The 70,493-nt window shown below is 45.1% G+C and overlaps 1 protein-coding gene, 3 non-coding genes and 1 pseudogene across 4 annotated transcripts; 3 read left to right on the top strand and 2 right to left on the bottom strand.

Annotated features, from left to right (window-relative positions):
• Positions 1–7,522: 7,522 nt before the first annotated feature.
• trnal-caa (transfer RNA leucine (anticodon CAA)) lies at positions 7,523–7,629 on the bottom strand. Its single transcript has 2 exons — positions 7,592–7,629; positions 7,523–7,568 (listed from the first exon to the last, which is right to left on the bottom strand). It is a non-coding gene; the product is annotated as a tRNA-Leu (tRNA).
• A 10,526-nt stretch (positions 7,630–18,155) lies between these two features.
• Positions 18,156–18,228, top strand: trnav-uac (transfer RNA valine (anticodon UAC)). The gene has a single exon. It is a non-coding gene; the product is annotated as a tRNA-Val (tRNA).
• A 9,774-nt stretch (positions 18,229–28,002) lies between these two features.
• On the bottom strand, positions 28,003–28,074 carry trnae-uuc (transfer RNA glutamic acid (anticodon UUC)). Its single transcript has one exon. It is a non-coding gene; the product is annotated as a tRNA-Glu (tRNA).
• Positions 28,075–52,519: 24,445 nt separating this feature from the next.
• Positions 52,520–52,628, top strand: LOC133474097 (5S ribosomal RNA; annotated as a pseudogene).
• A 2,368-nt stretch (positions 52,629–54,996) lies between these two features.
• Positions 54,997–64,099, top strand: LOC133474096 (gastrula zinc finger protein XlCGF57.1-like). Its single transcript, XM_061765428.1, has 3 exons — positions 54,997–55,131; positions 60,864–61,020; positions 61,798–64,099. The coding sequence occupies exons 2-3, from the start codon at positions 60,894–60,896 to the stop codon at positions 63,489–63,491; spliced, it is 1,821 nt and encodes a 606-aa protein (XP_061621412.1). The 5' UTR covers positions 54,997–55,131; positions 60,864–60,893; the 3' UTR covers positions 63,492–64,099.
• Positions 64,100–70,493: the final 6,394 nt, after the last annotated feature.

The following is a 70,493-nucleotide window of genomic DNA, read 5'->3' as shown; positions in this document are numbered from 1 at the left end:
GCAATTTAGAGTCTGTCATGAACATGGTTAGGGCGACGGCGAGGAACGCAAGGCAAGAACATGGTGGACCCAATTGCAGGGAAGCAGGGAGGCAAGGCAGGAGTGCGGGAATCTCAAAATAATAATATTTAATCAATGATAAAACAACAGGCGACTATGACAAAAACAACTGGCGACTATGACATGGCAAGACATGTGACAACGACAATGAACCGACAAGGACTGAAAGAACCCAGGGAACTAAATACAAACAAATTGACGAGACAACGAGGAACACCTGGACAAGACACGAGTGGCTGGAGAGAGCTGATTGGTCGACACAAAATAGACGAGAACAGGTGGACACAACAACCTAATGAGGACACAGGAAAACATGGAACAAAAACTAAACACAACCCAAACCCAAAACACAGACCATGACAGTACCCCCCCTCTAAAGGAACGGATCCCAGACGTTCCCCAAACAACAACCAAAAAGTCATCAACCCAGGGTGGGCGGAAGGGGGCCTGGAGGAGGGTACAGAGTCCACCCCTCAGGTCAGTCTGGTGGCCATCCAGGCCACCCGAGGTGAGGTGCTTGGCTGAGCGGTTCAGGAGGTCGTCCAGGACGCCAAGCACCAGGGTCTTTACAGGGCCATTCAGGCGGACGGCCACGGTGCCGAACCCAATGGTAATGCAGGGGCCAGGCAATAGGGTTGGGTGGCGGCCGCTGGATGAGCGTCGCCGGAGCGTGGTCGGGTGGCAGCCGCTGGACGAGCGCCGCCGGAGCGTGGTCGGGTGGCGGCCGCTGGACGAGCGCCGCCGGAGCAGGGTCTGGTGGCGGCCGCTGGACGAGCGCCGCCGGAGCAAGGATGGGTGGCGGCCGCTGGATGAGTGCCACCGGAGCGTGGTCGGGTGGCGGCCGCTGGACGAGCGCCGCCGGAGCGTGGTCGGGTGGCGGCCGCTGGACGAGCGCCGCCGGAGCAGGGTCAGGTGGCGGCCGCTGGACGAGCGCCGCCGGAGCAGGGTCGGGTGGCGGCCGCTGGACGAGCGCCGCCGGAGCAAGGACGGGTGGCGGCCGCTGGACGAGCGCCGCCGGAGCAAGGACGGGTGGCGGCCGCGGGACGAGCGCCGTTGGAGCAGGGTCAGGTGGCGGCCGCTGGACGAGCGCCGCCGGAGCAAGGACGGGTGGCGGCCGCTGGACGAGCGCCGCCGGAGCAGGGTCGGGTGGCGGCCGCTGGACGAGCGCCGCCGGAGCAGGGTCGGGTGGCGGCCGCTGGACGCGCGCCGCCGGAACATTGTCGGGTGGCGGCCGCTGGACGAGTGCCGCCAGAGCAGGGTCGGGTGGCGGCCGCTGGACGAGCGCCGCCGGAGCAGGGTCGGGTGGCGGCCGCTGGACGAGCGCCGTTGGAGCAAGGACGGGTGGCGGCCGCTGGACGAGCGCCGCCGGAGCAAGGGCGGGTGGCGGCCGCTGGACGAGCGCCGTTGGAGCAGGGTCAGGTGGCGGCCGCTGGACCAGCGCCGCCGGAGCAAGGACGGGTGGCGGCCGCTGGAGGAGCACCGCCGGATCAGGGTCAGGTGGCGGCCGCTGGACGAGCGCCGCCGGAACCAGGACGGGTGCCGGCCGCTGGACGAGCGCCGCCGGAGCAAGGACGGGTGGCGGCTGCTGGACGAGCGCCGCCGGAACATGGTCGGGTGGCGGCCGCTGGACGAGCGCCGCCGGAGCAAGGACGGGTGGCGGCCGCTGGACGAGCGCCGCCGGTGCGGGAGCCTGGCGCAGCTGCCGAGGAGCCGGAACGGGAGCCTGGCGCAGCTGCCGATTAGCCGGAACGGGAGCTGCAGTCGCTTCCTCAGCCTGCCGCCATTGAGGTGTGGGAGTAGAGGGTACAGGAGTGGAAGAGTGCACAAGGTCTCGGGAAGGTGAACTAGGAAAAATGGCTGGTACTGAACATGGCTTGGGGGCAGGTTTGACTAGACGTGACTTAATTGGAGCCGTGGAACAACGTGTGGGAACAGGTGAAAAATCAAGTGATTTGTGAACAGGGGGGAAAAAACGAGGGGGCAAAATTTGACCTTTACTTGGGCGCCTCCGTTGGCCACCACGCGGCGGTCCCGGGTAGATGGCCAAACGGGTGCCCAAGAAAAGGTCAGAGGGAAAGGATTTGGACTCACTGGGGTTGGAAACGGGGAGACGTGACAAAAACGGACGAGGACGGGATAAACTAGGGAAGGAACCATAAAAATCTAAATCTGTGTCAGAGTCAGAATCAGATAGGAGGTTAACTAAATCAGGGCCATCTTCACAATCAGAAAAATCTGAATCTAAAGAAACATGTGGATGTACAATAGTAGGGCATGGTGAATAACTAGGACAAGTGGGAGGACCCGAGGAAAAGGACAGAAAAGACTGAATGATAGGGCTTACTGGAGGAGGGTAGGTATGGATGGCAGGCTGAGGACGGTGGGAGGCAGTTTGGTGGCGTCCAGGGTGACGCCATGTTCTTCCCGCTGGGTCCTGTTCTGGTCGGTTCATTCTGTCATGAACATGGTTAGGGCGACGGCGAGGAACGCAAGGCAAGAACATGGTGGACCCAATTGCAGGGAAGCAGGGAGGCAAGGCAGGAGTGCGGGAATCTCAAAATAATAATATTTAATCAATGATAAAACAACAGGCGACTATGACAAAAACAACTGGCGACTATGACAAAAACAACTGGCGACTATGACAAAAACAACTGGCGACTATGACATGGCAAGACATGTGACAACGACAATGAACCGACAAGGACTGAAAGAACCCAGGGAACTAAATACAAACAAATTGACGAGACAACGAGGAACACCTGGACAAGACACGAGTGGCTGGAGAGAGCTGATTGGTCGACACAAAATAGACGAGAACAGGTGGACACAACAACCTAATGAGGACACGACAAACATGGAACACAGGAAAACATGGAACAAAAACTAAACACAACCCAAACCCAAAACACAGACCATGACAGAGTCTCCAATTCGGGCATGTTTTTGGGATGTGGGAGGAAACCGGAGTGCCCGGATAAAACCCACGCAGGCACGGGGAGAACACGCAAACTCCACACAGGCGGGGCCGGGGATTGAACCCCGATCCTCAGAACTGTGAGGCAGACGCTCTAACCAGTCCCCCACCGTGCCGCCACAAATGATAAATGCGCATTAAAAATCGAGGGTTATCGAGGATATATTTGTCCATTTTGCGGTCGGGTGGCGGCCGCTGGGCGAGCGCCGCCGGAGCAGGGTCGGGTGGCGGCCGCTGGACGAGCGCCGTTGGAGCAAGGACGGGTGGCGGCCGCTGGACGAGCGCCGCCGGAGCAAGGGCGGGTGGCGGCCGCTGGACGAGCGCCGTTGGAGCAGGGTCAGGTGGCGGCCGCTGGACCAGCGCCGCCGGAGCAAGGACGGGTGGCGGCCGCTGGAGGAGCACCGCCGGATCAGGGTCAGGTGGCGGCCGCTGGACGAGCGCCGCCGGAACCAGGACGGGTGCCGGCCGCTGGACGAGCGCCGCCGGAGCAAGGACGGGTGGCGGCTGCTGGACGAGCGCCGCCGGAACATGGTCGGGTGGCGGCCGCTGGACGAGCGCCGCCGGAGCAAGGACGGGTGGCGGCCGCTGGACGAGCGCCGCCGGTGCGGGAGCCTGGCGCAGCTGCCGAGGAGCCGGAACGGGAGCCTGGCGCAGCTGCCGATTAGCCGGAACGGGAGCTGCAGTCGCTTCCTCAGCCTGCCGCCATTGAGGTGTGGGAGTAGAGGGTACAGGAGTGGAAGAGTGCACAAGGTCTCGGGAAGGTGAACTAGGAAAAATGGCTGGTACTGAACATGGCTTGGGGGCAGGTTTGACTAGACGTGACTTAATTGGAGCCGTGGAACAACGTGTGGGAACAGGTGAAAAATCAAGTGATTTGTGAACAGGGGGGAAAAAACGAGGGGGCAAAATTTGACCTTTACTTGGGCGCCTCCGTTGGCCACCACGCGGCGGTCCCGGGTAGATGGCCAAACGGGTGCCCAAGAAAAGGTCAGAGGGAAAGGATTTGGACTCACTGGGGTTGGAAACGGGGAGACGTGACAAAAACGGACGAGGACGGGATAAACTAGGGAAGGAACCATAAAAATCTAAATCTGTGTCAGAGTCAGAATCAGATAGGAGGTTAACTAAATCAGGGCCATCTTCACAATCAGAAAAATCTGAATCTAAAGAAACATGTGGATGTACAATAGTAGGGCATGGTGAATAACTAGGACAAGTGGGAGGACCCGAGGAAAAGGACAGAAAAGACTGAATGATAGGGCTTACTGGAGGAGGGTAGGTATGGATGGCAGGCTGAGGACGGTGGGAGGCAGTTTGGTGGCGTCCAGGGTGACGCCATGTTCTTCCCGCTGGGTCCTGTTCTGGTCGGTTCATTCTGTCATGAACATGGTTAGGGCGACGGCGAGGAACGCAAGGCAAGAACATGGTGGACCCAATTGCAGGGAAGCAGGGAGGCAAGGCAGGAGTGCGGGAATCTCAAAATAATAATATTTAATCAATGATAAAACAACAGGCGACTATGACAAAAACAACTGGCGACTATGACAAAAACAACTGGCGACTATGACAAAAACAACTGGCGACTATGACATGGCAAGACATGTGACAACGACAATGAACCGACAAGGACTGAAAGAACCCAGGGAACTAAATACAAACAAATTGACGAGACAACGAGGAACACCTGGACAAGACACGAGTGGCTGGAGAGAGCTGATTGGTCGACACAAAATAGACGAGAACAGGTGGACACAACAACCTAATGAGGACACGACAAACATGGAACACAGGAAAACATGGAACAAAAACTAAACACAACCCAAACCCAAAACACAGACCATGACAGAGTCTCCAATTCGGGCATGTTTTTGGGATGTGGGAGGAAACCGGAGTGCCCGGATAAAACCCACGCAGGCACGGGGAGAACACGCAAACTCCACACAGGCGGGGCCGGGGATTGAACCCCGATCCTCAGAACTGTGAGGCAGACGCTCTAACCAGTCGCCCACCGTGCCGCCACAAATGATAAATGCGCATTAAAAATCGAGGGTTATCGAGGATATATTTGTGGATCTGAAAAACACGTGCAAATAATTTTGAGCCATATCTCGCCCCATAAGAAAGAAAAGATGCCTCTATATTGAAATGTCCATCCATTTTCTATAGCACTTACTCATGAGGGTTCACAGGTGAGCTGGAGATGATCCCAGCTGACATCAGGCAAGAGGCAGGGTACACACTGGACTGGTTGCCAGTCGATGGCAGGACAACTGAGCAGACAAGTCCTCCACAATGTGGTTGTAATTAAGACAATAATGCAATGATGATCATTTCGACTGGTGAACTGGGAAGTGGACAGACAAGCTTGTTTGCATCTGGAAAGGGGAGAAAGCCGATCGTGGATGGAAGCACTTGATTGAAGGGCACAAAATGGACCTGGTGGCTTTCTAATTGCTGGTCATCAGGATTTGTTAGCTGATCAGGATGTATTTTTACACACATTGATATCATCATTCTTCTTAAAAAAAAAACTCTCTTCATAGGAGTTGACGCGTCAAGATGCCGTTTGTCTGCAGGTGTTCAAGAAGGAAGAATAAAAGAAGAATTGTTTATTATATTGAGTTACTGTATATGTTTGTGTTTGGCATTAAATGAACTTGATATCCAGCTCTTAAATTTGCATTTCCAGTGTAATTAGTGGACTCCCCTTGCCAACTACTAGAGCAAACAGAATTAAAGAAGAAAAAAAAACCTTAGAACACCTTTAAAACTATACAAACTCATTTAAACACATAATATATTGCAAGAGAGTAAGAGTAATAGATACAAATATTATCCAAACAGTAAAAAAATTAGAGCAACAACTGCAATAACACAAAAAAAGTCTGCAAGACAGCGGGACCGCAATAAGTGAACCGCGATATAACGGGGGCTTACTGTACTTGGTTACTTCCACCATTGCAATCACATTTTCGGACTGAAGACTGATTTCACTTGGCATGAACAAATGTTTACTCAACCAGCCTACAAGACACAAAAATTCTCCTTCTCCTCTTTTGCTTCACAAAGTTCCTCCTCGTACGATAACAACATATTATGATGTGTTATGTATTATTATATGTTAATTATAACACAATAAATAATATGATATTGAACTTTTATCGTTAGTTATTAACTTCAGGGGTTTCCATTATGTTAGATGCTGTCATGGAAAGACCTGACCGTGTAGACTATGTTGCGTGAGTTAGCGTAACGCAGATGTTTAAGGTGAACGGAACAAATACTGTTCTGAATTGGGTTTAAGAGCACATGCAAAACTGTGAACAAGCTAGCCAGGAGTTGAACCTAGAATCTTCTGAGCCGTAGTCAGACGCGTTATCCATTGCACCACTAGCGCACGATGGTATTGGGCCATCAGAAAGCCCCTGTGGATGACTTTCACTGTCCCACGCAAACTATTCAAACAGCAGCACTAAAGAAAGTTATTGTACATTGTTTGCATTAAGCGTGACCCGGATCTGAACCAGGGTTGCTGCGGCCACAACGCAGAGTACTAACCTCTATACACTATCACGGCTTGAAAGTTGTCTAAAACTGTTGGCTGCAGCAAGGCTGTGGAAAACCTGCAGGACGCTGAGCCAGGACGACAGTGAATTAATGTGAAGGGCATGATAGGGCTTAAACTGTCGATCAAGCGAATCATCTCAACATTTTACTGTATTGATAAGAATATCAATCAACATTTAATACAGATTACTATTTCAACCGCTTTTATGCTCACATTGTGTCTGGTGATGAAATGCGACACACATGTCACGCTCCCCTTGATCATATTATTTTATTCCATAAAATAAACATTGAAGCCATAATTTTTTAACAATTAGACAGAATCATAATTATGTTTGCAATTTAACATTAAGCAGAATCATTTTCATCCTATTACATAATAGACTGAAATAACTTTCCCGCGTAATGTTCTTGACAAAATTAAAAAAATATAGCAATTCAGACAAATTTGTTCTGGAAGTGCTCCAGCACGCCCGCGACGCAAGTGAGGAGAAGCGGCTCGGAAAATGGATGGATGGATTTCTGTACATTTGCATTCAAATTGTCAAAATGAAAGCATTTAAAATAATGTCAGGAGTGGGATTTGAACCCACACCTCTATTCAGAGACCAGAAATCCCATTTAGATGGTGCTGAATCTTGGAACCTTAGACCGCTCGGCCATCATGACATGTTGAAAACCAACATGTTTTGCAACATAATTATAAATATATGCCAGCTTTTTAAATTTCGTGTATGAAAGTTTCAAATCTTTCTTGTCTAACTGTCTCATTGTTAATGAAACTAGTGACAAAAAAATTTTGCGACACCAGCCATTTTTTGTCGAAAGAATACAGTACTGTAAAGTATTTAAAAAAAAAAAAAAGTTCATTTCTGTAAATTTGCATTCAAATTGTCAAAATGAAAGCATTTAAAAGGATGTCAGGAGTGGGATTTGAACCCATGCCTCCATTCGGAGACCAGAAATCCCATTTAGAAGGTGCTGATCCTTGAGTCTGGCGCCTTAGACCGCTCGGCCATCCTGACACACTGATTGTGTGGGTTTTCTCCGGGTACTCCGGTTTCCTCCCACATCCCAAAACCGCATTCGAGACTAAATTGCCCGTAGGTGTGAATGTGAGTGCGAATGGTTGTTTGTTTGTATGTGCCCTGCGATTGGCTGGGAACCAGTTCAGGGTGTACCCCGCCTCCTGCCCGATGTTAGCTGGGATAGGCTCCAGCACGCCCGCGACCCGAGTGAGGAGAAGCGGCTCAGAAAATGGATGGATGAATGGAAGTTCATTTTATGTATTTTTTGCTCAAGAAAATTCAAATGGCAGTCATTTCTCATAATGTCCAAATGGAGCAATTGGTACACAACTAATTCCGTTTGGAACGCCACTTTTTCCTCGCATGTATACTATGAAGTGGCAGTAATTAGTCATATTTTATGTCGTAGCTGTCAGGTGGAATCCCCTCACCTTCAAAATGACAACTTTTCAAGAAAAAAAAAAAGAAAATACAGCTTGCTTGTGTTTCCAAGCACCACTTTGTTCAAATTGGTATTACTATATATCTTATATTGCTGTCATATACTGTATCATTGCATCACTTGAAGAACAGTTAGTACTCCAAAATTCTTCCATCACTAATTTAATGTGCTGAAAATTGCTGATTTATTAAGATGTCATCATTAAAGTGATACAAACAGAGCGGGAGAGAGCCGCATCCTTGCAAGCCTCATGCATGAACCCAATAGAAGCGGCATTATATCCAAAAACTGCATGCGGACATCTTTACTCTGAAAATATGACAACAATCAGTCCATTTTTTTAGATTTTATGGATGAGATTGAGGTGGGTTTTTTCGCCTGTGGGTCCGAGTCGGAGGTCACCTGCGGCTTTCCGTTGGGCATGGGATGAATGAAGACACTTGGCGTTTGGGCTAATTCGATTTATTGAACAAGCCTTAGTGTCCTACATTGACAGAACAACGAAAAAGGCCCCGAAAACCCCTGAATCTCAGTTTATCAAGGTTTAATTCTCTGGGCATGGAATTAGCTCCTCCCTGGGTGCACCCGGCAAATGGCCATTCCTCATGACCATATTTGGAATCACAACCGCCTGCTGGGGCCTCACCTTCTAGCTACGCTCACACCCGGTTCCCTTATCTAATAAGATGCAAAACAATCCTCTTTGCAGACTGGGACGCCTGTTGTGAACCCAAGAAATGTTACTGTCTGGGCGGAGAATGAAAACCCTAATAAACGTACAAATGGTTGAAGGCGGTCCTTTGATGTAGAACTTCAAAGAAAAGATGGTTGGCTTGAATACAGATCTCCAAACATTTTGCCCTTGCAAAGGAACTCTGATTGTAGTACTATTGAAATATACTACAAGATCAAATCAGATCAGCTGCAGTTTTGGGATATTAACCGACGTAACGTGTTCGGTCGGGAGACCCTCGTCATGCGTCAGCCGATGTTATGACAAACTCCACGTCTGTCACAAAATGCCACCTACAGAAACGCCTTTGTGATCTATATGTACATATATACACACACATATACGATACATCTGTGGTGCAATCAATTCGAAATTGAGCTGATGTACTGTATAAGGAAATGAATCTGCAACAATGACTTCATGTGGGATGACGTGTGTGGCGGATATGCTTCCCGCAAACTGAGGTTACACAGTGACTCCCCACGGCTCGATAAACGGCATTCTTCGAAGCCGCCCTGCTGTGAGACTGCCCCATGGAGACGCCTCGTGGACCCTAAACTAATTGACGTCTACCCTCAAAGTCTGAACTCCCAAGCATCAAAGGCCCCCACCGGACCACCTGTCTCTGAATAGGAACACATGCTGGAACAGGGCGACACCCGCTGGCGTCGAAAGGAACTGCAACCCGTGAACTCCCATTTGACAAGGATAAATGTCTGTTTTGATATTTGATGAACTCTGCGGAATTATTCCAAATGTAGGCCTTGATGTCTGTGTCGATGTGTCAACTTTACCAGCGCAATTACAATTACATTTTCATTAAAAGCATCTTGATCACTTCTATTCTCACCAGCACACTTGTGTGTCTTAGCCTGATACTTATAAGAGAATCTTTGTCCACACACTGAGCAGGAAAAAGGTTTCTCACCAGTGTGTGTTCTTGTGTGTATTTTTAAGTGTCCCATCACAGAGAATATTTTACCACAAACTGTGCAGGAAAAAGGTTTATCACTTGTTTGGGTTCTTGTGTGTCTTTTTCAGCTTTCCTTCCAAGAAAATCTTAGACCACAAACTGAACAGGCAAAAGGTTTTTCTCCAGTGTGTGTACTCATGTGTCGTTTCAAAATGCTCTTATAAGCAAATGTTTTCCCACACTGAGAGCATTTCCATTGTTTGTTGTCAGTGTGAAATGTCATATCACCTTCCGACTGTTCATTATCATCACTTTCATCATTGTGAGTAGAGTGCGACATCATGTAGTCACGATCTGATTGTGGAGCAAAGAGTCCGTCTGCTTGTTATCCTCCACAGGGTTCTCCATCACCTTCTGTTGTCATGTGTTGACTTTAGCTGCTGCTTGGAGGCTCCGCCCCTCTGCTCTCCTCACTTTGGCCTTCATCTTTAGTCTTCAAAAGGGACACCAGTCGATAGAAACTTGGTGATGACCTCCTCTACTTCATGTTTGCTATGGGGGTGCTCTTCCGCATCCTCTTTTTTAATGGGAGTGGGCTTCAATTTCTCTTTGATGTGGTGGACCACTTAGTCCTCCAATTCCTTTAATGTGAGGGGGCTCTGGCTCCTGCCACTCAGTACGAAGATCTTCAGTGATGTCTGCAAGACACAAAAAGACAAACATACAGTTTGGTAAATCTGTTCTCATGTTGTGTATTCTATCCATCCATCCATTTTCTATACAGCTTATCCTCACAAGGGTTGCGGGCATGCTGGAGCCGTCCCAGCTCAAATTATTCTCTTGTATTTTAGACAAAAGTTAAAACACCAATGACCTCTAGGGGGCATTCAAGGATTGGCCACTGACATAAGTTTAGGTCAAATCAACATTACAGGACAGAAATAATGGGTGCTAACTTACTGTAATTAAATTACTTTATTGCAATTAAGTTACTTTCATAAATACTGTTAATGACGTGCTTACTCTAACTTTCTCACTGTCCCGGCTATATGGAAGGGTTTTGTCCAGAGTTTGAGTCCGTTTGACTAGCTTGCAGTTTAAACTGTGCTTCGTAAGCGTGTCTCTTTGTAGGTGCCATTTTCGGGGGTCCTTAGCCAAACCGATGTTATTTTGCACAATGCACATACCGGTGCTATATACCTACTGGGGGCGTGCCTTTAATGTCCTCTTTCACGCGCACCCTTCCCCCTTTAATGTCCGCATGCTGTCCTCAGTAACGTCCGCCTTTCCTTAATATAAGCAGCGTGTTGGCAGGAAATGCTCCCAGTCAGTCAAGCGGAGCGCTCATCAAAGTCACACAACAACATTTACAGATTTTGGTGCACACATAAGGTGCGCCTCATTATAAGGCGCCCCGTCCATTTTGGAGAAAATTTAAGACTTTTAAGTGCGCCTTATGGGGGCACAAGTCAGTGCAAACTGTAGGCCGGTCCCAAGCCCGGATAAATGCAGAGGGTTGCGTCAGGAAGGGCATCCGGCTTAAAACCTTGCCAAACAAATATGAGCGTTCATCCAAAGAATTCCATACCGGATCGGTCGTGGCCCGGGTTAACAACGTCCGCCACCGGCGCCGTCAACCTGCAGGGCGCTGTTGGAAATTCAGCTACTGTGGGTCGAAGTCGAAGTCAAAGAAGAAGAAGAAGAAGAGGTGGAAAGCGGGTTCTTCGGCAGAAAGAGAAGAGGAAAACACAGAGCCTAGAACTGAATGTGGGGACTTTGAATGTTGGGACTATGACAGGAAAATCTCGGGAGTTGGTTGACATGATGATTAGGAGAAAGGTTGATATATTGTGTGTCCAGGAGACCAGGTGGAAAGGCAGTAAGGCTAGAAGTTTAGGGGCAGGGTTTAAATTATTTTACCATGGTGTAGATGGGAAGAGAAATGGAGTCGGGGTTATTTTAAAAGAAGAGTTGGCTAAGAATGTCTTGGAGGTGAAAAGAGTATCAGATCGAGTGATGAGGCTGAAATTTGAAATTGAGGGTGTTATGTGTAATGTGATTAGTGGCTATGCCCCACAGGTAGGATGTGACCTAGAGGTGAAAGAGACATTCTGGAAGGAGCTAGATGATGTAGTTCTGAGCATCCCAGACAGAGAGAGAGTCGTAATTGGTGCAGATTGTAATGGACATGTTGGTGAAGGTAATAAGGGTGATGAAGAAGTGATGGGTAAGTACGGTATCCAGGAAAGGAACTTGGAGGGACAGATGGTGGTAGACTTTGCAACAAGGATGCAAATGGCTGTAGTGAACACTTTTTTCCAGAAGAGGCACGAACATAGGGTGACCTACAAGAGCGGAGGTAGAAGCACACAGGTGGATTACATCTTGTGCAGACGATGTCATCTGAAGGAGGTTACCAACTGTAATGTAGTGGTAGGGGAGAGTGTGGCTAGACAGCATAGGATGGTGGTGTGTAAGATGACTCTGGTGGTGGGGAGGAAAATTAGGAAGACAAAGGCAGAGAAGAGAACCATGTGGTGGAAGCTGAGACAGGACGAGTGTTGTGCAGCTTTTCGGGAAGAGGTGATACAGGCTCTCGGTGGACGGGAAGAGCTTCCAGAAGACTGGACCACTGCAGCCAAGGTGATCAGAGAAGCAGGCAGGAGAGTACTTGGTGTATCTTCCTGTGGCAGGAAAGGAGAGAAGGAGACTTGGTGGTGGAACCTCACAGTACAGGAAATCGTACAAGGAAAACGGTTAGCTAAGAAGAAGTGGGACACTGAGAGGACCGAGGAGAGGCGAAAGGAATACATTGAGATGCGACACAGGGCAAAGGTAGAGGTGGCAAAGGCAAAACAAGAGGCATATGATGACATGTATGGCAGGTTGGACACTAAAGAAGGAGAAAAGGATCTATACAGGCTGGCCAGACAGAGGGATAGAGATGGGAAGGATGTGCAGCAGGTTAGGGTGATTAAGGATAGAGATGGAAATATGTTGACTGGTGCCAGCAGTGTGCTAGGTAGATGGAAAGAATACTTCGAGGAGTTGATGAATGAGGAAAATGATAGAGAAGGGAGAGTAGAAGAGGCAAGTGTGGTGGACCAGGAAGTGGCAATGATTAGTAAGGGGGAAGTTAGAAAGGCATTAAAGAGAATGAAAAATGGAAAGGCAGTTGGTCCTGATGACATTCCTGTGGAGGTATGGAAGCATCTAGGAGAGGTGGCTGTGGAGTTTTTGACCAGCTTGTTCAATAGAATTCTAGTGCGTGAGAAGATGCCTGAGGAATGAAGGAAAAGTGTACTGGTGCCCATTTTTAAGAACAAAGGTGATGTGCAGAGCTGTGGCAACTATAGAGGAATAAAGTTGATGAGCCACACAATGAAGTTATGGGAAAGAGTAGTGGAGGCTAGACTCAGGACAGAAGTGAGTATTTGCGAGCAACAGTATGGTTTCATGCCTAGAAAGAGTACCACAGATGCATTATTTGCCTTGAGGATGTTGATGGAAAAGTACAGAGAAGGTCAGAAGGAGCTACATTGTGTCTTTGTAGATCTAGAGAAAGCCTATGACAGAGTACCCAGAGAGGAACTGTGGTACTGCATGCGGAAGTCTGGAGTGGCAGAGAAGTATGTTAGAATAATACAGGACATGTACGAGGGCAGCAGAACAGCGGTGAGGTGTGCTGTCGGTGTGACAGAAGAATTTAAGGTGGACGTGGGACTGCATCAGGGATCAGCCCTGAGCCCCTTCCTTTTTGCAGTGGTGATGGATAGGCTGACAGATGAGGTTAGACTGGAATCCCCGTGGACCATGATGTTTGCAGATGACATTGTGATCTGCAGTGAAAGCAGGGAGCAGCTGGAGGAACAGTTAGAAAGATGGAGGCATGCACTGGAAAGAAGAGGAATGAAGATTAGCCGAAGTAAAACAGAATATATGTGCATGAATGAGAGGGGTGGTGGGGGAAGAATGAGGCTACAGGGAGAAGAGATGGCAAGGGTAGAGGACTTTAAATACTTGGGGTCAACCGTCCAGAGCAATGGTGAGTGTGGTCAGGAAGTGAAGAAACGGGTCCAAGCAGGTTGGAACGGGTGGAGGAAGGTGTCAGGTGTGTTATGTGACAGAAGAGTCTCTGCTAGGATGAAGGGCAAAGTTTATAAAACAGTGGTGAGGCCAGCCATGATGTATGGATTAGAGACAGTGGCACTGAAGAGGAAACAGGAAGCAGAGCTGGAGGTGGCGGAAATGAAGATGTTGAGGTTCGCTCTCGGAGTGACCAGTTTGGATAAAATTAGAAATGAGCTCATCAGAGGGACAGCCAAGGTTCGATGTTTTGGAGACAAAGTTAGAGAGAGCAGACTTCAATGGTTTGGACACGTCCAGAGGAGAGAGAGTGAGTATATTGGTAGAAGGATGATGAGGATGGAGCTGCCAGGCAAGAGAGCTAGAGGAAGACCAAAGAGAAGGTTGATGGATGTCGTGAGGGAAGACATGATGGCAGTTGGTGTTCGAGAGGAGGATGCAGGAGATAGGCTCTCATGGAAAAAGATGACACGCTGTGGCGACCCCTAACGGGACAAGCCGAAAGGAAAAGAAGAAGATTGTAAACAATGAATTTTTTGATAATAAAAAAAAAAACACAAGAAAAAACGCCCGATCTCTGAAGCTAAGCAGGGGCAGGCCTGGTTAGTACTTGGATGGGAGACTGCCTGGGAATACCAGGTGCTGTAAGCTTTTTCCCTTTAGATTCTCGTGGAATTGTTTTCTTATCGGTGGTTGACCTAAATTATAATGCAGTCATTCTCTCTCATGACTTAGTGACAATTGTGCAAAACGCGCAGAGACTTCAAGAAATTTAAGCAGTATAAAGTGACTCATAGTGCGATCATCTGGAACAGTGTCAATTGTGTAAATGGTGCAGATACTTCTCAAGCACATGAGTGGCCAGTATTGGTCAACAACAGATATGCAAATAGTGCAGAGTGGCGAGACTACTCCAGTGAATGCACGAATAATGTATAATTGTTACGAATAATGTATAATTGTTACAATCGAATTGTGACAGTTTAAGAAGTTAATGGCAAGCGGGACGAAGGTGTTGGAATGTCTGCTAGTTTTAGTTTTTCATTGCAAAGACTCAAAAAGGCCCAGCAAAGGATGTAATTCCTGCATCTTCTGAGAAAGCACGGCCTGCCACAGGAGCTGCTGAGGCAGTTCTACACAGCGGTCATCGAATCAGTCCTGTGTTCTTCCATCACAGTCTGGTATGGTGCTGCTACAAAAAAGGACAAACTCCGACTGCAACGGACAATCAAAACTGCTGAAAGGATTGTCGGTACCCCCGTACCCACCCTTGAGGACCTGCACGCTTCCAGAACCAAGACAAGAGCGTGCAAAATCCTCTTGGACCCTCCGCATCCCGGTCACCAGCTCTTCCAGCTCCTTCCCTCAGTAGGTGCTACCGATCAATGCAAACAAGAACGAGCAGACATTCCAACAGTCTTCCAAATGTTTTTATGGCATTCACGGGACTCAAAACCTTTTTAAGGTCTTGAAACACCTTTAAAAGTATACAAACCCATTTAAACACAATATATCGCAAGAGCGTAAGAGTAATAGATAAAAATATTATATAAACAGTACAAAAATTAGAGCAACAACTGCAATAACACAAAAAAAGTCCGCGATAGATCCGGACCGCGATAAGTGAACTGCTATATAGCGGGGGTTTACTGCACTTGGTTACTTCCCACCATTGCAATCACATTTTCGGACTGAAGACTGATTTCAGTTGGCATGAACAAATGTTTACTCAACCAGCCAACAAGACACAAAAATTCTCCTTCTCCTCTTTTGGTTCACAAAGTTTCTCCTCGTACTCTGCTGTCCTTCTTGCACACAATTTCATACTACGATCCCAACCTATTATTATGTGTTATGTATTACTATGTTAATTATAACACAACAAATAATATGATGGAGAATGTTTTTTTTAGTTATTAACATTAGGGGTTTTCATTATGTTGGATACTGTTGGATTTATCTTACCCAACATTATAAAAAATAGACACAAAAGGAATGAAGACGCTGGTTTCTTTTCTCATGAGGAGGGCGTATGGGAGATTGTTCAGATCACAGCCTCTCATCACGCTCTAAACAATCTCTCCCGTCGCTCCTGCATTTATTTGAAAATAGGGAGGTTTCTAAGTTTACAAGACATAACGTACTAAGCTACAAGACACAACACACTAAGGGTAGGGTTTCAAGGTGAAAACATGGGACCGGCCACGTCCTTCTCTCTGATGATTCCTGCTGAGTCATCTTCTTGAAGGCGAGACATCTCCCTTTCTCAAAATCGTCCATAATACTAATGCAAGCTAAGCAAATAAATGATAACTTCTAAAATATATTTAACAGATACTGTCATGGAAAGAGCTGACTGTGTTGACAGTGTTGCATGAGTTAGCGTAACGCAGACATTTAAGGTGAATGTAACAAATACAGCAGTCCTGCCGTGACCCGGACAATCCTTTTAGGGATTGTCTCGATTAATAATTGTTTACTCCACCATAAGTCCCTGCTGGTCTAGTGGTTAGGCTTCGGTACTCTCACCGCCGTGGCACGGGTTTGATTCCCGGTCAGGGAATGTTAATCCTTAAACCTATTTTGTCATGTGTTGCTCAGCATTGACTGTGATTTGCATTGACCTGGGTTTTATCCTCTCTTACTGCAGCCCGATGGGGGGCACAATCCAGTGCAAACTGTCGGCTCTTCCCAAGCCCGGATAAATGCAGAGGGTTGTGCCACGAAGGGCGTCTGTCTTAAAACTTGAGAGTGAGAGATGTCAGTGTTCATTCAAAGAATTCCATACTGGATCGATCGTGGCCAGGGTTAGCAACGTCCGAAATTCAGCAACTGTGGGTCGAAGATGGCTTTAACTTTTATTACCATGGTGTAGATGGGAAGAGGAATGGAGGGGTTATTTTAAAGTAAGAGTTAGCTGAGAATTTCTTGGAGGTGAAACAAGTTGCCATAGCTTAGTGGTGTACATGTGCACCTTATGTGTGAAAGGTCCCTGGTTCAAAACTTAGTATGAGCAAGATCTGGTTATTGTTAGTATTATTATTAATTAATCTGCCTTGAAAAACACCTTCGACAAAATACTTCTCCCCATCGGGAATCAAATCTTGAGCTCCTGCTCGGACACCGTGAATAGTTCTGCCAGTGAAGTGGGAATCAGGATCGAGAGGCTGCGTGTGAAGATTCTCAACTTGTGTGTGCGTGTGTGCGTGTGTGTGTGTGTGTGCGCCTGCGTGTGTGTGTGTGTGTATCTTGAAAACTGTGTTCCAATGTCTCAAAAATAAATGCGCTGATCTACAAACGCACCATCAACAATACACAAGCAGAATTGAATATTTACAAATGATAAGTTATGATAAATGCACACACAACAACAAACAAAAAAACACGTGTAAATTGCAGATATGTTTGTGGATTTGAAAAACACGTATGTAAGTCACAGATATATTTGTGTCAAAGATTTTGACACTAATCTCTCCCCATAGTTTTTCATGGCAGATAAAAAGAAAAAAAGAATAACTATCAAGCCTTGTTTCCACGCAGTTTCAAACCAGGGACCTTTTGCATGTGAGGCAAACATGATAACCACTACACTATGGAAACTGCTGCTGTCTAACTGCCCCAACAGTACTTTTTGGAGCTGCCAGCCAGGAACCCAAAGGGGGGGGAGACTGCATTTGACATTTTGGACGGTAAATTGTGGCATAAACAATCATTGATTCATTCATTCATCTTCCGTCCCGCTTCTCCTCACTCGCCTTTGAAAAGTCTGAGGCGCTCCCTTCAGGCCAGAGGGCACGCGAAGAAATTCAAACAGCCACCGCGGTTTTGGGCACATCCTCCGAGCGCACAGGCCCATGTCTCTCTAACCCTTCCCAGCATCACCTCGAAGTGTTGCCAAAGCTGCAACAGCTGCAGAAACGTGCGTACGCCAGCCATGAAGTTGGCGTGAGGCACCGCACGCTCATTTCACTCTTGATACATCTGAAATTTGCCGTGAAAAAGAACGTATGCCACGTTTTTGTGCAAACGTTTTCTGGATTTGAGCGTACGCCATGTTTCAGTCGGAAATCCACGCAAGTTTTTGTACATGAGACCCCTGATGACTTGTTTCTCCTGAATGTGTAGATGGTAGTCGTGACTCTGTTTCTTTTGTCCTTGTTGCTTATTTTTAGTTTTCGGATTTTTTATTTTTTTTTAGATTATTGATTCCGCCATGATTTATGGTACAAAACAGTGAAATGCACTTTTGTTTTGTTTTTTCCATCAGGTCACGTGAAACTTGCCGCCGTCTGGCAGCTCCCCTTAGCATGTGGTAGCCCAGTCCGCCTTTGGTCTTAACTGCAGCGACAGTTTTCATAGTGTAGTGGTTATCAAGTTTGCCTTACATGCAAAAGGTTCTCGGTTCGAAACCGGGTGGAAACGGCTTATTTTGTCTGTGGTTTGCCGGTCCCGTTATACGTATCAACAGATGCAAAACTATGATTTTTCCAATACGACTTCTCAGATGTTCCAAATGTCAGCGATATGGACACAAGGGAGACAGAGTTGTCCAAAAGGTGGAGGAGAAATGCTGTCATTGAGAAGGACAACACAGGGTGACATTTGGGTGTGGATGCAACGTAAGAAAGACGAAATCAGTCCGGTTAAAGTGTTCAATAAAATCAGTGAAGAGGGTCCAAAATGAAAAGCAGAGTGAGAATATTGCCATGTCAACAGAAAATGTGATTCTCTTTATGGCGTACGTCATAAATTGTGTGGACTGCAATTTCCACACAATTTAAACAGAAAACAGAAAGGAAAGCATGATTTCTGTTTCAGCATTATAAATAAAGCTATTTTGTCTCGTGAAGGGCACCGCGTCACTTTCGACGTAGAAAATTTAGGAGAAAGCGACAACAAACCTTTTATCTGTCTTGTAATCTGAAGGTTGCTTCAGGAATTAGATGAGTTCACGATAGCCAGAGGTCTTTTGTCAAACCAAAACACACACAAATGATACAAGTAGTGAATTTTATAGAAAACTTCATGAGCTCTACCAGGGGGAATCTACAAGGAAACAAGGCAGGAAAAAGCAAACGAAGGACAAACATTGGTAGGAAGAGGCTGAGCTTGTGATGTGAGGGTGGAATGATCGTGTATTGACAATGCATATAGCTGGGGGTTCCTGTTCTTGTTAATCTAAACACAAATATGCACTAATCTGTACTTTCAGTCGACCACAAGCTGGACTTACTTTGCATGGAACAGAATTTACACAGGCTGGTTGATTTCCCGGATGTTTGGCCAGTCTGGTCTGCACGGGGAACAGGTGGATTTGGCAGAAAAGGAAGGGGAAAAATGGAGAGCAGGGGAAAAAAATGATCCCAGGCATGAGCCCGTATGTCGCTATTCGCAAGACGTTCAGAGCGGACGTGCGCTGCCCGCTTCCTTCATGACGGAGTTTGCCTGGGCACCCGAAAGGGTAGCTCGGAGCGCTGGCAGGATGCCCTACGGCGGGGAAGGGTCCCATGTGTCCTCGCCACCTCATGGTGCGAGGTGGGGCTTCCTGGCTAAGCCAGTCTTCAGTAAATTCGTCGCACGAGAGCCAGCAAACAGCGGGTTCCTCACCTTCTTGGTGATCAAGCCAGTGTCCCCCCCAAAAAAGTCTTTGTTGATGAGACACTTCAAGCTGGCTTGGGGTGAAAGTTAATTAATTTAGCATTCGACTGAGAAACCAGTGTCCGTATCGCAGCTTTGATGAGCTACTTAGGACTGGCTGGTAATTCATTTAGCGTCCGTGTGCGAAGTTAAATCTAGCATCCCCGTGGCTGTCTGTCTCGGCGGGGGAGCGGAGACAGCGATGTAGCTGGTTTGGGGGGTCAGTGCCTTCGGGCGAGAGCATGTCCATTACATTGGTGTCATTACTTTACATGTTGGCAACACACAACAACTACATGGATAGAGCTCTTGACGGTAACTTAATAAGAAATTGCACTTGCAGTGATCTTCTAAAGTATCAACTCCTTTCAGCTGGGATGAGAGATGTACATTTTTGCGTGAAGGCTACCAAGTTCTTCTTAAACCTGTTGGTTTTCAACTTTCAGTTCTGCTATTTTTCAATGCAAATATCATGGCAGTTAATGTCAGGTTCAAGGACAGTATCAGAATGTTTCCTTTAAACACTTTTAAAATGTAAAACATGATTTTAAATAATTACCTGGTACTGGGGGAATATTCACACAGTTGGACATGTCAAGAGGTGCTGAAGGTGCATCGGCTCTCTTCTTCTGGGTCCCCCTCATCTCTTGTCTTTTGTATCTTGCATACTACAGACTGTTTTTTGTTTAGCATTGCAGTGATTTTGACCCAGTTGCCAAAACCTCCCCAACAACTTAAGCTGCATTCTTCCAAGCCACGGTGCTGGGAGACGGCCACTAAGAGGACGCCTGGCGTACGTCAAGTGGACCTTAACCTAATTAGCAGCTTCCCGTCAAATCTTGATTCCCGTCTTCAAAAGACTCCTTTTCTTCTTTTGAAGATAGCGACCAAAAGGTTGGGTGACCTTCTCTCCAAGAAGACCAAGCTGGAACAGATCGACAACGGAACGCAAATACAGCAATGAACTATTTGCCTAATATTCAAACATGCACGCAAGGCGACACCCACTGGCGTTTGAGAGTACTGCAACCCGTGGACTTCCATTCAGGGTTGTTTTTTCTTGTTAATTGAAGCTGTCTGTTTTGAGGTTACAAACTATGCACGAAATATTCCAAATGTATGCCTTGATGTCTGTATCAGTGTGCCAACTTTACAGGTCCTCGGTGAGACTTCATCTTGATTTGGAACAAAACAGCATGACGTGATTGAACAATAATCAGTTGATCTGCCAAGACTAAAGTTTAAACAATCATTCTTGATGCTTGATCTATGAGTAGGAGTACAAAGCTTGGAGTGTTTTAGATTAATGTATGATTCTTAAACCCATTTTATGGGTCAAAATTGTAGACAAGATTCAAGCTGATGGGTGCGGTCTTCTCCAGGTTTCTCTGTCCCTCTTGGACACGCCTCCTGGGCATTTACCCTTTGCTCCCACGCTCTCTCACCCTCGTCTTCCTTCTTGGCTCTTCCTAACATCTCCAGCTACGGATTGGCCTTCGACCAGCCCCCTTCCCCGCTTCCTTTGTTTCGTTGTCCCCCGGTGGCGCAACCACGTGCTCGAGCGACGGCCTGACAAGCCGGCGGCGCGGTTCAATCGAAAAAGCCGGCCATGCTGCTTCTATCATTTTTTTTAGCTTGAGCTGTTGGCGGAGGCTCCGGGAAATCATGGGCTGCATCCGTACCTAGTACACCCGCAGTTGAGAGCAAGATCGAAGCCCACAGCAAGCTCACTAAGCAGGAAAGTTATAGGCGGGCGCATCCCAACGGGACAACAATTGTTCTTCTTCCGCCGCTTTTGTTTTTGTTTTAGTTTTCTGCCTCGTTTTTCTCATACCAAACCTGCTCCGTTTTACTTCCGAGATGCGAGGAGAGGGACCACTCCGGGACCAACCGATCCCCGGTCATGAGTAGACGCTGCAATCGACACACAAGATTAGTGCCTTATAATGTTGGGGAAATTACTAGTGTCACACAAAATTCCAACTTTGCTCTCTTTGTCACGGACGGCAATGCCGTAAGGGCAGATCCCAAAAAAGAGACTCTTGGTAAGAGGTCCGAAAAATGTTAATTAAATGACAGAGCATGTGATGGCGAGACATAACGAAGCTAAAGGGACTCATAACCAGAGAGAATAAAAAAACAGATAACGCAGGGAGACGCGACAAAAGGTCCGTGTGGTATATCCATCCATCCATCCATTTTCTGAGCCGTTTCTCCTCACTAGGGTCGCGGGCATGCTGGAGCCTATCCCAGTTATCATCGGGCAGGAGGTGGGGTACACCCTGAACTGGTTTCCACCCAATCGCAGGACACATACAAACAAACAACCATTCGCACTCACAGTCACGCCTACGGGCAATTTAGAGTCTCCAATTAATGCATGTTTTTTCAATGTGGGAGGAAACCAGGATGCCCGGAGAAAACCCACGCAGGCACGGGAGAACATGCAAACTCCACACGGGCGGGGCCGGGGATTGAACCCAGGCCCTCAGAACTGTGAGGCTGACGCTAAAACCAGTCGGCCACCGTGCCGCCCCGTGTGGTATAATCGTATGGAACCTAAATTTGGACAGCGGTCAGAATGGCGGCAAACACGGGGCAAAAACGAATGAATATTCCGACGCCCACACACTGTCATGGTGCCCCCTAAAAAGGCTGATAATTACAATGCATGACAGGTGCGTCACCGATGTCAACGCCCACCTTCGCTCACCCAGACACTGCAACACAAAGAAAAACAATTTGAAACACAGGGCCATGGCAGTATCCCCCCCTCAAAGGACGCCCCCTGGCGGGCCCCCTGGCGGACCACCCGGCTTCTGCGGGTGGAGAGAGTGGAAGGCCTGGAGCAGGGACGGGTCTAAAATCCAAGAGCGGGATACCCAGGAACGCTCCTCAGGGCCGTAATCCTCCCAGTCGACCAAATACTGCACACCCCTGCCCCTTCTTCTGGAATCCAATATGTCACCCACCGTGTACACTGGCTCGCCATCAACCACCCGCGGAGGAGGCACCGCTGGAGGACACAGAGGGCTGGAGGAAACCGGTTTGAGCAAGGAGACATGGAATACAGGGTGAACTTTCATGGCGGGAGGGAGCCGAAGTTTAACTGCCACCGGATTAACAACAGAGACAATTTCGAAAGGACCAATATACCGAGGACCCAGTTTTTTAGAACCCCCGGCCAAATGCAAATCTCGTGTGGACATCCAGACCTTCTCACCAGGACGGTAGGGAGGAGCTGAGATCAGATGACGATCAGCTAACTCCCGGTTGCGAGCCTCAGTACGGGACAAGGCCCGTACTGAGGCCTTCGGAGATGGACCTGTACAGACTGGACGACCACCTCCCTCTCCTGAGAAGGGAACAACGGCGGCTGATAACCGTATGCAGTCATGAACGGTGACCGTCCAGTGGCATAGCAAACAAGGGTGTTATGCGCATATTCCACCCAAGGCAGGTCAGAAGACCACGAGGAGGGGTGCTGATGGCAAACACAGCGAAGAGCAGCCTCAACATCTTGATTTGCCCGCTCAGCCTGGCCGTTGGTCTGCGGGTGGAAACCGGACGAACGACTGGAGGAAGCCCCCTGTGCTTTGCAGAACAACCTCCAGACCCGAGAGAGAAACTGCGGCCCCCTGTCAGACACCAGATCAGCACGAATACCATGAACTCGGAAGACATGGTCGACAAGGAGATTAGCAGTCTCAAAGGAGGACGGCAGCTTCGGCAGAGCAACGAAATGGGCCATCTTGGAGAATATGTCGACAAGACTCAGGATGACTGAGTTCCCTGCGGACAGCGGAAAGCCCGTGATGAAGTCTAAGGCGACATGGGACCAGGGGTGGGAAGGAATGGGCAGTGGACGAAGAAGACCAGCTGGAGGACGATGGGACATCTTGCTACGGGCACACACGGAGCATGCCGAAACATTTTCCTTAACGTCCACCACCTTCTTCTTAACCTCCCACTGAAGAACTCCCACCACCCGGGTCCCAGGTAAAATGGTCTCCACAACAGGCTGAACAGCAGACGGGCCATGCAGCCTAGACAAGGCGTCAGGTTTGCCGTTCATCAAGGCGGTAAATGATGATGAAATCGAAACGGGCAAGGAACAGGGCCCAACGTGCTTGATGGGGGTTGAGTCTCTTAGCAGTCCGGAGGTAAGACAGGTTCTTGTGGTCGGTGAAAACTTGAAAAGGTTCCCGAGTCCCCTCCAGCCAGTGCCTCTACTCCTGCAGTGCCAGGACAATGGCCAGCAGCTCTCTATTTCCCACATCGTAATTGGCCTCTGCTGGGCTCAGGCGCCAAGAGAAGAAGGCGCAGGGGTGCAGCCTGTGGTCGACCGGGGACCTCTGGACCAGGACCGCCCCCACACCTGAATCAGATGCGTCCACCTCGACAACAAAAGGAAGGTCAGGATTAGGATGATTTAACACAGGAGCCTTCACAAACAATTGTTTAATATGATCAAAAGTCGCATCTGCCTTAGGGGCCCATACAAATGGTATTTTATTGGAAGTAAGTCTAGTCAGAGGTCCCACCTTAAGGCTGTAATCACGTATAAATCGCCTATAAAAATTAGCAAAACCCAAAAACCTCTGCAACTGCTTCTAGACGTTGGAGTTGGCCAATCAACCACAGCCTGGATCTTAGCTGGATCGGCCCGAAGCTGGCCCTTCTCCACGATGAACACCAAAAACTGTACCGATTCCGCATGGAACTCACCTTTCTCAGCCTTGATGTAAAGACGGTTTTCCATCAAGCGCTGCAACACCATGCGGACATGTTGGCGATGTTCATGTAGATCATGGGAAAAGATTAAGATGTCATCCAAGTACACAAAACAGAATACATTTATCATGTCCCGGAGCACATCATTAATAAGACACTGAAACACTGCGGGTGCATTCGTGAGTCCAAAAGGCATGACCAAATACTCAAAATGACCTAATGGAGGGCGGCACGGTGTACGACTGGTTAGAGCGTCAGCCTCACAGTTCTGAGGACCCGGGTTCAATCCCCGGCTCCGCCTGTGTGGAGTTTGCATGTTCTCCCCATGCCTGCGTGGGTTTTCTCTGGGCACTCCGGTTTCCTCCCACATCCCCAAAACATGCGTGAATTGGAGACTCTAAAATTGCCCGAAGGTGCGATTGGCTGGCAACCAGTTCAGGGTGTAACCCGCCTCCTGCCCGATGACAGCTGGGATAGACTCCAGCACGCCCGCAACCCTAGTGAGGAGAAGCGGCTCAGAAAATGGAAGGATGGATGGACCTAATGGAGTATTGAACGCAGTCTTCCACTCATCTCCCTCCTTCATCCTCACCAGGTGATAGGCTTTGCGCAGATCTAATTTTGTGAACACCTTTGCAGACTGCAAAGGGGCAAACGCCGACTCCAACAGTGGGAGAGGATACTTATTCTTTATCGTGATGTCGTTGAGACCCAGGAAATCGACACAGGGTCGCAGGGTCCCGTCCTTTTTATCGATAAAGAAAAATCCGGCACCAACTGGCGACAACGAGGGACGAATCAACCCGGCAGCTAGCGAAGTCGAAATATAATTCTTTAATGCCTCTTGCTCTGGCTTGGAACTGTGATACAGCCTCGCACATGGTAGTGGAGCCTCGGGAATCAACTCTATGGAACAGTCGTATGGACGTATGGGGAGGCAAAGACTGGGCGCGATCCTTACTGAACACTAGTTGCAAATCATGGTACTCAGCTGGTACATTAGCCAAATCGATGTGCTCGTCAGAACTCAGAACTGTGAGGCTGATGTGCTAACCAGTCATCCACTGTATGTATGTAACTCTCTCACATTGTACAGATTCCAAGTGAATAATTTCGATTGACAAAGTATTGACAGTTTAATTTTTCTTTACCGTTTTGTGTTTTCGATACGCACTTACGACTGATCCGGGGCTGTTCCCTGCAGCATCTGGAAGCACATTAGAGCGTCGGAATGGTGTGACGCAGTAGTTCCGACCCAGTGGATGAACAATTTTGGCGTATTCGAGGACACTTTTGATGATCTCTGCTCTCAGCTGGCTGCTGAAACCTCAGACTGACAATGGCAGGCTGGCCACCCAGCGGTTCATGTACAATAACGAATCAAGCAGAGCCAGAAGAACAGCTGAGCATGGATTTGGAAGACGAAAAGGCAGGTGGAGATGCCTGTTAAAACGCAATGACTGCCACCTGAGCAAAGTGAAGTCTATGGTCGTAACGTGTGTTGCATCAACTGTGTGAACTGAATGGGGATGACTTCCCGATTCAATGGGGAAGCCCCCTTGTTTTAGAAACCTCCAAAAATTGTGCATGAAATATTCCAACGAAGTCATGTAAATTGAGTAAAACTGTTGAACTTTTATAATGCAGCATTGCCCACAACCCTTTTACATTTATATGAATAAAAATTAAGATGAGAAATATTGGTCACAGTGTTAGATATTTACAACGTTATATTGAATGTAACTTCACACAGTGCCTGTAAATAAACAGAATACTCTTCAAAATGGGGAATATTTCCTAAACAAGTGAGAGAGAAGTGAACCAACCTCCTCTGTGAAGCACAATTAGAAGCTGCAGAATGAAAACAGCATCCAGTTGTTGACGTTGTGGCTCGTTCTCCTCTTTCGGTCCCCAATTCCTCCTCGTACTCTGCTGTCCTTGCACACATTTTCACACTTTCCATGAGCGGAAACAGAATGCACATTCATTCAAGAGCTGCTGTCGACTACTACTCACGCCAGGCACTCCACACACAGACTGCCTGACTTGAGCTGATGTTCAAGCTTAAATGTCCCTTTGCTCTTTCATCTTTGCTGACATCACAACAGCCAATCACCAGGCACGAGCGACTCTACATCAAAGTACGTCCATAATTTCAACGCTGCAATAATAAAAGTAACATAATAATATTATAAGCACCACACATCTTGCTGTTTCTATATTGTATTTTTTTTACATTTACTTTCCATCGTATTAATTTCCCTCGCTGGCCTTGTTGGTGGTGCACCAATGACGTAGGGAAATGACGACACAGAAATGAGGCATTTTTTAGAGCAATGGGCTGAGCGTGGTTGGGAAATGCTAAAAATATTATTTTGCATAACTGTAGCATTCAAAAGTCATACAATAATTACTGTATAAATCAAAACAATAATACAAATTGCTGCAAATGAAAAAAACAAGGCTATCAAACAAAACTTATTGAATTTCAAGCAAAAATATGACAGAGATTATCTAACTCAAGCAAAAAAAAAAAAAAAAACAATTACCTGCTATGGAAATATTTTTTGCTTGCGATGACGATATTCGCGTGTGCGCTCCTCAGCTTTTGTGTGTGCGCTCCTCAATCGGTCGTTTTCTGCATGAATGTTAAAGCCAAATGGGTGGAATGCAGGGTAAAAAAATCGCTCTCATTCTAGGAGTCAGAACTGGTTCCCTGGGTGAAGATCCATCCCATAATATTGGAAGTCAGGTAATGTTACTTCTTGTTGGATTTATCTGACCCAACATTATCAAAAATAGACACAAAAGGAATTAAGACGCTGGTTTCTTTTTCTCATGAGGAGGGCGTATGGGAGATTGTTCAGATTACAGCCTCTCAACACGCTCTAAACAATCTCTCCCGTCGCTCCTGCATTTATTTGAAAATAGGGAGGTTTCTAAGTTTACAAGACATAACGTACTAAGCTACAAGACACAACACACTAAGGGTAGGGTTTCAAGGTGAAAACATGGGACCAACACCTGCCACGTCCCGGCCACGTCCTTCTCTTTGATGATTCCTGCTGAGTCATCTTCTTGAAGGCGAGACATCTCCCTTTCTCAAAATGGTCCATAATACTAATGCAAGCTAAGCAAATAAATGAGAACTTCTACAATATATTTAACACTTTTCCAGGTGACCAAGTCTAAAAAATAGAGTTCAGAAGAGATTCAAGGAGCATTCCCATACCGGGTGTCAAACCTGGGCCACTTGGGTAAAAACCATACGAGACACATAGTGGTGTGAGTTCAAATTATTGTTTTTAAATTATTCACCTTCTTTCAAGCATTCGTAATCAGGCCAAAACAGAAGAATTCAGGTTACATTCCCATTCCTGGAGTAGGAAACCAGTGAAAACCACTAATACTGACTGCCAGATCATATGGCACACGTGATTGTGTCTCTACCACTTATTCTTTCCGAGTTTTTTTTTTTTTCCAATTTTCTGCATCAAGATCAAAGCCAAAACGGTGGAATTCAGGGAACATTCCCATACTGGTTGTCAAACCCAGGAGACCTGGGTGAAAACCACAAATCCCGACCGCTTGCCCATATGGGCCACTCCTTTGTTTTTTTTTTTTTTTTTTTCCAAAAATATTGACCGTTTCCCCAAGCGCTTTTTTTTTTTTTTTTTTTTTTTGCTGATGAATGTTAAAGCTAAATTGGTGGAATGCAGGGTAAAAAAATCACTCATAATGGGCGTCATACTGGGATAAATATCCATGCCACACTACCAGAAATCAAAGTCCAAATTGGAGAGTTCAGGAGAGGCTCAAAGAACATTCCCACACCGGGAGTCGAACCCGGGCCACCTGGGTGAAAACCAGGAATCCTGACCACTAGACCATATGGGACACATGATGCTGGGTCTTCAAGTTATTTTTTGAAATTCTATACTTTCTTTCCAATTAATGCAGCCCTATGGGGGGCACAAGTCAGTGCAAACTGTAGGCCGGTCCCAAGCCCGGATAAATGCAGAGGGTTGCATCAGGAAGGGCATCCGGCTTAAAACCTTGCCAAACAAATATGAGCGTTCATCCAAAGAATTCCATACCGGATCGGTCGTGGCCCGGGTTAACAACGTTCGCCACCGGCGCCGTCAACCTGCAGGGCGCTGTTGGAAATTCAGCTACTGTGGGTCGAAGTCAAAGAAGAAGAGGTGGAAAGCGGGTTCTTCGGCAGAGAGAGAAGAGGAAAGCACAGAGCCTAGAACTGAATGTGGGGACTTTGAATCTTGGGACTATGACAGGAAAATCTCGGGAGTTGGTTGACATGATGATTAGGAGAAAGGTTGATATATTGTGTGTCCAGGAGACCAGGTGGAAAGGCAGTAAGGCTAGAAGTTTAGGGGCAGGGTTTAAATTATTTTACCATGGTGTAGATGGGAAGAGAAATGGAGTCGGGGTTATTTTAAAAGAAGAGTTGGCTAAGAATGTCTTGGAGGTGAAAAGAGTATCAGATCGAGTGATGAGGCTGAAACTTGAAATTGAGGGTGTTATGTGTAATGTGATTAGTGGCTATGCCCCACAGGTAGGATGTGACCTAGAGGTGAAAGAGAAATTCTGGAAGGAGCTAGATGATGTAGTTCTGAGCATCCCAGACAGAGAGAGAGTCGTAATTGGTGCAGATTGTAATGGACATGGACAGTTAGAAAGATGGAGGCATGCACTGGAAAGAAGAGGAATGAAGATTAGCCGAAGTAAAACAGAATATATGTGCATGAATGAGAGGGGTGGTGGGGGAAGAATGAGGCTACGGGGAGAGGAGATGGCAAGGGTAGAGGACTTTAAATACTTGGGGTCAACCGTCCAGAGCAATGGTGAGTGTGGTCAGGAAGTGAAGAAATGGGTCTCTCTAACTTTGTCTCCAAAACATCGAACCTTGGCTGTTCCTCTGATGAGCTCATTTCTAATTTTATCCAACCTGGTCACTCCGAGAGCGAACCTCAACGTCTTCATTTCCGCCACCTCCAACTCTGCTTCCTGTTGTCTCTTCAGTGCCACTGTCTCTAATCCGTACATCATGACTGGCCTCACCACTGTTTTATAAACTTTGCCCTTCATCCTAGCAGAGACTCTTCTGTCAGATAACACACCTGACACCTTCCTCCACCCATTCCAACCTGCTTGGACCAGTTTCTTCACTTCCTGACCACACTCACCATTGCTCTGGACAGTTGACCCCAAGTATTTAAAGTCCTCCACCCTTGCTATCTCTTCTCCCTGTAGCCTCACTCTTCCCCCACCACCCCTCTCATTCATGCACATATATTGTTTTACTTTGGCTAATCTTCATTCCTCTGCTTTCCAGTGCATGCCTCCATTTCTAACTGTTCCTCCACCTGCTCCCTGATTTCACTGCAGATCACAATGTCATCTGCAAACCTCATGGTCCACGGGGATTCCAGTCTAACCTCATCTGTCAGCCTATCCATCACCACTGCAAACAGGAAGGGGCTCATGGCTGATCCCTGATGCAGTCCCACCTCCAACTTAAATTCGTCTGTCACACCTACAGCACACCTTACCGCTGTTCTGCTGCCCTCGTACATGTCCTGTATTATTCTAACATACTTCTCTGCCACTGCAGACTTCCGCATGCAGTACCACAGTTCCTCTCTGGGTACTCTGTCATAGGCTTTCTCTAGATCTACAAAGACACAAGTAGTTCCTTCTGACCCTCTCTGTAGTTTTCCATCAACATCCTCAAGGCAAATAATGCATCTGTGGTACTCTTTCAAGGCATGAAACCATACTGTTGCTCTCAAATACTCACTTCTGTCCTGAGTCTAGCCTCCACTACTCTTTCCCATAACTTCATTGTCAGGCTCTTCAACTTTATTCCCCTATAGTTCCCACAGCTCTACACATCACCCTTGTTCTTAAAAATGGGCACCAGCACACTTTTCCTCCATTCCTCAGGCATCTTCTCACGCGCTTCAATTCTGTTGAACAAGCTGGTCAAAAACTCCATAACCAATTCTTCTAGATGCTTCCATACCTCCACAGGAATGTCATCAGGACCAACTGCCTTTCCATTTTTCATCCTCATTAACGCCTTTCTAACTTCCCCCTTACTCATCATTGCCACTTCCTGGTCCACCACACTTTCCTCTTCTACTCTCCCTTTGCTCTCATTTTCCTCATTCATCAACTCCTCGAAGTATTCTTTCCATCTAGCAAGCACACTGCTGGCACCAGTCAACATATTTCCATCTATGTCCTTAATCACCCTAACCTGCTGCACATCCTTCCCATCTCTATCCCACTGTCTGGCCAGCCTGTATAGATCCTTTTCTCCTTCTTTAGTGTCCAACCTGCCATATATGTCATCATATGCCTCTTGTTTGGCCTTTACCACCTCTACCTTTGCCCTGTGTCGCATCTCAATATATTCCTTTCGCCTCTCCTCGGTCCTCTCAGTGTCCCACTTCTTCTGAGCTAACCTTTTTCCGGTACTGTGAGGTTCCACCACCAAGTCTCCTTCTCTCCTTTCCTGCCAGAAGATACACCAAGTACTCTCCTTCCTGCCTCTCTGATCACCTTGGCTGGCTTGGCACATGCACACAACTAAGCTATGGTAACTTTTACTGCAGAACATCACCTGCACACCACGTACAACAGCTGCCTGACAAGCAAGAAAAGCTGTTTCCAACCGGTGACCTTTCGCATGTTAGGCGAACGTGATAACCACTACACTATGGAAACTGCGGTGGCTGTTGTGCCCAAAAGCGGACATGGATTTATTGACAGACCAGCCCACCAAGTAACCAACTCACAAGCAGAATTGAATATTTACAAATGATAAGTCATAATACAATTTATTTAAGCATTACTGAAGTCAGAATTCTTTTGAGTGGACCAAGTGTTTTGAGCAGTTATCTAGCCAACCATCTTTTCTTCTTATTTCTACATCAATGGAATTCCTACGGCCATTTGTGATTTGAAGAAAGGAAACAAGGAAACAAACAAAGTGAACATATGCAATGCAACACTCTGAATTGGTTTTAACACCATATGCAAAGCTGTACACGAGTTAGCCAGGAGTTGATACTCGAATCTTCGGATCCATAGTCAGATGTGTTATCCATTCCGCCACTAGCCCCAGAAAGGTTTGAGGCCTCTGCAAGTCCCTGTGGAGGATTTTCACTGTCCCAGCAGCACGGCGCAAAAAGCAACTGCAGGGGTTCGCTCTTGCCATGACCCGGATTTGAACCACAAGGCAGAGTACTAACCACTATACGATCACGGCTTGGGTTGGTGGAACCTATCTCTCAAAGTATTTTCTGTCATTTTGATTAGTAATGGGGACCAATGCGCTAAAACCACGTGAATAACCCAACACAGCTACAAATGGAAAATGTGCTCTAATGTGAGGATCATTTGAGTGTTTGCACCTCATTCAGCTGTTAAATGTGTAACTTCAGTATTTGTGCAGACGACCTCAAGTTTCTTCCTCTCTCCTCCTTTGTTGGGGCTGCCACGTGGGAGATAGAACAAGTGGTCAAAAGGGCTCAGAGAACCCAACCGGATCCCAAGACTGGACTTCCAGACTGGCTTTTCGTCCCCAATTTCACACGCGCTAAAATACTTCAGTGGGCCCACAACTCCAACTACATTTGGAAGGACGTCAGGGCTCGGTCAGCCGAAAGAAACAAGCGGTTGGCGGATCTTCGTCGCTCCCCTTCGCCTGTATACAAGGTGGTTCAGATGGTTTGGCTCTCCTCCCGTGACCTTTCTCTCCAGACCGAATCACGGAAGCTCACGCCACGCTTCATTGGTCCTTATCCGATCACTAAAGTCTTAAATCCCACCTCTGTTCAGTTGAAGCTCCCTCATTCTCTCAAAATCCACCCAACATTTCATGTGTCTCTGCTCAAGCCTGTCACCACCAGCACCCTTAGCCCTCCGGCCTTACCCCCTCCATCCCACATAATCAACAAACATCCTGCTTTCACGGTGTCACGCAATCCTTTCGGGGGTTGGCCTTTGCAACCTCTACCTTTGCCCTACATTACATCTCAATGTATTCCTTTTGCCTCTCCTCGGTCCTCTAAGTGTCCCACTTCTTCTGAGCTTATCTATTTCCTTGTATGATTTCCTGTTCTGTGAGGTTCCACCACCAAGTCTCCTTCTCTTCTTTCCTGCCAGAAGATACACCAAGTACTCTCCTGCCTTCCTCTGATCACCTTGGCTGCAGTGGTCCAGTCTTCTGGAAGCTCCTCCTGTCCACTGAGAGCCTGTCTCACCTCTTCCCAAAAAGCTGCACAACACTTGTCCTGTCTCAGCTTCCACCACATGGTTCTCTGCTCTGCCTTTTACTTCCTAATTTTCCTCCCCACCACCAGAGTCATCTTACACACCACCATCCTATGCTGTCAAGCCACAATACCAAAATACTGTCAAATGTTTTAAAATGGGCAAATGATTGATCGAACTAGATTGTGATTAGATGTTTGACTTTTGGTGAAACGGTTGAAAAGTGTAAATGGGACCCTTCATTAAATACAATTCTTCAAACAGTGAGAGTCACTCAATTGTCTTGCATGTCAAATTTATTTTCCCCGTTGAAAAGAACTGAAATGCCTTTAATCTTTCAAAACCCTCTAAAACCAAAATGATGGCAACGCAAAGCAAAAAATGGCCCAAGCGACAAGGCCGAAGTGGAAAACTGTGTGGAATTGAAAAAATGTTCCCGCATAAACTAAATAAAAAACAAATGCAAACAAATGACCTCGACAAAATATGAGGAAATGCAATCTCAATATGAATATGTATCAAAACAAATTTAAAAACAGACAATTAAAATTGCCCAAAAACGTTCAAGAATCCACCCCTTCCCCACAATGTAAAATCAGAATCGGAATCATCTTTATTTTGCCAAGTATGTCAAAAACACACAAGGAATTTGTCTTCTGTAGTTGGAGCCGCTCTTGTACGACAACCGACAGTCAATTGACAGAGAATACTTTTGAGACATAAAGACATTGAAAAAAACAGTCACTGAGCAATAAAAGGTTGCTAGTAATCTGGTAATGCAGGTACAATTAAATTATTATTTTTTTTGGACCATTGTGCAAAAGGCGCCAAGACTTCAAGGAATGTATGCAGTGTAAAGTGACGAGTCGTGCGATAATCTGGGACAATTTCATTTGTGCAAATGTTGCAGATACTCCTCAGTCAGTGTGCAAGTGGTGCAGATGCTACTCTGGTAGGAGTGGCCAGTATTGGTCAACAACAGATAACCAAAAATAAACACAAAAAAACAGCCACATGAGAACACCCACCCACACATACACAAGCACACAGCAGACAGTGATCAATACCGGTTGTTTAGCAATGTGGTCAGGCAAGGAGAAATCATTATTATTATTATTAGTATCTATCCATCCATCCAATTTCTGTACTGCTTATCCTCACTAAGGTCACTATCTATGGGCGAGAGGCGGTGTTCGCCCTGAACTGGTCGCCAGCCAATCACAGATTATTATTAGAGGTGTAACAATTCATTCTTTGTATCGATATATTGATTTTCAGTAAAAAAAAAAAAAAAAAAAAAACGATGGAGGAAAAAACATGACGGCCATGCAATAAACTGTTTGCTGAAAGCCGCCGCTGTCGACAAGTTGTGGAATATAAGTAATATGAAAAGCCACAATCACCCGAAGCAAGAAGCAAGCCGAGGCCAAACATTAATTCGTGAGACATTTCAACCAGGTTTTCTTCATGATCGCACGATGGAGAGCTAAAAGGTTGGTAAAAACATTTGAACCACGGTACAAATTTCCATCACATACTGTACTTCAGCAAAACGCTAACGCAGACACTTTACTAAGAGACAGACCAAAGTAGTCAAAGAGAGCATCGACAGATGGGAACTTGGACATCACAAGCTACTCAGAGCTACGTAACCACTACGTCACACATCGTGACGAGTGAGTGCCTAGTAAAAAATATAATTAGAACATTTGAGCATTCCCTATTTTGTGTTCGACTACAATATTTTTTTATTATTTTTATATCGAAAAAGACATCACTGTCATGGTCTGTCCCTACAGTTCCTTTTTTGGAACTCGGGTGGCGCTTTTTGCCTCACCTTTCCCTCACTCTCTCTCTCCCCTGCAATCAGCACCTCATCCGCGCATCTGATCCCAATAAGGACTCATCACTGCCTGCATTTAAGCCTGCCAGATTGTTAAATATATATAGAAGTTATCATTTATTTGCTTAGCTTGCATTAGTATAATGGACAATTTTTAGATGTCTCGCCTTCAAAAAGAAGACTCAGCATCATCCGATGGAAGGGCGCCTGGACCAAGGACGTGATCGGATGTGGTCGGGTCGTGACAGGTGTTGGTCCAATATTATGTGTTGTGTCTTATTACTTAGAATACTATGTCTGGGAAAACCTCTTATTATCAAATATTTTGTGTTGTGTCTTATTGCTTAGAACATGATTTGTAAATCCCTCCTATTTCAAATAAATGCAGGAGCGAGGGGGGGGGGATTGTTTAGAGCGTGTTGAGAGGCTGTGATCTGAACAATCTCCCATACGCCCTCCTCATGAGAAAAAGAAACCAGCGTCTTCATTCCGTTTGTGTCTATTTTTTATAATGTTGGGTAAGATAAATCCAACATTAAATTGGTCCTTCGAGCCGGATGTCAACACACCCGAGGATTCCAGTTGTGGAGCCGACTTCCAGTTAAGAGACCGTGGCCACGGCAAGTAAGACCCTTTCCAGGACTGGTCTTCGTTCTCCTCAACGGGGATCTGAAGGTTGACGACAATCCACAGGATTGAAGACGAGTGGTGAGTTAAATTTAAAAAAAAAATTTGGGGAAAAAAGGATTAAAGAGTGAGTGAATTGCGCGACGAAGAAGTCTGCGGCAGAATAAACCTTGTGTAATACTAGTCACTGGCAAGTGGTCAGAAGGACGGTGGAGTCCGACAAATTCCGCGAGGACGGCGGGGTCCTGTACGTACTTAAATTCCGTGTTTCTGTGTTTCCGTGTTTTCGTGTGTTTATAAAAACGTTACTGATATCGTGTGTATGTGTAAAAGTATGAATGTATAAGACTGGATTGTAAGTGACAACTGGGTTTGGAAGCAGAGGCAAGAATTCTCCGCCCCGACTGGGGTAGAAGCTTGAAAATTACCAAAACTCAGACATTTATTGTCACCCTGTCATTTTTGAATAAAGTCAGTATTTAGGTCACACTAGGAGCAAATAAACTGACTTCCAAAATTCACAAAAATGGGAATAAATAACAGTAAACCGGATCAAAAAATAGACCTAACGTGTAAAGATTGGAAATATGTTCAACTACAAAACCCTTCCAAAATAGAACATTTAAACACGTGGATAACCAAATACGGTTTCGCTGGCCAGCTAAATATGCAAAAAATAGTTCAACTTCAAAACGAAATAAAGTGTCGACACAAAAATGATATATCACAAATACAAAAAGATGGATTTGACGACTTACTCTTCTGGTTAAACATGGCGTCTAAAAGAGAAAAAGGAAGGGAGAATAAGAAACACTTAACAAATGAACAAAAAGAGCAGGAAGGTAGACATAAAAATATGTTGTTTCAAAGACAGGAAGATGACGAGACAGGACCAATAATAAGAATTAGCGAGAAAAAGATAATTGAAGAAAGTTGTAAAAAAAATTAGGAAACAAAAGCATCAGCACCCTTGTACCCGGTTTTGCCACCTCATGAAAATCCTCCAACTCGAGAGGCACAAACACAACGAATTTTAGGATCGGGAGGGGTACAAATGAATTGGTCTAAAACTATGGGAGAAACATTTTCTCCCACTCCCAAAATAACAAATATAACCTCAGACGAGGGAGACCTGGATTTATTTCCGATAATTGAAGTGGCAAATCCAAATATACAAGAGGACCAGAAAGAAAAAAATTTGGTCTATAGGACCTGGACTAATGAGGATGTGAAAAAGGCCGTAGCCGCCATCACACCTTATCAACAACAGTTAAAAAATGCTTTACATGCTAATTCGAAAGAACACATTAACAGATGGGTAGATAAACATTGGATAAACCTAGCAACTGGCCCTCTGGAGGAATATGTTAATCATGCCCTCCACGCAGAAAGAGTGTTAGACAAAAAACAAAAAGAGAAGATAGATGTCTTCCTCGACGAAGAAGCAGAAATATACTATCAAGGCAGAGAGAGAGATAATTTTAGAGGACGCGGCAGAGACCGTGGGAGAGTAAGATATGGTAGAAATCGAAATTATTATGATAATACCATCTGTTGGTGCTGTGGAAACAAAGGCCACATTGCACGTGACTGCCCTAAAAAAGAAAAAAAGAAAAAGAAAAGAATACGGACAAACTACCGCATGACTAGGCCAGCCTGCTTCCCAACTCAACAAATCCTCTTTTGTAAACATTACAGAGAATGAGGAGGTGGATTTCAATTTACAGGACATTCTGAGTTTGGACACTGAAAAACCTGAAATAACCTTTGAAGGGAATATAGAATACTTTATATTCTAATGTGTAATTCTAACTAGTCTGGAAGAGAATGTGTATTGGAGTATAGGGGTATTGGCCCCACCGGGGGGTATTTGGAGACACCTCTCAAGGAAGAAAGGAACTGCGGGGAGCCACTATAAACATTGAATGCAGGAATGTGAGCCGACACCTGCAGGCGACACCTGGAGCAGAGGTCTGGAGCCAGATCAGATGATCCGCAGAACAACGATGACGTCGGATTACGGACCAATCAGAAGACAGCGATTCCATACTCGCCTGTTTGAAACATTGTATAAAATCTGGGGTAGAGTCAGATAGCGTTGGTTCGACTACTTTATCTGCTCAGGATAAGATAAGGATAGTTACGAACCCAGAGCTCTGCAAATGTATAGACTCCTCTGTCAGGAATAAATTGGTTGGTTTTGATACATTGTTGTGAACGAAGTTCTTTCACGAAAACGAACACGCTTGGAACCACGGAAGTTAAGGTGATTTTAAAACACAGGTTCCTTTAAATGGTGACCCCGACGTGATCCTGGAAGAGCATCAGATAAAAGACAGAGGAGCAGACAGGAATACAGTTGGACTGCAAATCTCCCTGGTGCACCGAAATAAGAAAAGGTGAGCAGAAGCCTGTTTGATGATATCACAAATTCTGCACATTGGAAATTGCGAAATTTGGGAGACTTGTGGTACAGTTGTTTTGTTGTCAATAGTTAATAGGACGTGTTGTTAAAAATGCATAATTAATAGTCAGGGTAACGGAGGACCTGACGTCAGGGTAACAAGGTACCTGACAGACCAGGATCAGAGAAAATCCTGGAAGTAGGGTAACAAGGTACCTACTTGTCCCGTCGTAGACTGACTTGAAATCGGACGCGGTTTCAAATTGTAACGTTTCGGTAGACGTTGGGGATTTTGGGACCCCCAAAAACCGATTTAGTACAAGATGAGTGTGCCACCAAGACTCGGGGTTGTGGATTGGACGGACGAGTGTCGTGATAATGAATGTGATAGGTATCGGAGTGATTACCAAAAGTCATTGGAGAATTTGCGGAATGAAATAGAAAATCAGTTGTTAGCGGGCATTGAAAGGAAGAAGCATAAAAAGAAACAAGTGGAATTTAGAAGTGTGTGGATAATGTGGAAAAAGGAGAATAAGATAGAAAGGTAGAGATGTACATTGTTTCATGTAGCGGATGAGTTTCGGAAGGAAGAAAGAGTAGTTATTCAGAAGGGAAAAGAAATGAAGGAGAAGTTGGTCACTGCTGGGTGGATGGAGAGAATGAATTTGAATAAAAAAATAAAAGAGAATGAAGAATGGAGGAGAAAAATTCATGAGATTTGTGTGGTGTCAACGGCAATGGCAGCAGTTCGGGGCGAAAAAGCGCATCAAATTGCCCCACTAAATTCGATTAGGGACCATTTGGAAAGCGGCCCCCCTGTAACTTCCCTCTATCCGGTGCTGCCGGTAGAGCGAGACAATGGGGAAGTAAAGCTCCCATTGACACCCCCAGCCTATACTACTCTTAACCAATCTGACAAACGGCAACCTACGCACCCACTACAAGCACCCGTATACCAAATAGTGGGAGAAGTGAATCTGTTGGGAACTTCAGCAATACCTGAATTGACCCAACAGCAGCGTACTACCATGGAAGAAATAGTGACTGCTAACCGACAAGGTACAGTAGAATACCAAAATTCTAACTGCCAAACTTTGAGACAACAGGAACCATCCCCGCCCTGGCAACAGCATCAGCAGCAGGCTCCACCACAACAACAGCCATTTCGCCAGTTCTACTGCGAGGAGGACTGGTCCAATTGCCAATAGGGGGGCCCGGAGCCAGGGGACGGAGGAAAGGCAGAGCCTCTTATCCCCGCTAAGGTGGACAAAACGGAAATCCACATGTTAGTGGACACAGGTGCCACATATTCGTCTTTGTGTTTACCACTTCCAACATCCAAACACTCAGGGAGGACGACCACCTTAATGGGCTTCGCAGGGGTGCCCATGAGTCTGCCGATTACGACACCATTAAAGACTGAAATTGCTGGACAGACACATGAACATCAGTTTGTCCTCATGAAAAAAGGGGCTCCAGTGAACCTGATGGGCAGAGATCTGCTTATCAAGACCAGGGCTACCATCCTTTGTAGCCCGGATGGACTGACGATACGGTTCCCCGATGGGACCATGATGAACTGTGGACAGAAGTTATCCTCCGGATGGAACATGATACAACATGAACTTCCGGAAGCAACTGCTGACATATATTGGGCCCGACTAAAACCTGAAACGAAGGAGGGAGGCGGAGTTTACTCGGCCTTCCTGCGGTGGAAGTCCTGGATCGACTCTCTCGCCCCCTATCGTCCTCAATTGATCCTCTCCATCTCACACTGTTTTATGATAAAAATGATGATTTGGTTTATAGGGAAGCTTTTGAGTCGATACAGGGAGAAAATTGGAGGCTAAACAGTACAGGAATTTACATAGGAAAACAAGGTGTGGCGGCTGCGTCCACCTTGGCGCCAGAGCAGAGTGAGTGGTTTATGATGAACTTGACATCTTTTCCACACATATCGCTTGCACTAGCATTAGGTCATGAAGCCAGAGAACTGGGACCCATGGTGAGAAAATGCCGTTTGGCAAACGATTGGCAACAAGATCAAATACCCAATGTGTTGTACTCTCCCAGTGCTGAATGTTTTTGTATTCAAGGTACCATGGTGGACGGAGGGGTGTTGGAACATGTGACATTAGCGCGATTCCATGGCAGAGAACTCTCGGACCATGAGGATGCCGCACAGCTGTTGAGCTCCCTGCCGGACTCATTGTGGTCCGAGGGTCCTGCAGATGGGGGTCTGTGTACATCCGTGACTCCGGTAACATTCGAGGTAAACCCCAATGCTTTTGTTAACGTGCCGCAATATCCATATAGAGAAGAGGCCGCGGAAGGCATAGCGGAGACCTTAGACGGACTCTGGAAAGCCGGAGTCCTTGAAGAATCAAATTCTCCCTTTAACACTCCTATTTTGCCGGTAAAAAAGGCCGACGGTATTAATTACCGGATGGCCCATGATTTAAGACGAATAAATGATATTACTAGAACTCCTTGCGTCCCGGTCCCGGACCCACACCGTTGTTTAGGTGTTTTGGGCCCAGAGATGCAATGGTTCTTGGTAATTGATTTGGCTAATGCTTTTTTCTGCATTCCCCTGGCAGAGGAATGCCGGAAATACTTTGCATTTACATATAAGAATTGTAAGTTACAATATACGCGGGTCCCCCAGGGCTGGAAACTCAGCCCTGGGATTTTTAATCAGTGTTTGCGAGAGCAATTAGCTGATATGAGTATGCCAGAAGGCTCTCTGTTGGTTCAGTATGTAGATGATTTGTTGATTGCAGGCAACTCGGCTGAAACCTGTTTAAAAGCAACACATACTGTGTTGTCCCGACTTGAGGACTTGGGGTTCAAGGTGTCACAAAAGAAACTTCAATGTTGCAGACGACAGGTGACGTTTTTGGGGCGGGTAATCTCAGGGAAGGGCTCGACCCTGAGTAATTCGCACCGCTCTTCCATTTTGACTTATCCCCGACCGAATAATGTTAAGGAAATGCTTTCTTTTTTGGGCCTTTGCGGCTATTCCCGTGGCTTTATTCCTGACTTTGCGGTTAGAACTCGAGCTTTGCGGGACCTAGTTAGGGTCAAAGGCATGCGTAACCTCCATGCTAGCTTGGACTGGACAGACAAAACTGGGAAGTTGTTTACCGACCTTAAAAGAGATTTGGCCGCAGCGACTCACTTAGCCCAGCCTGACTATGACCTGCCTTTTCATTTAGATGTTTCAGTGACAGAAGGTACAGCAAACGGGGCTTTGTTCCAGAAGACGGGCGGTAACAGACGGGTCCTGCTTTACGTCAGCGTCTCTTTGGACAAAATAGAAGTAAGACAACCTATATGTGCGGCATATGCTGCAGCTGTGGCCACATGCATTAATAAGACGGCACACATTGTTATGGGACATCAACTCTTTATTCTTACTCATCATGGGGTGACAGCATTCGTGGCCTCAGCAGCATTCACAATGTCGCCATTACGTCAGCAACGCTTGATGACGACCCTCACCCAACCCCATATTGTATTCCTCCTATCGGGGATCAATATGGCTGATATTGTTTCCAGTTCTGGAGAACCACATACCTGTCAAGATCAGGTCATGCGGGATTTGAAGGCCCGCCCCGATTTGTCCTCAGCTCCTTTTCCAGGTGGTCGGGTGTTATTCACCGACGGCTGCTGCTGGAGACGCACTTCGGGACCGTTACATGCTGGGGCAGCCGTCGTGGAGGCCCTGACCCCGGGAGACCCAAATTCTGACTTCCACATGTTATGGTCCACAAATGAATTTGTGAAACCCTCCGCTCAAGCTGCGGAACTGCTGGCCATGTGCAGGGCACTAGAGTTATCTGAAGGTCAGAGGGTTACTATTTATTCGGATTCGGCGTATGTGGTGGGATGTTTGTTTGTTGAGCTGGCTGCATGGAGGCGACAGGGTTTTGTTACGTCCACTGGTGACCCAGTGGCCCACACAGAGCTGATTCAGCGACTGAGTGAGGCTATTGATAGGCCAGTGGAGGTAGCTGTGATCAAGTGTCCAGGACATGCGAAAGCGGGCACTCTGGTAGCCCGGGGAAATGGCGCACCGGATGCGGCGGCGAAAGAAATAGCGGGCTATCGAAAGGATGCTGAAGGTAACTATGTTGTTAAACGGGATCAGCTGATTGACTTTCTCCCTGCAGTGACAGTTGATGTGGTGCGCGACCTCCAGGAGGCGGCGCCAGAGGAAGACAAGCGTAAGTGGCAAGAGACAGGTGCTGAGTATGATGACAAGGAAAAGCTGTGGTATGGCTCAAAAAGAGGACCTAGGAGACTGGTATTACCTGCAGGGAAGTTCATGCAATTAATGATTGAGGAAGCACACGCCCCGACACATGAAAGTTATGTGTCAATGCTGAACAAACTGCGCTTTTGGTGGCACCCTGATCTTCTGCGTAAAGTAAAAGAGTTTTGTGTTTCTTGTGATATATGTCAGAATTTCAGTGTTGCCCCTACAAAAAAGAGGGAATTGCAACACACTGAGATGGGCCGATGCCCAAATGATGTAGTGGTGATGGACTTTACTGATATGTTATTCAAAGTCCAAGGAAAAAGGTACCTGTTAATGATTGTCGACACTTTTTCTGGATGGCCCGAAGCCTATCCTTGTGCGAGAGAGGACGCGTCCTCCGTTATCAAAGCGCTGGTTAACCATTTTATCCCGACACATGGGTTTCCACGAATAATCAGATCTGACAATGGTACCCATTTTACGGCCACTTCGTTGGCCACGGTTGAAGGGATACTCGGGCTTAAACACAAGTTTGGCTCAGTCTACCATCCTCAGTCCCAGGCCCATGTGGAAAGGATGAACCGCACAGTCAAACAAAGGCTGGCTAAAATGTGTGCACACACAGGGCTTAATTGGCTCCAAGCCCTTCCCCTTGTTTTGTTTACCATCAGGCAAGCTATTAACCGCCGGACAGGGTTCACCCCTTTTGAACTCCTGACCGGCCGCTTGATGCCTGGTCCAGAATCGGCTTTGCTCCAGCCGGACATGGACCCGCCAAAGGGCTATAAGCCCTACTGGGAGCAACTGTCATCTCTTGTGTCCTCACTTTGTATTTCAGATCCCTCTGTTACAGACGTCCACGTCAGTGACCCCTCCCTTCCGTCTCACGTGTATTTGAAAGTACTCCAAAGGAAGTGGTCTGAGCCCCGCTGGACTGGTCCGTTTGAGGTGTCGGCTCGGACATCTCACGCTGTGCGTCTCTTTGGAAAGGGGGATAAGTGGTACCACGTGTCACAAACACGCCCGGCACGGACCTCAGTTGCAGAGTGAACAAAGACATTGTGCCTCTTGGGCCTGGTGACGGTATTCACTGTGTTTTTTATTTTTATTTTTTCTCTCTCTCTTCCTGGTCGACCTGTTGTTTTTTATTATTATCTTTTATTTTTATTTTTTGCTTTTTTGGGGTTGGTGTGGTTGTTGGGGTAGTTGTATTGTTCGTTCTATATCTTTCGTTTTTGTGTAAGTGTGTCTGTATGTTGGGTTTGGGATTAGATTAGTCCTTTAACAGAGGAGGAAATATGTACATCCTGGAGGTCTGGTCAAAGAAGGTTATAATCATGACTCTGGTGATCTCCCTGATTACAGTTACAGGAATCTATGTTGGAATGCCTTCAATACAAGGAGAAAGAGTAACAAAGAGGGCCATGAAGCCAGCAGGGGCCCTAGAATTGAACCACACATTGGGGGAAAAGACGGTATACCAATTTGAATTGTGTAAGGTGATAAATTGTGCACGCTGGGGCGACCCGACGGGATATAATATTTACTTGTGCGCTTTGAGTACAGAATATAGGGGAGCTGGCCGGTATCCGGTGAACCATAGGGTCAAAGCGAACGAGCAGGTGAATTTTTGTTACAGTTGGAGGCAAGTGATTATCCACTCGAAACCGGGATACTGGGAGCCGACGAGGATTAGAAATTGGCGGTGGAAGGACAAGATCAAATTGGAAAGAGGTAGTATGCACTCAGTAACCCCGAGGGACCGACATCCCGTATTATTGACCTTGTATGATATAACTAGCCCCCCGTGGAGAGAGTGGGGCAAACCAGTAGCGACCTTTACAGTCTTGACCTTGGGTATAGATGTCTCAGGGACTGATCCACTAGGACAGATTATTATTAATTGGATACGACCGACAAAAAGCTCATCTAGTCCGATAATGAGAAAATATGCTAAGTTACCAGCTTCAAAAAATGAGGATCCAGTGGTTTTTCAAACCTCTAAAGTGACGGGATATGACCTGAATAATGACTTGGTCAAAGGATCGGTAAATAGTCATTTAGTACAAAAGGCGAAGGGACGAGTGGCAGGAATTAATCTAGGTAATTATTGGCTTAAAGAGATTACTATGGAAGGTAGAGACGCAGTCAAAATCTACCAAAAAGACTGTCTTGTTTGTGCTACGATGAATAACCTCAATTGGATTGTAAACCCAGTGGTCCAGGAAAATTATACTGCTGCTACTAAGTTCAAATTGACCTGTGCCTTCCAGCTGATGACTAATGACAACCTGGAGGGTGAGTGCCAGCACTGGGATCAAGTTTATCCTCTGACTAAGGTGAAAGGCGCTCCCCTTTACGATGTCGATATGGTTCCATCCCTTCCCTGTATCACACAAAATAAGAGTAAGGTAACTTTGGGCCCAAATAACAAACGTTCCCGATCAATGGGCCACCTAGATCCACAGTTTTGTAATTTCACGCTGTTTATTGATTATTATGATGCGGCCCGATTAAGTAAGATGCGGTCTGATTTGTGGTGGATGTGTGGGGATGGTCTTTTGTGGGACTTCCTGCCCGGGGAATGGACAGGCACTTGTGCATTGGTCTCTATGATAGCTCCCACAGTGATTAAGCCCCTCTCTGAGCAGGAAATCACTCAAATGGCGGATTTCACATGGGAGCGTGACTGGTGGGGTAGCTTGAACCGTTTCCGCCGTATGGTCAGTGGCTTCAACGTGGGCGGAAATGCTTGGGAAGAAGGTGAAGACCCCACCTACCTGGATGCCATTGGGATCCCCAGAGGTGTCCCGGATGAGTATAAAGCTCGCTGTCAAATTTCCGCAGGTCTTGAGAGTATTTTTATATGGGTAACTCCGAATAAAAATGTTGATTTCATAAATTACCATCATTACCAAATTCAAAGATTGGTGAATTTCACCTCCCAACTAGCGGAGGGCATCCATGAGCAACTATCAGCTACATCTCTCATGGCATTCCAAAATAGGTTGGTCCTGGATAGTATGCTAGCGGAAGAAGGGGGTGCCTGCTCTCGAATTAAAGGACATTGTTGTACAATTATCCCCAATAATACGGCGCCAAACGGAAAGATCACCAGAGCCATGAAAGGTTTGCAAGCCATGTCTGTTAAACTTAAATCAATGTCTGGAGTGGAGGACAACCCATTCTATAGCCTGCTTAATAGGATGTTTGGTAAATGGAGGGGTTTCATACTGACTTTGGCGACTACCAGCATAATTGTCATGACCGTGCTTGCTATTTGTGGATGTTGTATTATCCCTTGTCTCAGGAACCTGGTTCTCAGAATTGTCCTCAAGGCCTTTGTGGGTAAGGACCCCTACGGCCAATATCAGCTGCTGTCCCTGGACGAGGACAGGGTGGCCATGGAATCGCTCGCTCCATTGAACGATACCGGTGTATCCTCTCTTTAAAGTTTTAAAATTTTAAAATTTAAAAGTTTTGTTTTGCTGTGCTTAGATTAGGTTTATTGAGTATTGTAGTGAAAACGGTAGTAGGTATACGGGTTGTTGATCTTCTGATTATCAGAAGATCAACTTGGGGGATTGAAGGGAATATAGAATACTTTATATTCTAATGTGTAATTCTAACTAGTCTGGAAGAGAATGTGTATTGGAGTATAGGGGTATTGGCCCCACCGGGGGGTATTTGGAGACACTTCTCAAGGAAGAAAGGAACTGCGGGGAGCCACTATAAACATTGAATGCAGGAATGTGAGCCGACACCTGCAGGCGACACCTGGAGCAGAGGTCTGGAGCCAGATCAGATGATCCGCAGAACAACGATGACGTCGGATTACGGACCAATCAGAAGACAGCGATTCCATACTGGCCTGTTTGAAACATTGTATAAAATCTGGGGTAGAGTCAGATAGCGTTGGTTCGACTACTTTATCTGCTCAGGATAAGATAAGGATAGTTACGAACCCAGAGCTCTGCAAATGTATAGACTCCTCTGTCAGGAATAAATTGGTTGGTTTTGATACATTGTTGTGAACGAAGTTCTTTCACGAAAACGAACACGCTTGGAACCACGGAAGTTAAGGTGATTTTAAAACACAGGTTCCTTTACCTTGTAGAATGCCCATTTTCGAAGTCCCGGAGTGCCCTGTGAATTTGTTGGGAAGAGATGGCTTATTCCAACTAGGACTTGTACTCAAACATGAATTAAACATAAATTAAAAAGAGAGGACCTCGATGTAACACTGGAAAACAGAGAAAGTACATTCTATTACACAATCGATATCCCAGACAAACCACAGTTAAACATGGAAAAGGCCCTGTTGTCTGCAGCCTTGCAGCTTATCACAAAAATAGAAGATAAAAAAGAATGTGATGAGCTGCAGTAATACAGAGAGCAGCATGCGTATCAAACCCACGCACATTGTTAAATTCATTAAGACCAGACGCTACTGTGTTTACAGTAGTGGACATAAGTAATGCATTCTTTACAGTACCAATAGAAAATAACAGTCAATTTTGGTTTGCATTCACATTTGAGAAAAAAAAAATATATATACATTTACTAGATTACCGCAAAGTTACTGTGAAAGTCTAACTAATTATTCACAAGTTATGACAACACGCATGTCTTCTGGCATCTACAGATGGAGAGACATGCAAGGATTCATTGACTTTACTGCATCATCTAACAGAAGAGGGACATAAAGTTAACAAAAAATAAATTGCAATGATGTAAAAGACAAGTTAAATATCTAGGCCATAATTTAAGTATAGGAGGAAAGACTATATTAGAAGACAGGAGAGCTATAGTCTTAAAAAATCCTAAACCACAGACGAAGAAACATATAATAATCATTTTTAAGTCTGACAAATTATTATAGAGCATGGATTCCAAACTATGCAGAAATTGTTGCACCATTGTCAAAATTAATGTATGAAAACAACCTTAAAATGACAGCTGTTTAATGGAGTACAGAGGCAGAAAAGGCCTTCTGTGACATTAAACAACATTTGGTGTCCAGTGATGCGCTAGGCCTTCCAAATTTAATGATAAAACATTCATTCAAATGGTAGATTGTAAAAGCTATTGCATGACCTCCGTACTTACACAACAATACGGTGATAAGCTAAAACCAATAACTTATTTTTCAACTAGAGAGCAGTTCACCCTTAAGGTCCCACATACAGTGTCTGCTCTCCTATTGCAAACCAATATGGCGTTTTGATCACCTGCAAGACATTTATCTTGCATTGCCATCTTGCTGTCACAACCACATTTGACTGTTGAGCGATGCACAACCTTAAATCCAGCCACACTAATACCCTTACCTGATGAAGGCACGCAGCATGATTGACAGGAATTGGCTGAACAAGCTGCTGAATTAGTAGCATTAAACGAGGCATGCAAACTAATGATAAATAAAGATGGTACAATCTATACTGATAGTCAATATGAGTATTCCACAACAAGACCGTAATTATTGTGAAAAACAAAGTGCAAAACTACAAAATGAAATTTACATTAGCACAGGAAAAAAAAAGAGAGAAAAAAAAAAAAACCTATTCAAAATGGGCTGCTATATTGAGACATGCTGTGTCACATGTCTCAACCGGAGGGATGGTGGCACAGATAGATTGACACTTTACAGCCCTAAAAAATAGCAGAAAGAAACGTGGGTTCATTTAACACACTGTAAAAGAGTCATTTCAGCTGAGTACTCAAACAGGGAAGGTGAGCAAAAGTCTGATAACGGAGCGGGAGCAGATGTGTAGATTCTGAAAACGCTTGCTGGTCAGTGAAGAAAAAAGACACCAACCCGTTTAGTGAGAACTCAGCAGAATGGCACACCCACGTTGGTTACGACATTTGATAAGTGGTTAGGTAGCAACTTCGGCTACTATGGTGTTGGTTTTGTTTTTGTGGTACATGGGACGTCCCACCCTAAATGATACAACCCATTTTTTTGATAGAAAATCACCTACCAACTGGACCAATATGACAAACCCAATAATAAAAAATGTTGAATCATTAACTCGTGTCAAAAGGAGTACAGTTGATGATCAGAACTGTGGGCATGGCCTCCAAACGCGGCAAAAGGGTTTAATATTTTGTACCCCCCAAAATCAAGCTCCTTTAATCATAATTCCATATGCGGCTCTTACAAATGACGCTCAAGAGAATGGGCAAAATTGGGGATTTAGATATGACTGGTATGCAACTATAGGCTTTAAATGGGAAGACCTTATTGGTGAAACAGGTTATGATTGGTCCAGTTGGTCAAAAAGAACAGCAAAAGAACATAGAAAGAAATTTAACCTAAGCAAAACGGTCCATAGTTTAATATTGAAATACGAATCAAATCACCCAATGTGTTTGACGGTGAGCTTGTGGGCATATACTGGCGGAAAAGATCCCCACTTCCAAGTAGCATTGTGTTATGGGAACCATGTTGAACCAGAAATGCCATTAGAAACTTCAAATAAAGGTGGATACATTTTAACGGTTAACAAAATAACTACTGATGATTGGTTCCTTGTTGTCACAGGAGTTTCAGGACAAAATAACAATTGGTTACTATTGGTGGAACAAGCAGCAAATGTAACGAGAAAAGATTGTGTAGTTTGCATGGGTCCCAGGCCTTTGTTGCGCATAGTTCCGGCACAATTATCACAAGATTGTATTATTCCATTAATGAACGCTACTGTACCAACTAAGAGGTGTAAATCATGGGATCCTATATATCCCGTAACAGAAGCAGATAAACACAAACCAATGTTTTCTACTTTAGTAGCACCAAATAATTTCACTTGTATATACATGATTAATAAAGGAAAAAAATTAGGACCACTGAACGACACACAGTGTAAAGTAATCTTAAAAGTCAAACCAAATTTTGTGCCAATATCACGGAGCGACATCTGGTGGTGGTGCGGAGATGATAGACTGTTTGATAGATTACCTAAAGATATATCTGGATTGTGCGCTATTATCACTTTGATATTGCATGTGTCAGTATACCCTATGCCTGTTCAAGATTTAATGGAAAGGGCACCAACGTTGTTGTCAAATGTAGAACATAGACAAAAAAGAGATTTATCCTGGCAGAGGCAAAATTATCCAACATAAAACATACATCGACGCCATAGGTGTTCCTCGTGGGGTTCCAAACCAATACAAATTGGCTGACCAAGTTTTGATTTGGATTCCTTCATATGCTGGTGGTGTACGATTAATAAAAATGTTGATAGGATAAACTATATCCACTTCAATGTACAGAGATTAGGAAATTGGACTCAGAGTGGGTTGGAAGCTGTGCATGAGCAGCTCAAGGCTACCTCTTTAATGACGTTCCAGTACCACATAGCTGTCGACATGCTCCTCGCAAGAGAGGGAGGTGTTTGCGGTATGTTTCGAGAACAATGTTGTACATACATTCCAAACAATACTGCTTCGGATGGCAGCTTGACCAGAGCCATCGATGGTCTATGGACCCTCAATCACAAGATGAAGAACCACTTTGGGGTAGACACCTCCTTGTGGGACAGCTGGATGTACGTTTTTGGTAAATACAAAACCATAATTTCAACAATATTGATATCAATTGCTGTTTTTGCAGCCATTCTGACATTTTGTGGATGTTGTTGTATCCCATGCATTCGGGCATAATCAGTAAATTAATCACCACAGCCATAACCCCAATGGAGAACCGTATGGAGCTGATGTATCCATTACTGTTTGATGATAATGATAATGATGATGATGATGATGATTTTGCTTTAACTGATTTGTTTCCTGATCCAGATGATTACGATGTTTAAACTACAACATTCATGTATGACAATTTTACTCTGAGTGTAAATGTATTTGTTTCATAAAAATGATTCTACAGTTAAAAATCGAAATGAAGTGACTGTAAGATGATATGAGAATTTGTGCAAATACATGATAAACAGGAGGGAAATGTTAAATATATTTTAGAAGTTATCATTTATTTGCTTAGCTTGCATTAGTATTATGGGCGATTTTTAGAAAGGAAGATGTCTCACCTTCAAGAAGATGACTCAGCATCAACTGATGGAAGGGCGCCTTGACCAAGGACGTGATCGGATGTGGTCAGGGACGTGACAGGTGTTGGTCCCATGTTTTGTGTTGTGTCTTGTTGCTTAGAACATTATGTCTTGTAAAACCCTCCTATTTTCAAATGTTTTGTGTTGTGTCTTGTTGCTTAGAACGTTTTGTCTTGTAAAACCCTCCTATATTCAAATAAATGCAGGAGAGACGGGAGAGATTGTTTAGAGCGTGTTGAGAGGCTGTAAACTGAACAATCTCCCATACGCCCTCCTCATGAGAAAAAGAAACCAGCGTCTTCATTCCATCCATCCATCCATCCATTTTCTGAGCCGCTTCTCCTCACTAGGGTCGCGGGCGTGCTGGAGCCTATCCCAGCTGTCATCGGGCAGGAGGCGGGGTACACCCTGAACTGGTTGCCAGCCAATCGCAGGGCACATAGGAACAAACAACCATTCACACTCACAGTCATGCCTACGGGCAATTTAGAGTCTCCAATTCATGCATGTTTTTGGGATGTGGGAGGAAACCGGAGTACCCGGAGAAAACCCACGCAGGCACGGGGAGAACATGCAAACTCCACACAGGCGGGGCCGGGGATTGAACCCGGGTCCTCAGAACTGTGAGGCTGACGCTCTAACCAGTCGGCCACCGTGCCGCCTCGTCTTCATTCCTTTTGTGTCTATTTTTTATAATGTTGGGTAAGATAAATCCAACAGTTATAGACTTATAACTATAGATAAACAAAGATAGATAGAGAGATAGAGCGATAGATAGAGCGATAGATAGATAGATAGATAGATAGATAGATAGATAGATAGATAGATAGATAGATAGATAGATAGATAGATAGATAGAGACACATTTTCTGATGACATGGGGATACATGAAGAAGGAGTTGATTTAGGAAGACCAAGGAGAGAATTCTTAAAACTTCTGATGGACAACATTGCCAGGTCACCCATGTTTGAGGGGAAGGAAAACAGAAAGAACTTGACGCTTTACAGTACAGGTAATGACTGGCTTCATTTAATGTGAAATCTTAGATTTTAATGTGATTTGATTTCATTATTACTATACAGCTATGCTCTGGCCTCATTGGAGTGAGCGTTGATTATATTGTTGAATTACATAAATGTACATGATTATTTTTATGTGGAATACTGTATGCCCCTACCTACTTCCACATTTGACAGACTGTAGGAACTTTTTTTTTTTTAACTAAAATTTGTTCCCCTTATGATGATCACAAACGATGGACTTGGTTTTCCCTTGCCTGGATGCAGGTCACCGGGGCCCCCCTCTGGAGCCAGGCCTGGTCGTGGGGCTCAAAGGCGAGCGCCTGGTGGCCGGACCTGCACCCATGGGGCCCGGCCGGGCACAGCCCGAAAAGGTAACGTGGGTCCCCCTTCCCATGGGCTCACCACCTGTGGGAGGGGACATTGGGGTCGGGTGCAGTGTGAGCTGGGTGGTGGCCGAAAGCGGGGGCCTTGGCGATCCGATCCCGGCTACAGAAGCTGGCTCTCGGGACGTGGAATGTCACCTCTCTGGCAGGGAAGGAGCCCAAGCTGATGTGTGAGGTCGAGAAGTCTTGACTTTTGTTTGTGCCTATGCACAAAACAGCAGTTCAGAGTACCCACCCTTTTTGGAGTCCTTGGAGGGGGTGCTGTAGAGCACTCCCGCTGGGGACTCCATCGTTCTGCTGGGGGACTTGAATGCTCACGTGGGCAATGACAGTGAGACCTGGAAGGGCGTGATTGGGAGGAACGGCCCCCCCAATCAGAAACCGAGCGGTGTTCTGTTATTGGACTTCTGTGCTCATCACGTATTGTACATAACGAACACCATGTTCAAGCACAAGGGTGTCCACACGTGCACTTGGCACCAGGACACCCTAGGTCACTGTTCGATGATCGACTTTGTGGTCGTGTCATCGGACTTGCGGCCGCATGTCTTGAACACTCGGGTGAAGAGAGGGGCGGAGCTGTCAACTGATCACCACCTGGTGGTGAGTTGGCTCTGATGGTGGGGGAAGATGCCGGTCCGATGTGTCAGGCCCAAACGTATTGTGAGGGTCTGCTGAGAACGTCTGGCAGAATCCCTTGTCAGAAGGAGTTTCAAATCCCACCTCCGACAGAACTTTGCTCATGTTCCGGAGGAGGCGGTGGACATCGAGTCCGAGTGGACCATGTTCCGCGCCTCCATTGCTAAGGCGGCCGACCGTAGCTGTGGCCGTAAGGTGGTCGGTGTCTGTCATGGCGGCAATCCCCGATACCGTTGGTGGACACGGATCTCTGGGTTTGAGGTCACCGAGGTGGTTAAAAAGTTCCTCGGTGGCAAGGCCCCTGGGGTGGATGAGATTCGCCCGGAGTTCCTAAAGGCTCTGGATGTTGTGGGGCTGTCCTGGTTGACACGCCTCTGCAACATCGCGTGGACATCAGGGACAGTGCCTCTGGATTTGCAGACTGGGGTGGTGGTCCCCTTTTTTAAGAAGGGGGACCGGAGGGTGTGTTCCAACTACAGGGGGATCACACTCCTCAGCCTCCCTGATAAGGTCTGTTCAGGGGTGCTGGAGAGGAGGGTTCGTTGGGAAGTCGAATCTCAGATTCAGGAGGAGCAGTGTGGTTTTCGTCCTGGCTGTGGAACAGTGGACCAGCTCTACACCCTCGGCAGGGTCCTCGAGGGTGCATGGGAGTTCGTCCAACCAGTCTACGTGTTTGTGGACTTGGAGAAGCCTACAATTGGAGAATAAAGATGACACGATCCACTCGATATTAAGCGGAAAATATGTTATTTTTAAAATATAAAATGTTGCATTTCAGATAACTATGTGGCTTACGGCCATACTACCCTGAGAATACCTGATCTCTGAAGTTAAGCAGGGCTGGGCCTGGTTAGTACTTGGATGGGAGACTGCCTGGGAATACCAGGTGCTGTAAGCTTTTTCACTTTAGATTCTTGTGGAATCGTTTTCTTATTGGTGGTTGACCTAAATTATAATGCAGTCATTCTCTCTCTTATGACTTAGTGACAATTGGTCAACAACAGATATGCAAATAGTGCAGAGTGGCGAGACTACAACAGTGAATGCACGAATAATGTATAATTGGGCCGACAGAGATGTGACCACAATGTCGAGACAAAATTGGCAGCATAATTACAAAGGAATTGTAAGTGAACTGTTAAAGAAGTTAATGGCAAGTGGGACGAAGGTATTGGAATGTCTGCTAGTTTTAGTTTGCATTGCAAAGGCTCAAAAAGGCCCAGCAGAGGATGTAATTCCTGGAGCTTCTGAGAAAGCACGGCCTGCCACAGGAGCTGCTGAGGCAGTTCTACATAGCGGTCATCGAATCAGTCCTGTGTTCTTCCATCACAGTCTGGTATGGTGCTGCTACAAAAAAGGACAAACTCCGACTGCAACGGACAATCAAAACTGCTGAAAGGATTGTCGGTACCCCCCTACCCACCCTTGAGGACTTGCACGCTGCCAGAACTAAGACAAGGGCGTGCAAAATCCTCTCGGACCCTCCGCATCTGGGTCACCAGGCCTTCCAGCTCCTTCCCTCAGGTAGGCGCTACCGATCAATGCAAACTAGAACTAGCAGACATTCCAACAGCTTCTTCCCTCTTGCAATCAACTTCTTAAACAGCTAACCTACAATTCCATTGCAACATGCTGGCAATTTTTTTGTCTTGAGTTTGTTGTCACATTTCTGTCGGGCCAATTATATATTACTCGTGCACTCACTGTAGTAGTCTCGCCACGCTGCACTATTTGCATATCTGCTGTTGACCAATACTGGCCACTCATGCCAGAGTAGCATCTGCTCCATTTGCACACTGATTGAGGAGTATCTGCAACATTTGCACAATCAACATTATCCCAGATTATCGCACTACTCGCTTGAAGTCTCGGCGCCCTTTGCACAACGGTCATTGCACCGGATTATTGCAATATTAGTCTTTCGAACTGCTTTAAGTGCTAGAGGACTCTGCATCCTTTTGCACAATTGTCAAAAAAAAAATTGTACCGGCATTACCAGATAACGAGCAACCTTTTATTGCTCAGTGACTGTTTTTCTTAATGTCTTTATGTCTCAAAAGTGTTCTCTGTCAATTGACTGTCTGTTGTCGTACTAGAGCGGCTCCAACTACCGGAGACAAATTCCTTGTGTGTTTTATGACATACTTGGCAAAATAAAGATGATTCTGATTCTGATTCTGGGATTTGGGTGGGACCTCGTTGGCAGTGTCCCCCAGAACTGGACTAGTGTTGCGATACCAATGGGATTATGTTGGAGCGGCTGTGGCTCAGTAGGTAGAGCAGGTCATCCAGTGACCAAAGTGGAGCTCGTTCAAATCCTGGCTACGACTGTGTGCATCTCGAAGGGTCCTTGGGCAAGACACTGAACCCTAATTTGCTCCCAGTGGCCCCGGCAGTACCTTGCATGGCAGCAGTTGCCCGTTGGTGTATGAATGTGTGTTTGTGAGTCAGTAAAGTGCTTCGGGCACTGTGACGGTCTAGATAAAGTGCTATATAAGTGCAGTCCATTTACCATTTATTTTTTATAATTTTTTCAAAAAAAGATATACATGTATGCAGATATCAAATAAAAAAAATTCATGCATCTCAAGATTGGAATTAACCTTGCTGGTTGCATTCCTGGTTGCGTTATAACAGAGCGCATATTTATATACATAATTATTTTAAATCTGAAGCATTGACGTCCCTTTTATTGGAAAGCTTTTATTTTGAAGGTGTCTTTCGCCGCTCGTTGGCGGTTTATTACCGTAATGCCTCGTATGAACAAAATGAGGGGCGGCTGGCTTGACTTCTTTACGAGTGGAGGCTGGCCTCCCAGTCAACTGGAATTGGTCGAGTTTCGTCTTTATTCCACCTGCATGTTCTTTATCTCGGTTTTATCCAGTATATTTGATTCATAAACTTAGTTTGAAATGATCGCAACAAACTATCAAATCCAACCTCCTGCGTCTGCGCATGCGCTTCCCTCGTTGCCAGCAACTTCCGCTCCAGATCGACTTTCGTCCACTTTTGTTCGAGCAAATTAATTTGCTCCACTAATGAATTCTTCCCGAATTAGTTGCGAACGGATTGAAACCTCGACACAGTGCGTCCTTCACTCCTTTCAAGAAGTAAAACATCATTTCAATCTTCGTGTGCGGATAAACTCGTCTTGGTGGTGCACGTCGAAGCTTCTCGGCCTAGTTAGCTTAGCTTAGCTCGCTAGCCGCTAACAAAGAGACGCGTTTGTCAGCAACGCATCGCAAATTCGAGATCGCCTGTGATGATCGTGTGCAAAATCTGTGCAAGAACGACAGCAAAGTACGAGAAGGAACTTTCTGGAACGAAAGAGGAGGACGAGCCACAACGTCAACTTGTGGACGCTGTTCGCATGCAGCCTCGTGTTGTGTTCCACAGAGCAGGTCTGGACTCTTCCTACTCTCACTTGTTTACTTCCGAACTACTTTCTGTATCCAATCGTTCCAGCTTGAGCTCACAAACATTTTTTTGGTAGACAGCAGAATTATTGGTTCTTTCGGGTCCTGAAGGAGCAAAACAGCCCCAGACCATCACACTACCACCACCATGTTTTCCTTGATGTATGAGGTCCTTTTTCTGAAATGCGGTATTCATTTCACGCCAGATGTAATGGGACGCACACCCTCCAAAAAGTTCAACTATTGTCTCGTCAGACCACAGAGTATTTTCCCAAAAGTCTTGGAGATAATCAAGATGGCTTCTGGCAAAATTGAGACGAGTCTTCCTTTTCTTTTTGCTCAGCAGTGCTTTTCGTCTGCCATGCAGGCCATTTGTGCCCAGTCTCTTACTTATGGTGGAGTCACGATTATTGACCTTAACTGAGGCAAGTGAGGCCTGCAGTTCTTTGGATGTTGTTGTGACCTCTCGGATGAGTCGTCGCCGCGCAATTTGGGTCATTTTGCTCGGCCGGCCACTCCTGGGAAGGTTCGCCGCTGTTCTCGCCATTTGTGGATAATGGCCATCAATGAGAAATAAATAACACGACCGTTTTTTTTTCATGGGATGATAAAATAAGTATCTTTAATGAATTATGATTTAAGTCCATCTATTGTTACATAAGTATATATACAGAATGCAAGGTATGAAATCATATACAATGTGTCTAAATGAATGTCTATTTCTACAGCTGAACTGGCCCAGATTAAGACTCATAATAAAATGTTAAACACATGTAAAAAGATCTAAAAAGAGAAGAAACAGTTCTTAGATCATTAACTAAAAAGTTGTTGTCCTTTATTTGTACAGAAAATAAGAGTGTGACTTATGTCGACAAACAAATAAGTTCATCCACTGAGGTCGGGGGGTCATGAAAAAAAGAGCACCAAGCAACAACATCTGGTGCGCCATTGAGCGCAAATGGTCAGTGTCGTATCTGCAAGTGGCGACATTTTGAGTCAAGTGCTGTCGGTAAAAAAAAAAAAAAACAGATTGCGAGTGGCGAAGTTTGTCAAAAAATGGAATATGGTAATACAGTACTTGTGTCTCCTATCGAGGGGTCTTCATTTTCATCTTCATTTTAGTTCTGATCTAAGTCATAAATGTGCAGCCATGATTGCCTGATGTTTTTTTTTGTTCAAAATTAAAAGAAATGCTCAGAAGAAAAAATGCAAAGTTTAAACTGAAATTACTTGAATATATTTTTATAGTTTTCTGCCCAATGTGAATTTAAGAAATAAAAGTAGATTTTCTAAAAAAGAAAAATAAGTGGTTGTTCATTTTTAAGTGAAATTGCTTATTTTTTCTTGTGTATTCATATTTGATCTTTTTATCTGAATACCCGAATATTTCATTACAATTTTAGTAGGATACTCGAACACTAAACTATTTGATACCTAAAGCCCTAATATTTTCAGAGGTGTATGTGGACGTAAATAGGAATGTACTCATAAATTCTGGCGAAGATCGGACGGCACTTTTGGACATAAAGCGACGTAACTCATGTTATATGTGGCAGGAAGTGGCTATATCGTCTTGCCTCAAGGAAGCATTTCAACGGGCGATGTTTGAAAACAGCAACCCTTCCAACATGTTTCACAATCACGACACCACCACCGATACGAGATCAACAATTACAACTAGGACTTCTGTCACCACCATCACTACGGTTCCAACTTCAGCACCAATTCCAATGAAGTTGGGACGTTGTGTTAAACATAAATAAAAACAGAATACAATGATGTGCAAATCATGTTCAAGCTATATTGAATTGAATACACGACAAAGACAAGCTATTTAATGTTCAAACTGATAAACTTTTTTATTGTTGATATTGTTAATAATCATTAACTTAGAATTATATGGCTTGCTACACGTTCCAAAAAAGCTGGGACAGGTGGCAAAAAAGACTGAGAAAGTTGAGGAATGCTCATCAAACACCTGTTTGGAACATCCCACAGGTGAACAGGCTAATTGGGAACAGGTGGGTGCCATGATTGGGTAGAAAAGGAGCTTCCCTGAATTGCTCAGTCGTTCACAAGCAAAGATGGGGCGAGCCTCACCTCTTTGTGAACAAGTGTGTGAGAAAATAGTCGAACAGTTTCAGGACAATGTTCCTCAACATAGAATTGCAAGGAATTTAGGGATTTCATCATCTTCGGTCCATAATATCATCAAAAGGTTCAGAGCATCTGGAGAAATCACTGCATGAAAGCGGCAAGGCCGAAAACCAACATTGAATGCCCGTGACCTTCGACCCCCTCAGGCGGCACTGCATCAAAAACCGACATCAATGTGTCAAGGATATCACCGCATGGGCTCAGGAACACTTCAGAAAACCAATGTCAGTAAATACAGTTCGGCGCTATATCCGTAAGTGCAACTTAAAACTCTACTATGGAAAGCAAAAGCCATTTATCAACGACACCCAGAAACGCCGCCAGCTTCTCTGGGCCCGAGCTCATCTAAGATGGACTGATGCAAAGTGGAAAAGTGTTCTGTGGTCCGATGAGTCCACATTTCAAATTATTTTTGGAAATTGTGGATGTCCTGTCCTCCGGGCCAAGAGGAAAAGAACCATCCGGACTGTTATGGATGCAAAGTTCAAAAGCCAACATCTGTGATGGTATGGGGCTGTGTTAGTGCCAATGGCATGGGTAACTTACACATCTGTGAAGGTACCATTAATGCTGAAAGGTTCATACAGGTTTTGGAGAAACACATGCTGCCATCCAAGCAATGTCTTTTTCATGGATGCCCCTGATTAATTCAGCAAGACAATTCCAAACGTGTTACAACAGTGTGGCTTCGTTGTAAAAGAGTGCGGGTACTAGATTGGCCTGCTTGCAGTCCTGTCTCCCATTGAAAATGTGTGGCGCATTATGAAGCGTAATATACGACAACAGAGACCCGGGACTGTTGAACAGCTGAAGCTGTACATCAACCAAGAATGGGAAAGAATTCCACCTCCAAAGCTTCAACAATTAGTGGAACGTGTTGCAGCCATAAAATTCCAAGTGAATGATTTTTTTCGAAAAACAATAACATTTATCAGTTTGAACATTAAATATCTTGTCTTTGTAGTGTATTCAATTAAATATAGGTTGAACATGATTTGCAAATCATTGTATTCTGTTTTTCTTTGTCGAACACGACGTCCCAACTTCATTGGAATTGGGGTTGTACTCCTACTATTATTATTAATCAGTTTATTTGAAAGGGGACAATGCAATTTCATAAAACACATGAAATACACATGGTTAAAAAAGCCAGAATTAGCCAAAAGGCTAGTTTTCATCTGTAGTCCCCTTGTCATGATGTAAAAAAGCAGTAAAATATATCGACAAGACAATATAATACAGGATACATAATCAAAGACTTACTATACTATTAAGAGAGAATAAAACCACAAATCATTTGATCATAACAAAAAAAACATCATAACATACTTGTCTTTTAGTGTTGGCAGTCCCAGTTTAAAAGACTGTATTTTTTAAAAAATTGCACAGTGATGATAGTGCCTTGGTTTTTTTATCCATCACTTTAATTACTTGTTTGTACACAAAACATTCTGACCAGCCTGGCACCAACTGGTTATGCAATAGTTGAAGTGACTAAGAATCATTGAATGCAATTACATTTTTGCGGCTTCAGTTGACATTTCATTTCGAATTGCACGAAAATTTGTGAGGTTTAATTTGATGTTTTTACGCAATTTGTCAATATGGGCTTTAAAGGAAAGCTGTGAATCTATTATTAACCCAAGATATTTGTATTGGCTGACAATTTGCATTTTTTCACCATTAACAAGTATGTCAGGGTCAGGTGATACTCTATTTGTTTTAGTGAAATACATGCCTACAGTTTTAGAAACTGTAGACAGCACTCCTGCAACCAAGTTGTGACACAGGACATTGTATGAGTGAGTTTAGCAGCAACAGTATCTTTGGAGCGACCATGAACAAAGAAAACCGTGTCGTCTGCATACATTATGCACTCTGCTTCAGAACAAACAGTGGGCAAATCGTTGATATAAAGACTAAATAAAAGGGGGCCTCATATTGATCCCTGAGGGACTCCAGAGGTTAGCCTAAGAGACTCTGATCTGCAGTTGTTAACTGATACAGATTGTGTTCGGTCATGCAGATATGATTCAATCCAGCTCACAGCTTTGCGAGAGAAGTTCAATTTTGAGAGCTTGGTAAGAAGAACAGAGTGATTTACTGTATCGAAAGCTTTCCTGAGGTCCAAGAACACCGCCCCTTCAACACCACCCTTGTCGAGAGAAGATTTTATTTTCTCAATGAAGAGGCATGTCGCCATTTCAGTGGAATGCTTGGATCTGAAACCAAACTGCATGGCGTGGAGAGAGGGGGAGCTGCTGTTTAAATAATGGACAATCTGCTCTGACACCCATTTTTCTGCAACTTTGCAAATGGCCGGAAGAATGCTTATAGGTCGGTAGTTATTCAGAGAAGTTGAGTCACCGGATTTAAAGACGGGGGTAACAATAGCAGATTTCCAGGCCTTTGGAAAGTGACCAGATGAAATTGAAAGATTAATGATTGAGGCAATAGGAGGAGCAAGAGTTGAACCTCGATCTTTGAGCATGTTCGTGTCCATTCCAAAAACATCCTTTGCCTTAGATGGTTTGAGTGAATGAATTAAATCGCTAACTTTGGTCTCAGTAATATTTGTAATAGTAAAGAACTGCGTTGCAGACAATGCAGGGTATTCCTTCCTTTGTTGAACTGCAAACTTAGAAGAGATTTCTGACACAGATTCAATGAAGTCGTTGTTAAAAGCATCAGCCATCACTTGAGGTTCCGTCAGGATGTTTCCATTTAATTGAATTTGCATTAGTTTTGTTTTGTTATTTTGTGTATCACCCAATAGTTTTTTAATATAATTCCAGGTTATTTTTGGATTTTCTTATTTCTTTCACTACCCTATTTCTCAGTGAAATAAAGTGGTGTCTATTGTATCCTGATTTGACCGACAACTTCAAGGAATGATCGCGTTCTTTCATCAGTTTCAGAATAAATGTGTTTAACCAAGGAAGGCCATTCTTTCTAGCTTTTAGTTTAATTATCCGTGTAAATTGTATAATAATTTCTTGTATTTTGTTGGCAAATTTAGAACAATCCTCATCTAAATTTTTGCCAGCGAGTAATACATCCCAGTTTACTTCTTGGATAGAATCTTGGAAATTGTGTTGTTCATGTTTTGGTATCCTATAGGATTCAGTGGTGGCCAAGGGTTTGAAGCGCTTTTTATTTAATTTTCTTGTGACCATGATAAGATTGTGATCAGACAATCCTGTGAGCATATTGTATGGCTTCAAGATCCTTTCTGGCCTATGAGTAAAAGCGAGATCAATCTGAGTTCGGATGGAGTTTGTAATTCTCGTAGGGACATTAATTACCTGAGTCATGTCCATATGAATCCATTTGTAGAATCTCGACAATGTTCAAACACCAATTTTCTCTCCCGATGTCACAAATGAGCTGTTTTCTTTCTGTCTCATATTTCTTCCAATGCATCATTCCGTTCTCCTGTTTCCTCTTGTTGACTTTGGTGCTTTGCCATTTTAACTCGCGTAGTGTTGAACCCACAGTGTCCAAATCGTAATCTTGATGTCATCTGATTTGCACTTGCTTTTCTCATCCCTCCAACGTAGAGCGGAAAGTGTTGCGATCGTCGTGTGAAAATGTGTGCAAGGAGGACAGCAGAGTACGAGGAGGAACTTTGTGGCCCAAAAGAGGAGAAGGAGCCACAACGTCAACTACTGGACGCTGCGTTCAATCTGCAGCCTCGAATTGTGCTACACAGAGCAGGTGGGTTCACTTCTCTCTCACTTGTTTTATGAAATACATTCTAATTTTAATATTATTCCCGGGCTTTTCTGATGAGCACTGTCTGACGTTACATATCATTTTTTTTATAATATCCAATAAGTGTAGTCTGATGGCATCCCCTCATGATGATGTGGATTGAGGGTTGTAGGCCAAATTTCAGAAGATCTGAAAGGCTTGTGGCCATTGTTGTGTGATCAAAGTTGTAACAGTGTTACACAACCTACACGACTTGTTTGGGAAATTGCGAGGAAGATTTTTGCCCTTTTTGTGTCTTGTCGGCAAGTTGAGTTAACATTTGTTCATGCCAAGTCAAATCAGTCTTCAATGGTGGGAACTCACCAAGTACAGTAAACCCTCCTATATCGCAGTTTTATTACTGTACACATTATTCTTTACTGTACCTAAGTACATTTTTAGGTGTCATACTTTTTTTTTTTACTGTCAACAATTTACTTTCACTCTTTAAATTTGAAACCTGTGATTTCTCTTCCTTACTTCGTCACAAATAGCTTTACTTTTTTCAACTTCTATGGATGATGACGTGTCAAAAAAACAAAAAACGCTGCATCCACATTGAAGGGTCGCCCAACTTTGCTGCGTTCCGCTGTTCTACTATTTTGCGTCACCCCATTAGTCCCATTAGGCTCTCTGGTTGAAGGCGCTAACGTGTAAACAGGATCGAGGACCAAGGTGGTTGTCAATATTGTAAACAAATTAGATTTGACCCATTTGTGTTTGTCTTCTTTTGTCTTGCAGACGTCAGTGAAAATCTTCATCCTGAGCGGCAGCAGTCAGTGTCCCCTCACATCAAAGAGGAAGAGGAGGATGAAGAGGTTCAACACATCAAAGAGGAGGAGGAAGAGTTCCTTCACATTAAAGAGGAAGAGCAGGAGGAAATCATCAAGGTTCCATCGACTGGTGTCCCTTTGAAGAGTGAAGATGAAGGTCGAAGTGAGGAGAGACGAGGGGCGGAGCCACCAAACAGCAACAGCTCAAGTGATGGAGACCACTGTGGAGGATCACAAACAGACGGTGATGATGATGATGTTGATGATGAACAGTTGGAAGGTGATATGACATGTCACACTGCCAATAAATGCTGGAAATGTTCTAAATGTAGGAAAACCTTTGCTTCTAAGAGCAATTTCAAACGACACATGAAAATACACACTGGAGAGAAGCCTTTTGCATGCTCAGTTTGTGGTCAAAGGTTCTCTCAAAGGGGACATTTGACACGTCACACAAGAACACACACAGGTGAGAAACCTTTTGCCTGCTCAGTTTGTGGTCAAAGATTCTCTCACAAGGAAAGCTTAAAAATACACACACGAACCCACACTGGTGAGAAACCTTTTGCCTGCTCAGTTTGTGGTCAAAGATTCTCTCACAAGGAAAGCTTAAAAATACACACAAGAACACACACTGGAGAGAAGCCTTTTGCCTGCTCAGTTTGTGGGCAAACTTTCTCTCAGAAGGGAACCTTAAAAATACACACAAGAACGCACACTGGAGAGAAGCCCTTTGCCTGCTCAGTTTGTGGTCAAAGATTCTCTCACAAGGGACATTTGACAGGTCACGCAAGAACACACACTGGAAAGAAGCCTTTTGCCTGCCCAGTTTGTGGTAAACGATTCTCTGAAAAGGGACATTTGACACGTCACGCAAGAACACACACTGGAGAGAAGCCTTTTGCCTGCTCAGTTTGTGGTCAAAGATTCTCCCAAAAGCAAAGCTTAAAAATACACACAAGAACCCACACTGGTGAGAAGCCTTTTGCCTGCTCAGTTTGTGGTCAAAGATTCTCTGAAAAGGGAACTTTAATAACACACACAAGAACACACACTGGTGAGAAACCTTTTGCCTGCTCAGTTTGTGGTCAAAGATTCACTCACAAGGGACATTTGACAAGTCACACAAGAACACACACTGGAGAGAAACCTTTTGCCTGCTCAGTTTGTGGTCAAAGATTCTCTCACAAGGAAAGCTTAAAAATACACACACGAACCCACACTGGTGAGAAACCTTTTGCATGCTCAGTTTGTGGTCAAAGATTCTCTCTAAAGGAAAGCTTAAAAATACACACAAGAACACACACTGGAGAGAAGCCATTTGCCTGCTCAATTTGTGGGCAAACTTTCTCTCAGAAGGGAAACTTAAAAACTCACACAAAAACACACACTGGTGAGAAGCCTTTTGCATGCTCAGTTTGTGGTCAAAGATTCTCCCAAAAGGAAAGCTTAAAAATACACACAAGAACACACACTGGAGAGAAGCCTTTTGCCTGCTCAGTTTGTGGTCAAAGATTCACTCACAAGGGACATTTGACAGGTCACACAAGAACACACACTGGTGAGAAGCCTTTTTCCTGCTCAGGTTGTGGTCAAAGGTTCTCTCGTCAGGCTCGGGTTAAGACACACAAGTGTCCTGGTGAGACAAGCAGTGATCAATAAGTTTTTAATGCAAATGTAAATGTTTAATATAAAAGTAATGTCTATGTTACTGACATAAATCTACATGCTTGTATTCTGTGTACCAGCTTTTATTGTATGTATCTTCTTCTTGTCCGTATAGTTTCTGAAAGCCCCGTGAGTGTTGACAGCAATGTAAGATATCCAACGTAATACCAGCTTGAACAAGGCGGTGTTTGGAAACTCGAGCAATTTCCTGAAAAGTTGTCATTTCGAAGGTGAGGGGATTCCACCTGACAGCTGCGATATACAAATATGACCAATTACTGCCACTTCATAGTATGGTACATTCCTTTTCCCACACCAGCTATGCCAGTGCTTTTCAATTTTCAATTTTGTTGATGAAAAAGGGGTGTTCGAAAGGGAATTAGTTCTTTACCAATTGCTCCAAAATGTATTGATATTATTGGAAATGAGTGCCAGTTTCATTTTCTTGAGCATGCATGCATTTTGTCCAATGTTTTAGTGATGTCAATATCAAATAAGTGAATGATTGATTGAAATAGACTGTAAAAAAAAAACTGACTTTTGGTGCGAAACTGTAACGTGTATATGTGATCCTGAATAAAGTACACTGCTTAAAACAGTGAGGGTGACTCCATTTACTTGTCCATCAAATCCATTTTCCCCATTAAAAAGAATTCAAATGTCTATCCATTGGAAACCCTCCAAAAACAAAATGCTCGCAACTTAAAGCAAAAACTGGCCCAAGAGATCAGGCGGAAGTGAAAAAACTGCAAAGCGGGCACTGCGGAGGATCACAAGCAGACGGCCTCTTAGCTCCACTATCAGATAGTGGCGACATGACGTCACACTCTCCTCACACTGATGATGATGATGGAAGGTGATCTGACATGTCACACTGAAAACAAACGATGGAAGTGTTCTCAGTGTGGGAAAACGTTTGTTTGTAAGAGCAAACGACGCATTGCAAGACACAATTGGAGAGAAAACTTTTGCTTGTTCAGTTTGTGGCCAAAGATTCTGTCCTAAGAAACACAAGTGTGCTGGTGAGAATCGCAGGGGTCAAGAAGCTTTCATTGAAAATGTCAATGTTTAATTGCAAAAGTAAAAATGCAGCTTAAGTTGCCAGCGCTCCGAGCTACCCTTTCGGTTGCCCGGGCAAACTCCGTCGGGAAGGAAGCGGGCAGGGCACGTCCGCTCCGAACGTCTTGCGAATAGCGACATACGGGCTCCGGCCGCCCTGCCTGGGAACATTTTTTTATCCCGCTCTCCTTTTTTTTCCCTTAATTTTCCGCCAAATCCACCTGTTCCCCGTGCAGACCAGACCGGCCAAACATCCAGGAAATCGACCAGCCTGCGTAAATTCTGTTCCATGCAAAGTAATTCCATCTTGTGGGCGACTGAAAGTACAGATTAGTGCATATTTGTGTTTCGATGAACAAGAACAGGAACCCCCAGCTATATGCATTGTCAATACACGCTCATTCCACCCTCACATCACAAGCTCAGCCTCTTCCTACCAATGTTTGTCCTTCGTTTGCTTTTTCCTGCCTTATTTCCTTGTAGATTCCCCTGGTAGAGCTCATTAAATTTTCTATCAAAATTCACTACCTGTATCATTTGTGTGTGTTTGGGTTCGACAAAAGACCTCTGGCTAACGAGAACTCATCTAATTCTAATTCCTTTTTTTTTTTTTTTTTTTTTTTAAATTTGGAATCCATGCTCTACAATAATTTGTCAGACCTAAACCACAGACGAAGAAATATATAATAATCATTTTTAGGTCTGACAAATTATTGTTGAGCATGGATTCCAAACTATGCAGAAATGGTTGCACCATTGTCAAAATTAATGTTTGAAGACAACCTTAAAATGACATCACCTGTTCGGTGGAGTACAGAGGCAGAAAAGGCCTTCTGTGACATTAAACAACATTTGGTGTCCAGTACGACGCTGGCCCTTCCAAATTATGATAAACCATTTATTCAAATGGTCGATTGTAAAAGCTATTACATGACCGCCGTACTTACACAACAATACGGTGATAAGCTAAGACCAATAGCTTATTTTTCGACTAAATTGGACAGCGTGACGTGTGCATTACCGCATTGTGTCAGAGCAGTTGTGGCAGCCTCGATGGCAGAGGAGAGCAGTTCCACAATTGTGTTATTTCATCCATTAACTCTTAAGGTCCCACATACAGTGTCTGCTCTCCTATTGCAAACGAATATGGCGTTTTTATCACCTGCAAGACATTTATCTTGCATTGCCATCTTGCTGTCACAACCACATTTGACTGTTGAGCGATGCACAACCTTAAATCCAGCCACACTAATACCCTTGCTTAATGAAGGCACGCTGAGCATGATTATAGGGAATTGGCTGAACAAGCTGCTGAATTTGTCGCTTTAACCGAGGCATGCAAACTAATGATAAATAAAGATGTTACAATCTATACAGATAGCCAATATGCGTATTCCACAACAAGAACGCAATTATTGGGAAAAACAAAGTGCAAAACTACAAAATCAAATAGGGAAGGTGAGCAAAAGTCTGATAACGGAGCGGGAGCAGATGTGTAGATTCTGAAAACGCTTGCTGGTCAATGAAGAAAAAAGACACCAACCCTTTTAGTGAGAACTCCGCAGAAAGGCACACCCGCGTTGGTTATGAGATTCGATAGGTTGTTACGTAGCAACTTTGGCTACTATGGTGTTGGTTTTGTTTATGTTTAAATTAGGACCACTGTATACCCTATGCCTGTTCAAGATTTAATGGAAAAAGCACCAACGTTGTTGTCAAATGTAGAACAGACAAAAAAGAGATTTATCCTGGCAGGGGCAAAATTATCCAACATAAAACATACATCGACGCCATAGGTGTTCCTCGTGGGGTTCCTAATCAATACAAATTAGCTGACCAAGTTGCAGGAGGATTTGAGTACCTCATATGCTGGTGGTGTACGATTAATAAAAATGTTGATGGGATAAACTATATCCACTTCAATGTACAGAGATTAGGAAATTGGACTCAGAGTGGGTTGGAAGCTGTGCATGGGCGGTGGGATATGCCTCTATATCAACGAAAAATGGTGTACGGACGTCACGGTGATCAGCACACACTGCAGCCCGCATTTGGAGTCGCTATTCTTAAATTGTAAACCATTCTACTCGCCACGTGAGTTCGCATCATTCATTCTCGCTGGCGTCTATATTCCGCCTCAAGCTAACACGAACGCCGCATTGCTAACGCTCGCCGATCAAATCAACGAAATTGAAAAAAAACACCCCGACTCACCCCTCATTATTCTCGGGGACTTTAACAAAGCTAAACTCAACCACGAACTCCCTAAATACAAGCAGCACATCGACTGTCCTACCAGGGAAAATAATACTTTAGACCACTGCTACACCACGGTAAAAAACGCATACCGTGCTATACCTCGTGCAGCCTTGGGCTCGTCTGATCACTGCTTAATTCACTTACGTACAGGCAAGAACTTAAATGTGCGAAGCCTACAGTGAAAACAGTCAAAAAGTGGACAAATGAAGCCAAGATGGAACTTCAAAGCTGCTTAGACTGCACAGACTGGAGTGTCTTTGAAAATTCAGCTGGCAGCCTGGATGAATATACGGACACTGTTACATCCTATATCAGTTTCTGTGAAGAGGTCTGTGTTCCAACAAAATCATTTCGCACATTCAACAACAATAAGCCGTGGTTCACTGCTAAACTTAAGCAGCTTCGCCAAGCTAAGGAGGACGCATATCAGAGCGGGGACAGGGCCCTGTATAATCGAGCTAGAAACCAGCTGACCAAAGAAATTAACATTGCAAAGAGGATCTATACAGCAAAGTTGGAAAAACAGTTTAGCGCAAACGACTCTAAATCAGTCTGGCATGCATTCCAGTCGCTGACTAATTACAAGCAACGATCCCCCCAAGCTGAGAACAATAGCACACTAGCCAACGACTTGAATACCTTCTACTGCAGATTTGAAAAGGACAGTTTCACACCACACACCAATCCGGCCGCACCCGCGACCACAATCACACCTCTGACCTCTGCGTTAACCATCCATGAACAGGATGTGAGACGCATCTTCAAACAACAAAAGATTAACAAAGCGGCAGGCCCGGACCACGTGTCTCCATCCTGCCTCAAAGTCTGCGCGGACCAGCTCGCGCCAGTCTTCACTCAGATCTTCAACAGATCACTGGAAATGTGCGAAGTTCCATCCTGCTTCAAACGCTCCACCATCATCCCAGTCCCCAAGAAACCTGCAATCTCGGGTCTGAATGACTACAGGCCTGTCGCTTTGACATCTGTGGTCATGAAGTCCTTTGAACGTCTTGTGCTGGACCACCTCAAGAGTGTCACAGGTCCCCTGCTGGACCCCCTGCAGTTTGCCTACCAAGCGAACAGATCTGCGGATGATGCAGTCAACATGGGACTGCACTTCATCCTAGAACACCTCGACAGTGCAGGGACCTACGCGAGGATCCTGTTCGTGGACTTCAGCTCAGCGTTCAACACCATCATCCCTGAACTCCTTTCATCCAAGCTTCTCCAGCTCAGCGTCTCACCTGCCATCTGCCAGTGGATTACCAGCTTTCTGACGGGCAGGACACAGCAGGTCAGGCTGGGGGAGGCCACCTCATCCACACGCAGCATCAGCACTGGGGCGCCCCAAGGTTGTGTCCTCTCTCCGCTGCTCTTCTCTCTCTACACGAACGACTGCACCTCAGCGAACCCGACTGTCAAACTCCTGAAGTTTTCAGATGACACCACTGTCATCGGCCTCATCAAGGACGGTGACGAGTCTGCATATCGACAGGAAGCGGAGCGGCTGGAGCTGTGGTGCGGCCGACACAACCTGGAGCTGAACACGCTCAAGACTGTAGAGATGATCGTGGACTTCAGGAGGCATCCTTCGCCACAGCTGCCCCTCACGCTGTCCAGCTGCCTTGTGTCAACCGTCGAGACCTTCAAGTTCCTGGGAATTACAATCTCCCAGGACCTGAAGTGGGCGACCAACATCAACTCCGTCCTCAAAAAGGCCCAGCAGAGGATGTACTTCCTGCGGCTTCTGAGAAAGCATGGCCTGCCACCGGAGCTGCTGAGACAGTTCTACACAGCGGTCATCGAATCAGTCCTGTGTTCTTCCATCACAGTCTGGTTTGGTGCTGCTACAAAAAAGGACAAACTCCGACTGCAACGGACAATCAAAACTGCTGAAAGGATTGTCGGTACCCCCCTACCCACCCTTGAGGACTTGCACGCTGCCAGAACTAAGACAAGGGCGTGCAAAATCCTCTCGGACCCTCCCCACCCTGGTCACCAGCTCTTCCAGCTCCTTCCCTCAGGTAGGCGCTACCGATCAATGCAAACTAGAACTAGTAGACATTCCAACAGCTTCTTCCCTCTTGCAATCAACTTCTTGAACAGCTAACTTACAATTCCATTACAACAAGCTGGCAATTTTTTGACTTGAGTTCGTTGTCACATTTCTGTATTATGTATTACTCGTGCACTCACTGTAGTTGTCTCGCCGTGCTGCACTATTTGCATATAGTGGCCACTCATGCCAGAGTAGTATCTGCTCCATTTGCACACTGATTGAGGAGTATCTGTAACATCTGCACAACCATTGTCCCAGATTATCGCAGTACTCGTCACTTTAAACCGCATACACTCCTTGAAGTCTCAGTGCCCTTTGCACAATGGTCATTGCACCGGACTATTGCGATATTAGCCATTCGAACTGAGGACTCTGCATCTTTTTGCACAATTGTTGTTTGTTGTTGTTTTCTGTTAATGTCTTTATGTCTCCAAAGTGTTCTGTAAATTGACTGTCTGTTGTACTAGAGCGGCTCCAACTACCGGAGACAAATTCCTTGTGTGTTTTGGACATACTTGGCAAATAAAGATGATGATTCTGATGAGCAGCTCAAGGCTACCTCTTTAATGACGTTCCAAAACCGCATAGCTGTCGACATGCTCCTCGCAAGAGAGGGAGGTGTTTGCGGTATGTTTGGAGAACAATGTTGTACATACATTCCAAACAATACTGCTTCAGATGGCAGCTTGACCAGAGCCATCGATGGTCTACGGACCCTATGAAGGAACACTCTGGTGTGGACACCTCCTTGTGGGACAGCTGGATGGACGTTTTTGTAGATTAATTACCACAGCAATTACCCCCATGGAGGAACCGTATGGAGCAGATTATTATGGACGATTTTGAGAAAGGAAGATGTCTTGCCTTCAAGAAGATGACTCAGCAGGAATCATCCGATAGAAGGGCGCCTTGACCAAGGACGTGGCCGGTGTTGGTCTCATGTCTTCACCTTGAAACCCTCCCCTTAGTGTGTTGTGTCTTGTAAGCTTAGTTTGTTATGTCTTGTAACTCAGAAACCTCCCTATTTCAAATAAATACAGGAGCGATGGGAGAGATTGTTTAGAGCGTGATGAGAGGCTGGATCTGAGCAGTCTCCCATACGTCCTCCTCATGAGCAAAAGAAACCAGCGTCTTCATTCCTTTTGTGTCTATTTTTATAGGTGTTGGGTGAGATAGATCCAACACAAGCTTCAGATTACAAGACAGATAAAAGGTTTGTCGTCGCTTTCTCCTAAATTTTATACGCCGACGCGGTGCCCTTTACGAGACAAAATAGCTTTATTTATAACACTGAAACAGAAATCATGCTTTCCTTCCTGTTTTCTGTTTTACTGCAATTTCCACACAATTTATGACGTACGCCAGACAGAGAATCACATTTTCGGTTGACATGGCAATATTCTCACTCAGCTTTTCATTTTGGACCCTCTTCACTGATTTTATTGACCACTTTAACCGGACTGATTTCGTCTTTCTTACGTTGCATCTACACCCAAATGTCACCCTGTGTTGTCCTCCAAAATGACACTTCAGGGTGTCTATTTAAATCTACCGTAAACGCTCCTATTTGGTTTAACTTTGTATATGGTCCTCCGCGCATGTTAGACACTTTATAGTTA

This window comes from Phyllopteryx taeniolatus, unplaced genomic scaffold (genome assembly GCF_024500385.1).
Source record: "Phyllopteryx taeniolatus isolate TA_2022b unplaced genomic scaffold, UOR_Ptae_1.2 contig_97, whole genome shotgun sequence".
In the NCBI taxonomy this organism is placed as follows: domain Eukaryota; kingdom Metazoa; phylum Chordata; class Actinopteri; order Syngnathiformes; family Syngnathidae; genus Phyllopteryx; species Phyllopteryx taeniolatus.
Note: the sequence above shows the minus strand (reverse complement) of the source record. Positions and strands in the feature narration are given on the sequence as shown.

Bases quoted from the DNA above. Each gene is read 5' to 3' on its own strand.
- LOC133474096 (XM_061765428.1), top strand. From the start codon at position 60,894: ATGTGTGCAAGGAGGACAGCAGAGTACGAGGAGGAACTTTGTGGCCCA. The intron at 61,021-61,797 runs GTGGGTTCACTT...TTTGTCTTGCAG, and splicing joins AATTGTGCTACACAGAGCAG to ACGTCAGTGAAAATCTTCAT.